General features: G+C 39.8%; 2 pseudogenes; both read left to right on the top strand.

Moving 5' to 3' along the window:
- The first annotated feature begins 40,401 nt into the window (after positions 1-40,401).
- LOC133755326 (la-related protein 4B-like) lies at positions 40,402-42,315 on the top strand (annotated as a pseudogene).
- A 5,515-nt stretch (positions 42,316-47,830) lies between these two features.
- Positions 47,831-59,884, top strand: LOC133755163 (NIF3-like protein 1; annotated as a pseudogene).
- The last annotated feature ends 12,205 nt before the right edge of the window (positions 59,885-72,089 follow it).

Raw genomic sequence — 72,089 nt, 5'->3', positions numbered from 1 at the left:
CCCGGGAATGCAGTGGAGGATGGCCCAAGTCCTTGGGCCCTGCACCCGCATGGGAGACCAGGAGAAGTGCCTGGCTCCTGGCTTCAGATCAGCGCAATGCACTGGTCACAGTGGCCATTGGAGGGGGTGAACCAACAGAAAAAAGGAAGTCCTTTCTCTCTGTCTTTCTCTCTCACTGTCCACTCTGCCTGTCAAAAAAAAAGTAAAAAAAAAAAAGATAAGTGTGTTAAAGTTCTGATTTTTAATAGAATAACAGTTCTTAGCTAGGTTTTATAAAATAGATTCAAGTAAATAAAATAAAAAGGAGACACTGCAATTCATATCACAGATATACAATGGATCACTAAGGAATAGTAACAGCAACTGTAAATTATAAAATTGAAAAAAAATGTTTATTTTGTGGATACATATAACCTACCAAACCTGAGCCAGGAATATATAAAATACCTGAATAGACCAATAGTGAGTAACAACATTAAGTCAAAAATAACATGTGTAGAAGATACTTCCTAAATGTTTTTAGGGGAGCACATTCCCCTGGAATAGGACATGTCTGCAGTTCTGTCTTTGCCTGTGCAGGCTGGGTGAGTGCACACCCTTCCTATGGAATGTGACGGCAGAAGGCAGCAGGGTGGGTAATCTGTAACTAATGGTAAATACTGGTTTCAGGAGCTCAAGACTGTAAATAAGATTCTGGATACTGGTACTGCATGACTGTTGTCCTTCAGAACATAGGTTTCGACTTTTCCTGTTCATATGGTGTACTTTGGTTAGTGTATTTCTGTGCCTACATGCTTGGTAGCTTGTTGAATTGTTTGTAGCCTCTAATAAAATGTGCTGGCTGAAAGTTGTCTTCTGGCACATTCCTCTGATAGAGGCCCCTGTGTTCAATTTCTTCATTTTGAAAAACCTCACAAAAGTGTTCAAATAAAAGTTCAGTACCAAATATCTCCACTACTAAAATCTATCAAATTAAAAAAAAATCCATGTTTTCTAAAATTATTTGAAAAAATGATAGGGAAAGAAACTTTCCAAACTCATCATATGAGGCCAGCATTTCTTAAAGTGAACTGACATTTGGAAAATCTACGTTTATCTCTGATTCTCTGTGGTTCAAATAAAAAATATAGACCAGAGTGTCTGATGAATATAGATGCAACGTACTCCTCATAATAGATTCCATTTTAGAATTCAAAAACATATAAACAAGATCAGATATCATAATCAATTCAGATGTAACCTAGGAATAGAGAAAATATGAATGTGAATCATAATTCCAATAATTCACATCAATCAAAAAATAAACATTATAGTCATCTAAATAGATGTAGAAAACATATTCACATAAAATAATGCATCCATGTATGAGAAAAGTATTGAGCAGAATATTTTTAGACTGCACCTACTTCAGGGAAAAAAATACATTAGAGAAGCCCAGAGCCAAATCCTATTGAATGACTAAAAACTGAAAGTATTTCCTCTATGATCTGGAACTATAAAGTGATGCACACACTCTCTTCTTGAAATCAATATTGCAATGTATGTTCTGGGCCAAACAAGTACACAAGGGAAGGAAATAAAAGATATAGAAATAGGAAAGAAGAAATTCAAATCATTTATATATCCAGATGACTTAATTCTATTGATAAAAAGTACAATGAGTTCACCAAGAGGACGTTAGAACTGGTAAATGGCATTGGCAGACTTGCAGGATATAAGGTAAATACAAAAAATCAGAAACAATTTTATATATCTATACTATTGTGAACCCATTTACAAAGAAAGTATAGGAGAAATTAAATTCATAATAAGAATAAAATATCCTAGAATAAATTTGACTTGGGATGTGAAATACCTCTACAACAAAAATTACAAAATAAATAAATTACAAAATAAAAGAAATTAAAGTCCAAAAACTCTCATGTTCATGGCTTGAAGTAATTCCCAGGATTTCCATAGTATCCAAATCAATTTACAGATACAATATAATTTACATCAAATTTCAAAGAAATGATTCACATATCTAGAAAAACAAACCTAAACTTCATATATTCATATGGATTTAAAAAAAATCCCAAATAGACAAAGCAATCTTGAGAAACAGAACAAATCTGGAGGCACAACACATGAATTCAATATATACTACAGAGGCAACATAATCGCTGGCATAAAAACTGATGCATAAACCAGAGTAAGAGGATGGAGGCTTCCAGAAAGAAACACAGATATTTACAGATCATGGATCTTTGACAAGGTAATAAAAATTAACTTGTAAAGCAAATGCAAATAGTAAATGGTCCAGAGGAAATTGGATGTCCATCTGGACATGACTAAACGTAAATTACCTCCACTAGTATCTGATACAAAATCAACTGATACTGAGTCAAGGATCTAAATGTAAGACCAGCAATTCACAAAATATAGAGAAAACTTACCTGAACCCCTATGTTTATTGCAGCTCAATTCACAGAAGCTAAGAGATGTAATCAACCTGGAGGTCCACCAAATGAATACTGGTTAAAGAAAATGTGGCATATGTACACTATGCAATACTACTCAGCTGTATAAATGAATGAGACACTGTCATTTGCAACAAAATATGTGGAACTAGCAACCACTGTGCTCAGTGAAATAAGACAGCCCCTAAAAGATAAATATTGCATGTTTTCTGTGATTTGTGGTAATTAATGTACAGATCACAAAAATGTAGTGTATATGAGTGAAATTGGCCCTTTGAGATTTGATCATTGTTTATGGTTTTTGTGTATTTTAAAAACCCAAAAGACTGGGATAAAATATTTGGAAATTCTGCATTTGATAAAGCAGTGAAACCCAAAATATATATATGGAACTGCTCAAATTATACAACAAACAATGTTAAACATTGTGAAAGGACCTGAACAGGCATCTCTCCAAAGAAGAAATATTCATGGTCAAGAAATATGGAAATACATGCAATATAATTAATTATAGGAAAATTTAAATCGAAATACACTGGGTATCACCTCACTCCAAAAAACAAATGCTGATGGGATGTGAAGAAAAGAAAAACCTAGTAAGTTACTGATGAGAATGCAAATTAGCCTGAGCATTATAGAGACCAATATGGTCATTCCTCAAAAAATGAAAAGTGATAAACCTCTCCAAAAATTGTGTATGTGTCAGAAGGAAATTCAATCTGCATATCAAAGAGATACCTCCCTTCCTGTGTTGACTATAGTACTATTCACAGTAGCCATGGTATGGGATCAACCTATGTGTCTGTCAATGGGTTAAGGGTCAACATAACCTCATTCAGTAATTTAAAAAGTATGCAATATTATTTGCAGCAAAATGGATGGAACTGGAGACACTTAAGAGAAATAAGAGCAGCATTGAAAGAAATAAATCTAACATGTTGTCTTTCATATGTAGTGTCTAAAAACAGCTGATATAAATTTATAATTGTTTTTAATCAGGATGGGAAGAGTGATTACTGAGGATACAGGCAGGTAAGATAGCAGATACAGAAAGAGAGTTATAAAGAAGCAACCAGTTGCAATATGCCATAATATGGCGCTGAGATTGTAGTTCACAAAAAGATATATTTTATCAGAAGCTGGAGTAGAGGAGCTTGTGGGCAATCAACACAAAGAAAGTAAATGGAAAACCTGGTTTCCAAGATTGATTAAGTTATGCTATGTAACTTCTCAAATGTTGTACATTACCTTATAATAATATACAATTAGTACATGTTAATCAAAGATTGAATACAATTTTTTAAATGAGGTGCTTCTCTATACACAATGAGCTATGTACAAAAAGTAATGAACAAAGCAACTTCATTTACAAAGCATGAGAAAACAGCCAGTAATTTCCAGTATCATTATGGTTTAAATGCAAATAATCTTACAATTTAAAAATCAAGGCTGCCTTGCCAATTGACTTTCTACTCATCCCTTGCATGATTTATAGCTAGACTTTCTGATATTCTATGAATTCCATTGTTGCAAAGCTAAACTTGAACCTAGAAGGAAGAACAGTTATACTGTTTTTAAGATTCATTTACTTACTTGAAAAGGGTACAGAGGTGGGATACAGAGATCTTGCATCCATTGGTTCACACATCAATGCTTTCAAATGTTGAGGATGGGTCAGGCAGGTACTCCTTTTGTGTCCTCAATGTGTGTGGAAGATATATGAGTACTTAAGCCATCATTCAATGCCCCTCAGATGCATTGGCAGGAATCTGGATTGAAAGGGTGAACTCTTCAAAACTTGAATGAAGCACAAATATATGAAACAAGGGCAGCCCAACTGGTGGCTTAACCCACTGCCCACAACCTCACCACTTTATACTGTTTCATTCATTCTGAACACTGTTGTCAAAATACAGGCACAATGTTCAACCTTGGTTCCATGTTTAAAAACTCAGTTTAAAAACAGGTTTGGGATAAATACTTACTGTGGCAATTAAGAAAATTTATTCCACAATGGAATAAATGGTTCTGATGCTGATTCCAGCTTCCACTTAAATCAGATGCTGGGAAGCCAATGTGATGATTCAAGACATGGAGTTTGTGCTACCCACATGGAAAACCTGGATTGAGTTACCAGCTCTCTGGTTTAGACCTGATACCCCCGGAGGTAGTGAGCATTTCTGAAATGAACTTGTGAGTAGGAGCCCTTTCTCTCATTCACTGTTTCTTGCTTTCCCTCATAAGGAAAGAATTCATCAGAAAGAGCAGCATAAGTTTGGATGTCAGACCACGTAAGGAAAAGACCAAAAACAAATGAAGTTACAGCAATATATTTACTTGTTTTATTCCCATTCTTGATTCCTGATGCCTTAATAATGCATTTAAGTGAGATCTTACACTATGTTCAATTTAAAGGAAAAGAGAAGTTGGGCATTTGGCATAATTTTTCAAGAGGCTCCTTCGGTGCCTTCATCCTACACTGGGGTACCAAAGTTATGTTGTGACTAAACTCCCAATTTCAGCTTCCTACTAATATTCACCATGGAAGGAAGCAGGTGGTTGCTCAAGATATCTGATAACTGAATCTTGGACAGAGATTGTGTTCCTAGCTCCTTATTTGGCTAGGCCAATTTGCACTGTTACAGGAATTTGAGGATGAAACCAGCAGATAATAGACCACTCTCTTTCTGCATTGCATAAATAAAATAAATGAATAAAAATTAAAAAATAAAATGATAAGAAAAAGTAAAAAATTAAAATAAGAACTAATATGGGTGTTTGGTGCAACAGTTAGCACATCAAATGTGATGGCCACATCTTTTATCAAAATGTCAATTTTGAGTACAATAGCTCCAATTCTGATTCAACTTGTTGCCAATGAACACCATGGGAAGCAGCAGGTGATGGCTCAAGTGCTTGGACCCTTGTCACACATGGGTCACACATATCTTAAGCCTAGCAAAGCTGTAACTCTGGTAGAGTTTTAGAGATTAAAACAGTAGCTGGAGGATCCTTTTCCCTGTGCATTTTAGTATTTAAAATGAGCAATTAATAAATATGACATAAAAATAATGCAAACAGAAAGAAAACCATAACAAATATGATATACACTATGCCAACTATATCAATAATCATTTTAAATGTTTATTATCTAAATATGCTAATTAAAATCAACTTATATAGGAAAATTTAAGCCCAGACCCATCTTTGTGCTGTCTATAGGAAAACTACTGAAATGTATATACATATGGAGGGGATTTAAATTCATTTAGGTCAAAGGAGAACAAATCTCATTTGCATAGTAGTTCAAGTAGTCTACTGTGTAACATGATAATGATAGTTAATTACAATAAGACATTAGGTTTTGAGTATTTTCATTATGTAAAATAGGAATATGGTATAATAAATATGGTGATTGTCTTGATATATATATTTCCAAAAATCATTCTAACTTAATATACATATATACAGATTTCAAAAATGAAAAATGAAGATATAAACTAATTAAATCAAAAATATGCAGAAACATAGCTCATTATAACACCAGCACAATGAAGCCTGTAAAAGCAATATGTATTTTAGGTTAATTAGGATTTATGTAAGAAAAATTACAAGGTTTATATAGTGAGAGGAACAGGCAGTTCTTCATGAGGATATTACAATGCTTCATATCAGTGTTCCTAAATAGACCATCAAAATATATTAGAAAAATGCTTACAAAACTGCAAATATAGACCACTATTAATCAGTACAGATAAATAAAATGGTATAAATGCCCCACCAGGGTTAATTAGTAGTTATCAATATGTCATTGTGCAGATATGTCAGCTAAAATTTGATGGAGAAAATAAATAAGTAAGGTAATTCCAAATGCTGCAAAATCACAAAAATAGTATATATGGATGAAAAGATAGACAATTAATTCACCCATACTATCAATGTTTCCTACAAAATCAGAGCTTACCCACAATCTATAACCTGACAGCATTTTTCTGGCATGTAAAAAAATATTGACCAAGAATTGTCACATGAGAAACGGAAACCAGGAAAGATATTGTCACAAATATCAAATACAAAGCAAGGGAAACTCATGGTTTAGATAAACAGAATGTAAGCAATCAAAAACACCAAAAAGAGTCAGGATGTGGTCTCTGTAGAGGAAAAGGGGAAGAAACTGGGAAAAAACCTGAACTGACCAAGGCCCATTTATTTTAATGGGTACTGACTCTATGGATGCTAACATTCTTACTCAAATTTAGCAGAAAACAATGTCAACACTTCTCTTTCCTTTCAGTTTTTATCATTGGATAATCTCAGATTTCTATGCAAGAAAATGTCTAACATTGAAATCATGACACATAATTTCTAAATATGTGGGTAAAGTGTAATTAAAAGGCAACAAATTTCTACAAAGACATGAAAAAAAAACTAGCTCTGGGAAGCAGCTTGTTAATCCCACAATTCACAAAGGAACTCAAACTCAGAACATTATCCAGGTTTGCACACATTGGGGATCATTCTGAGGCGATGCAGACTAAGAGGTCTTACTCCAAGGTTCTGAGTGAGGCACACCTCAGCAGCCAGAAAATTTAATTAATTTACTGACTCAGATATTCTGTTATTAGCAACAAGAAAACTGACCAAGAACCCTAAGAAGGGCTGTGCTGAGAGGAGAGTTGTGAGCTGGACACCTGGTTTCTCTGCTTAGGGAAATCAGGCCACATATGAAAGTTGAATTCTCCATGGGGATTCTCTTGCTCTCCATACACAATTTGGAAAGCTGTGAGGTTCCAGGGTTCACACAAACTCACTTCATTTAGAGACAGGATGATCTTGAGACAAGATTATGAGCCACTGTTCCATACTGAGTTAGAGTCCTCATGTTAAATTTCTGTCTTTAATTTTCTATCATGACATTAATGATGTGATATTGCTATGATATTGATGGTTATATTGACTGTTGTTTACTGATTATGGTTAAATTAACTGTTGTTTACTGATTATGGTTATATGTTAAGCTTACATTGTCATAATATATACAATAGTTTAATGTTAAACATAGAGCTATAGATTATTAGACATAAGTTAATTAGACACATAGTTAAGTCTAAAATAAAATTATAAGAAAGGTTTCTTATATACCAGAAGAAAAAGTGTGGAGTGTAGGAGTTGGAGTCCCTAGCTTACTAAATGCCAGTTCCGCTTCTGTACTCTGGCTGCTTGCTTGCCTGCTATGCTCCCCTGGAATTTATGACCTCCTACCCCCCACCAGCTCCCCTGGAATTTATGACCCAATGCTTCCCATCAGTTCTTCCTTGTGCCATCTCTTTGTGTGGCCCTCCCGCCACATAACATAGATAGTCTTTATGTTTAAATGAACCAATGAACACGTTAGGTCCCAATATATTGCCATATAGAGAATAAGAATGTAACCTGCAAAGGAGATGACCTGCACCCTTGTAAGTGTGAGGCTATAAAAACCTCTCTTATGCGGCTGGTGCCGTAGCTTAACAGGCTAATCCTCCACCTTGCGGTGCCGGCACACCGGGTTCTAGTCCCGGTTGGGGCGCCGGATTCTATCCTGGTTGCCCCTCTTCCAGGCCAGCTCTCTGCTATGGCCCGGGAAGGCAGTGGAGGATGGCCCAAGTGCTTGGGCCCTGCACCTGCATGGGAGACCAGGAGAAGCACCTGGCTCCTGACTTTGGATCAGCGAGATGCGCTGGCCGCAGCGGCCATTGGAGGGTGAACCAATGGCAAAGGAAGACCTTTCTCTCTGTCTCTCTCTCTCACTATCCACTCTGCCTGTCAAAAAAAAAAAAAAAAAAAAAAAACCTCTCTTATGCAAACGAGAGGGCCTTTTGCCTGTGCACTGCTAAATGGCTGTGTGCGGGTAGGCGGTCCCAGCCGGCTGGTAACAAATAAACCTCTGCTTTTGCACCAGTGACTGTGCCTTGTGCGTTGATTGGGAAATTCTGACTCAACATTAGAAACAAAAGCTTAAGAAATTGTCTGATTACATGGGAAAAATTAAACACATTAAGGAAATGTCACTGGAGAAGAAGCTAAGGGCCCTTGTATTCATGCAAGAAAGAATTCTCTGTGAGACAGAGAGCAGTGGAAAGCAAAGTAGCAAAATTTTTTTAGGGTTGGGACATACATAAGAACAGATGGGCGCCTCTCCAGACAGAACCTGAGAGAGTGCCTAGTTCACATTTAAGCAAAGGTTTTTAAGGGGCTGGGTCTTGCCTTTCTGCCTTTTTTCTCCCCATCTTCTCCAGAACAAAGGACTTCTTAGGTGTAAATACAAAAAATTCCTTTCTGATTTCCCCACTGAAGTCAGACTGGGGAAGCCTGGCTAACTTGGCCAAGAGACTTCTCTCGTGGGGTGCCTGCCTTAGAGGAAGAATGCTTATCAGGCCAGGTAGAAGGGGCAGGACCCCCTGGAAGGTTATCAGAGTCTGTGGGCAGGACTTTGAAATGCAGATACTGGACAGCACCTGCAATGTTATTGGGTGACTTTGAAATGCGAATGCTGGACTGCTGTAGATGTCAATTCCCTTAGAACCTTGTCACACACAGGTTAATTTCTGACTTCCTACCTAACAAAAAGGCAGAAGAATCAAGTTATCCTATAACCTTAGGTTTCTAAAATAAAAGTTTTAATGTCAGGTCACAACAGTCAGAACCAAGGAGGAAGAAATAACTTACAGGAGATGCCTAGAAATTTGACAAAGAAAATCATCAATTAAGTGGAAACTGCTAAAAGGGAAACTACATTAATATAGTTTTCACAATGAAGCACTATGACTTATTACAGATATATATCTGTTATATATATATGTATATATACATATATATCTATATATGCATCTCCCCTTCCAATATGTATACATATCTAAATATCTATATATACATATATATCTATATATATACATATTTTAAATAACTTTATTGCTTTAGCATATTGGCCAAATCCATAGCTCTGTCTTTGTACTTATGTAACAATGCTCAATTGTGAGAAACTCATAGAAATAATTTCCTTCTAATCTCAGCCAAAGCAATCTCACACAAAATTATCCGCTACAAATCTGTAACATTCTTATATTCCCTTATATTCCTTAAGTTATTTGTTCTGCTTTGTTCCTCTCTCTCCTTACCAAACACCAGTTTTATTTCATGTTAGGACAAATACCAGCTGCATTCTTTGTGCAAGGTGACCAGTGTGTAACAAATCTTCCCAGCCAAATGAATCAGTTTACAGATTTTTATTGGGATTCCACTCCTGAGCAAGGTTCACCAGTTCCAACAGAGTGGGGGCCAGGGAAGTCATGCATCAGAGGTTGGGAGGGCTCCTTTTATAGATACAGGGCATGGGGGTTAAAGGTTGAGGTGCGTCTGATCTTCATTGGTTGACCTTTAGGTTGCACACAAGACCTTGGCAAGGACTTTTCATTCCTGGAAGTGTGGGCCTTCTCTCTTGCGAGTCTTGAAGCTACCACTTTGCTATTTAAAACACATCTTATGTGCCAAGACACATTTTCATTCTCATTTTTCTCTTCCCTATCTACTGGTTCCTTAATTTGCATTTTGAAATTGAAGGACTTGTGGAAAATTGTGAAAATTTACCAGACTAACCTGCTAAAAAAACTAGGAAGTTTCAAGAAAGGTCAGTTAAAAAGTTTTAAGAAAGGTCAGCTTCTGGGAAACTGCAACTTAGCAGATAACAGGGAATAGCAGTTTGGAAATCCGCCTTGTGCAATGGTTAAGATAAGTAAAACTGATGTGTACTGAGATAAGTAGAACTGCTGTATACTAAGATAAGTGAAATTACTGTAAACAAAAACCCCCTTCCCCTTTGTATTCACTTGCTTAAGATAATTTTGTGGTTTTTGCCTTTAAATACTGCCTGTATCCCTCGTCCAGGACCTCACTCTCTCAGGAGGGAGGGGTCCATTTTGCGCAAAATGTAAATAAACTGCCTCTTCCTGTTTGCATCGCCGGTGTCTGGAGTCTGAATTTCTGGGTCCCCAGGGTGCTACCAAGGACCCCGCCAGCTTTGGGTCCTTCAAAATAATCCTAAAAAGCCTCTAATATAAGAGCAAAGTATTTTAATAAAAGAACATATAAAATTTAAAATTATTTTAAAGTAGTCTAAAATGGTTTGTCTTATGTCAATGATTTATGTAAACAGAAAGTCCATTGTCTTTTACAATTTTTAAAAAGGAAACATTACAGGGGCCAGCACTGTGGTGCAGCAGGTTAATGCCCTGGTCTGAAGCACCGGCATTCCATATCAGTGCTGGTTTGAGACCCAGCTGCTTCCCTTCCAATCCAGCTCTCTGCTATGGCCTGGGAAAGCAGTAGAAGATGACCCCATGCCTTTGACCCCTGCACCTACATGGAAGACCCAGAAGAAGCTCCTGGTTCATGGCTTCTGATCAGTGCAACTCCAGCCATTGTGTCCAATTTGGGAGTGAACCAGGGGATGGAAGACTTCTCTCTCTCTCCCTCTCTCTTTGCCTTTCCTATCTCTGTGTAATTCTGACTTTCAAATAAAAAATAAAATAAATAAATAAATAAGCTCTTAAAAAAGCAAATGGTACAAAAATTTGAAAAGATTTCTTTTATGTTTACCAATTTATTGCTAACAATTATAGATTTTTTAAAGAAACTAAAATATTAGACTGGTATGGTTATAATCTTGAGTCATGTCTTGCCAAATAACAACCCCAGAGGTTAGAATTAATGAACATTACATTATTCTACTAATGCGCATCATTTATTCTTAGGTCAAAATTGAACTTTTATGATGTTGAGTATCCACAAAAAAAAAAAATGTTTAACTTTTGCTTGACCAGCAAACCCAGGCACAAAATATGTCAATGACTCTGAAAATAGTTTTAAGTTATATCTATCACCAAGGTTAAAACAACCTAGTTGATACTTACTTAGGTCACATGAATTGTTTAATCTACTCATCAGCTAAAATAGAATATTACAAAAACCAGTGGCAGTCACACACAAATTTTATTGAAAATGAGAGACAAGGCAATGGGTTAAGGACCGACACTCCTTACCAGAGTGCAGGCCCTAACAGCGAGTTACACAGTTTTTTATAGGATGCCGTACACTAGGGCTCACAATTTTGAACCCCTGGTATGCAGTGAACAATAAAAACCCAGAATATGATTGTAAGATAACAATTAACAATAACAAGTCCAGGAACAATAACAAATCCAAGATATAGTAGTAAGCTTACAGTGCAGAGTGCATTTCTGTCAACTTAGGAAGACCACTTGGGCACACCCTTTCTCAGTTCCTGGAATTTAGTCCCACATAGTTTCACAAGATATACCCTTAGCCTTTAGCAAGCAAAGGTAATATGTACAGAAGCAAGAGATCTGGAATTAGCTGTTAGTCATACTTACTCCACTTTGATTTTGATTCTACAGAATCAAAAGATATTTGGGTTAATTTAATAGTTTTAATTTATGTGAGCACTCATTTACCTATGTCAGTTAAAACAGAGCTCTTAAAGGAATTTTTTTACCATTAAGACATAATATGCAACATATACATATACACATATGTAACAAAAATCATGAGACAGAATAAAGTCACTTCTGTAACAGCTATTTAAAATATTTAACTACTTTTGAAAATTATCTATATACCAGAATTATTTCTTGCTCTTAATAATCTTAATTAACCATATTTTTTTCTCAATTGGAACTGGCAGGAATAAAAGCTTTACTTAAGCATTTAGTTTGGAAAATAACTTAGTCCTAGTAAAGGAGTTGAATATACATATATGAAAAGAAAATCATATCTTCATTTCAGATTCAGTTGGCAGAAATTCTTTGTGTTGCATTATTTTTATGATTCTTATTCTCTGTTGTCAATTGCACCAGGGGCTTCTGTAGCTCCTGACTTCAGATCAGCCCATCTCTAGCTGTTGCAGCTATTTGGAAAGAGAACCAGAGGATAAAAGACCTTTCTCTCTGTCTCTCCCTCGCTCTCTGTCTGAAACTCTACCTCTCAAATAAATAAATAAAAATCTTTTAAAAATATTATCTACACCAGTTGGTACAGGAACAAATGACCTAAATCAGGTCCAAATGTCATGAAACCCAAATGCCAGAGAAAGAAGATTTTCAGTGGGTATCACATTTGATCTAAGCCATCTTGGAGCCTCTCAACTCCCCTGCAAATACCATTTCTTTGTATCAACAGATATTCAGAGGGAGCTGATGCTAAGGCTGGGAGAAAAGGGAGAGCCTCCAAAAAAGTATTCTTGGCAGCTGCTTGGGTTGTCGCTGATATCCCTGCCCAAGGGTCAGCTCATATCCAGCAACCACAAAATGAGAGCCTCACACCTTTAGGAAGAGCTGTACCAAGAGCACTGGGTTGTGGATTTAGTGATCTATTTCCTAGCTGAGGGGAATTACATTATCCAGGAGGAGAAGCAAGGTACAGGGGATCCCACAAATCATGGATTCCCCCCCCCCAAATTCCATGCATGAGGTCTGGATTCTCCCTGAGAACCTGCACATCCTAACCACATAATTTGGAAAAATACAGAGCTCTAGGGCTGAGCCAAAGTCACTACATTCAGGAGTGAGAAGATATCCAGAGTCCCATGCCAGCTGCCATCCTGCAAGCATGAGGCAACTAACCCCACAAACACCATATTCCAGATTCTGAGCTGTCCAGGCATCCTTCTGTTGGCTCTTTTAGTGAGAGAACTTCACAGAATGACAAAGACTGAGCCTCCTGGAACCCCTATAAGCAGCAGACTGGAGAAGCTGTATTTAGCAGCATGAAAAAAAGACCTCATGTTGCTCTTCATTGTTGATCCAGTGTGTCTAATTGAACAGTTTGCTGAGCCAATGAGCAGGCATCATGTCCGAGAAGATGCAGCCAATCAGAGTCATGCCTACTAGATTTCTGTGAGGGGTGGGGAGCAGGGGTGCCATTCATCCAGGCTGTGGCTGATGGGGGTAGTGAGGATTGAGTCTTGGGCTCAGGTCTGGAGGTGCTCACCCTCCTGGGGCCTCACTCTCCTAAGAGCAGGGGCTGCTGTCACCTTCCTGATGACTCAACCACATGAGAGTGGGGATCTCTCCCACCCTCCAATGCCTGTGATTCTGCTGGGATCTTATGACCTGGAGCTTCCAATAAACTCCTTTATAAGAAATGAAATTTACTCAAAATATAATGAATTCTGAGCTTTTCATTTTCTCCATGTTTTTGACTTATTTTTGTTTTAGGTCATTTTGATTTTTTAATGATTTGAAAAATATTTAAAGATACTCTATAGAAGTTTTCTAGTCTGTATTTTGTCCGTTAAAATGGCTATTTTTTCCTGCTGCTAATGGTAAGCCAGTTGATATATATTCATCTTATATTCAGTAATATCACTTAATATTCTTATCAGTTTATAGTTTGTTTTGAATTACCTTTGTAGATTGTAGATTCAATCACATATTTTGAAAATTTTGTTGTTTAATTGGGTATAGAAGGAACATTCCTCAAGACAATCAAGGCAATTTATGAAAAACCCACAGCCAGCATCATATTGATTGGGGAAAAGTTGGAAGCATTTCCACTGAGATCTGGTACCAGACAGGGATGCCCACTCTCACCACTCACAATATAGTTCTGGAAATTTTTGCCAGAGCCATTTGGCAAGAAAAAGAAATTACAGGAATACAAATTGAGAAGAAAGAAGTCAAACTATCCCTCTTTGCCGATGATATGATATTTTACTTAGGGGATCCAAAGAACTCCACTAAGAGACTATTGGAACTCATAGAAGAGTTTGGCAAAGTAGCAGGATATAAAATCAGTGCAGAAAAATCAATAGCCTTTGTATACACAGGCAATGCCACAGCTGAGAAAGAACTACTAAGATTAATCCCATTCACAATAGCTACAAAAACAAATACCTTGAAATAAACTTAATCAAGGATGTCAAAGATCTCTATGATGAGAATTACAAAACTTTAAAGAAAGAAATAGAAGAGGATGCCAAAAAATGGAAAAATCTTCGATGCTCATGGATTGGAAGAATCAACATCATCAAAATGTCCATTCTCCCTAAAGCAATTTACAGATTCAATGCAATACTAATCAAAATACCAAAGACATTCTTCTCAGATCTGGAAAAAATGATGCTGAAATTCATATGGAAGCACAGGAGACCTTGAATAGTTAAAGCAATCTTGTACAACAAAAACAGAGCCGGAGGCATCACAATACCAGATTTCAGGACATACTACAGGGCAGTTGAATCAAAACAGCATGGTACTGGTACAGAAACAGATGGATAGACCAATGCAACAGAATAGAAACACTAGAAATCAATCCAAACATCCACAACCAACTTATATTTGATCAAGGAGCTAAAACCAATTCTTGGAACAAGGACACTCCATTCAACAAATGGTGCTGGGAAAACTGGATTTCCACATGCAGAAGTATGAAGAAAAACCCCCACCTTACACTTTGCACAAAAATCCACTCAACTTTGATTAAGTATCTAAACCTATGACCTGACACCATTACATTATTAGAGAGAATTGGAGAAACCCTGCAAGATATTGGTACAGGCAAAGACTTCTTGGAAAAATCCCCAGAGGCATAGGCAGTTAAAGCCAAAATTAACAACTGGGATTACATCAAACTGAAAAGTTTATGTACAGCAAAATAAATAATCATCAAAGTGAAGAAGCAACTGACAGAGTGGGAGAAATTATTTGGAAATACTATAACTGATAAAGGTTTAATAACCAGAATCTACAAAGAGATCAAGAAACTCCACAACAACAAAACAAACAACCCATTTAAGATAGGCCAAGGGCTTAAACATATATTTTTCAAAAGAGGAAATCCAAATGGCCAACAGACACATGAAAAAATGTTCAGGATCACTAGCCATCAGGGAAATGCAAATCAAAACCACAATGAGGTTTCACCTCACCCCGGTGAGAATGGTTTACATATCAACATCAACAAACTACAGATGCTGGTGAGGATATGGGAAAAAAGGCACAATAATCTACTGTTGGTGGGAATGCAAACTGGTAAAACCATTATGTAAGTCAGTTTGGAGATTCCTCAGAAATCTGAATATAGCCATACCACATGACCCAGCCATCCCACTCCTTGGAATTTACCCAAGGGAAAGTAAATTGGTAAGTAAAAGAGCTATCTGCACCTCAATGTTTGTTGCAGCTCAATTCACAATAGCTAAGACCTGGACTCAATCTAAATACAAATCAACAGAGGACTGGATAAAGAAATTATGGGATGTGTACTCTATAGAATACTACAGAGCAATAAAAAAAAACTGGTCATTTGCAACAAGATGGAGGAATCTGGAAAACATCATGCTGAGTGAAATAAGCCAGTCCCAAAGGGACAAATATCATATGTTCTCCCTGATCTGTGACAACTAACTGAGCACCTAAAAGGAAGCCTATAGAAGTGACACTGACACTATGAGAAACAATGACTTGATCAGCACTTGTCCTGACTGTTGAGGAACAACTTACTATTTTATTCCCTTTAGTATTTCCTTTTTCTACTTAATATCATTGATTGAACTCTTTAATTAACATACAATTATTCTTAGGTGTTTAAATTCAACTGAAAATTGATCCTTGTCAAAAATAAGAGTGGGAATAAGAGAGGGAGGAGATGTACAGTTTGGCACATGTTCACTCTGACTTAACCCTAATGGTAGAGCTAGAAACATGCCATGGGGTTCCAAATCCCATTAAGTTGACATTTACCAATGCCATCTTACTAGTCAAAGTGATCAGTTTAAGTTCATAATTGATCATAAAGATAGGATTAATTGTCAAAGGGATCACATAAATAAGATCAGTGCCTGCTAATAATAATTGATAGAATTAAAAAGGAGAGAATGGTCCAACATGGGAAGCAGGATACACAGCAGACTCATAGAATCACAAATGCCCTAAACAGAACTCTGGCCTCAGAATCAGCTCTTAAGGCATTCAGATCTGGCTAAGAAGCCCATTAGAGTTTCTCAGGCATGGAAAGCCAAGAGACTGTGGCAAAAAATGACCTAAATGAAAGATCTCTATGAGTGAGATTACTGTGGAAAGAATGAGCCATTAAAGAAGGAGGTACCTTTCTCTGAAGGGAGGAGGGAGCTTCCAGTTTGATTATGGCCTTGTCTAAATAAGGTCAGAGTTTGTTTACTCAAGAGGCTTCCATAGCCTTGGCAGCTCATGACAAGAGCCTCGGGTGATTACTGACATCATAAATGAGAGTGCCAATTGTTAAATCAACAACAGGAATTACTGTGCACTTACTTTCCATGTAGGATCTCTGTCCTTAATGTGTTGTACTATGTGAATTAATGGTAAAACTAGTATTCAAACAATACTTTACACTTTGTGTATCTGTGTGGGTGCAATCTGTTGAAATCTTTCCTTAGTATATACTAAGTTGATCTTCTATATATAAAGATAATTAAAAATGAATCTTAATGAAGAATAGGATAGAAGAGGAAGTAGGAGATGGGATGTTTTACAGGTGGGAGGGTGGTTATGGAAAGAAAAACTGCTATAATTCAAAAGTTGTACTTTCAAAGTTTGTATTTATTAAATAAAATTGTGTAAAAATAAAATAAAATTTTGTTGTTTAAGAATTGATCCATTTTTCTGATGCTTCTATTTTGTTGTTTCATTTTCCTGAATACACTTCTAGTACAATGTTGCAGAAATAGAATTGAAAGAGGTAGCTTTGTCAGTGTAAACTCCAAGGAAAAGAGCTTTAATTGTCTTATCTTAATTATACTGATTGTTATAGGCTCCTCAGAGAGCCTATAAAATTATAATTTTAATTATAATAAGAAAATGCTGATATTTTACTTCTCTGCTAACAGTTTTTTAAAGCTTAGATGCTGAATTTAATCAAATGTTTTCTAGCATTAAGCTTAAATATTCATGCATTTTTTTATTTTTAATGATTTATTTGAAAGGCACACTGATAGAGAACTTTCATCCATTGGTTCACATCTCAAATGATGACAACAACCAAGTTGTACATAGCTGAAGCCATCAGACAGAAATACCAACTGATCTCACACATGAGTGTCAGAGACTCAAGCATTTGGGCCATTTTCTACTGCTTTCCCAAGTGGAACAGCAGGGAACTGGGCAAAATGTCAATCATTCAGAATTTAGCACACTGATACGTGACTCCAGCATCACAACTGTTGGGTTAACCCACTGTGCCACAAGGGCAGCCACTGATTTTGAGTGTTTTTATTTTATTTTTTTTTAGGCAGTAGATTAATGTACAATATATATATATATATATATATATATATATATATATATATTTGAAGGGCAGCATTACACACACACACACACAGAGAGAATCTATTAGTGATGGCTAGGTCTGGGACAAGTTGAAGCAGGAGTCTTAACCTCCATCTGGGTCTCCACAAGGGTGCAGAGGCCCAAAGCCTTGGGTATCTTTCACTGCATTCTCAGGCTTATTTTTTAATTAAACTTTTATTTAATGAATATAAATTTCCAAAGTACAGCTTATGGGTTACAATGGCTTCCCCCTCCCAAAACTTTCCTCCCACCCACAACCCTCCCCCCTCCCGCTCCCTCTCCCCTTCCTATCACGTCATGTTTCATTTTCAATTCTCTTTATATACAAAAGATCAGTTTAGTATAAATTAGGTAACGATTTCAACAGTTTGCCCCCATATAGCAACACAAAGCGGAAAAAAAAAATACTGTTGGAGTACTAGTTATAGCATTAAATAAGAGTGTACAGCACATTAAAGACAGAGATCCTACATAATTTTTTTTTAAATTAATTAATTTTCTATGCCATTTCCAATTTAACACCAGTTTTTTTTTCATTTCCAATTATCTTTATATACAGAAGATCGATTCAGTATGTAATTAGTAAAGATCTCATCAGTTTGTACCCACGCAGAAACACAAAGTGTAAAAATACTGTTTCAGTACTAGTTATAGCATCACTGCACATTAGACAACACATTAAGGACAGATCCCACATGAGATGTAAGCACACAGTGACTTCTGTTGCTGACTTAACAATTTGACACTCTTGTTTATGGCGTCAGTAATCTCGCTAGGCTCTAGTCATGAGTTGCCAGGGCTATGGAAGCCTTTAGAGTTCGCTGACTTTGATCTAGTTCCGATAGGGTCATAGTCAAAGTGGAAGTTCTCTCCTCCCTTCAGAGAAAGGTACCTCCTTCTTTGATGGCCCCGTTCTTTCCACTGGGATCTCACTAACAGAGATCTTTCATTTAGGTCTTCTTCTTTTTTTCTTTTCCATTGTGTCTTGGCTTTCCATGCCTACAATACTCTCATGGGCTCTTCAGCCAGATCCAAATGCCTTAAGGGCTGATTCTGAGGCCAGAGTGTTGTTTAGGACATCTGCCATTCTATGAGTGCTGTGTATCCCACTTCCCATGTTGGATCTTTCTCGCCTTTTTTGATTCTATCAGTTAGTATTAGCAGACACTTGTCTTGTTTGTGTGATCCCATTGATTTTTAGACCTATCTAAGCCATCGAATGTGAAGAAAATTGATCACTTGGACTAGTGAGATGGCATTGGTACATGCCACCTTGATGGGATTGTATTGGAATCCCCTGGCACATTTCTAACTCCATCATTTGGGGCAAGACTGTGCATGTCCCAAATTGTGCATCTCCTCCCTCTCTTCTTCCACTCTGAAATTTAACAGGGATCACTTTTCAGTTAAAATTTAAACACCTAAGAATAATTGTGTGTTATTTACAGAGTTCAACCACTAGTACTAGAACAACAACAACAACAACAAATACTAAAAAGGATAAAGTATTACATTGTACATCTAGAGTCAGGACAAGAGCTGATCAGGTCATTGTTTCTTATAATGTCCATTTTACTTCAACAGGTTTCCCCTTTAGTGCTCAGTTGTCACCGATCAGGGAAAACAAATGATATTTGTCTCTTTGGGACTAGCTTAATTCACTCAGCATGATGTTTTCTAGATTACTCCATCTTGTTGCAAATGACTGGGTTTCATTGTTCCTTACTGCTGTGTAGTATTCTATGGAGTACCTGTCCCATAATTTCTTTATCCAGTCTACTGTTGATGGGCATTTGGGTTGGTTCCAGGTCTTAGCTATTGTGAATTGAGCTGCAATAAACATTAATGTGCAGATGGCTTTTTTATTTGCCAAATTAATTTCCTTTGGGTAAATTCCAAGGAGTGGGATGGCTGGGTTGTATGGTAGGGTTATGTTCAGGTTTCTGAGGAATCTCCAGACTGACTTCCATAGTGGCTTAACCAGTTTGCATTCCCACCAACAGTGGGTTAGTGTCCCTTTTTCCCCACATCCTCTCCAGCATCTATTGTTGGTAGATTTCTGGATGTGAGCCATTCTCACCGGGGTGAGGTGAAACCTCATTGTGGTTTTGATTTGCATTTCTCTGATTGCTAGTGATCTTGAACATTTTTCCATGTGTCTGTTGGCCATTTGGATTTCCTCTTTTGAAAAATGTCTATTGAGGTCCTTGGCCCTTCTCTTAAGTGGGTTGTTTGTTCTGTTGTTGTGGATTTTCTTGATTTCTTTGTAGATTCTGGTTATCAACCCTTTATCTGTAGTATAGTTTGCAAATATTTTTTCCCATTCTGTCGGTTGCCTCTTCACTTTCCTGACTGTTTCTTTCGAAGTACAGAAACTTCTCAATTTGATGCAATCCCAAATGTTAATTTTGGTTTTGACTGCCTGTGCTCCTGGGGTCTTTCCCAAGAAGTCTTTGCCTGTACCTATATCTTGCAGGGTTTCTCCAATGCTCTCTAATAATTTGATGGTTTCGGGTCGTAGATTTAAGTCTTTAATCCATGTTGAGTGAATTTTTGTGTAAGGTGATAGGTATGGGTCTTGCTTCAAGCTTCTGCACATGGAAATCCAATTTTCCCAGCACCACATATTGAATAGACTGTCCTTATTCCAGGGATTAGATTTGGATCTTTGATCAAATATAAGTTGGCTGTAGATGTTTGGATTGATTTCTGGTGTTTCTATTCTGTTCCATTGGTCTATCCATCTGTTTCTGTACCAGTACCATGCTGTTTTGATAACAACTACCCTGTAGTATGCCCTGAAATCTGGTATTGTGATGCCTCCGGCTTAGTTTTTGTTGTACAAGATTGCTTTGGCTATTCGAGGTCTTCTGTGTCTCCATATGAATTTCAGCATCATTTTTTCCAGATCTGAGAAGAATGTCTTCGGTATCTTGATTGGTATTGCATTGAATGTATAAATTGCTTTTGGGAGAATAGACATTTTGATGATATTGATTCTTCCAGTCCATGAGCATGGAGGATTTCTCCATTTTTTGGTATCCTCTTCTATTTCTTTCTTTAAGGTTTTGTGGTTTTCATCGTAGAGATCTTTAACGTGCTTGGTTAAGTTTATTCCAAGGTATTTGATTGTTTTTGTAGCTATTGTGAATGGGATTGATCTTAGCAGTTCTTCCTCAGCCGTGGCATTGCCTGTGTATACAAAGGCTATTGATTTTTGTGCATTGATTTTATATCCTGCTACTTTGCCAAACTCTTCGATGAGTTCCAGTAGTCTCTTAGTAGAGTTCTTTGGGTCCCCTAAATAAAGAATCATATCATCTGCAAAGAGGAATAGTTTGAGTTCTTCCTTCCCGATTTGTATCCCTTTAATTTCTTTTTCTTGCCTAATAGCTCTGGCTAAAACTTCCAGAACTATATTGAATAGCAGTGGTGAGAGTGGGCATCCCTGTCTGGTACCAGATCTCAGAGGAAATGCTTCCAACTTTTCCCCATTCAATAGGTTTTTGGCTGTGGGTTTTTTATATATTGCTTTGATTGTATTGAGGAATGTTCCTTCCATACCCAGTTTGCTTAGAGTTTTCATCATGAAAGGGTGTTGTATTTTATCAAATGCTTTCTGTATGTCTATTGAGAGAATCATATGGTTTTTCTTCTGCAGCCTGTTAATGTAGTGTATTATGTTGATTGTTTTGCAGACGTTGAACCATCCTTGCATTCCAGGGATAAATCCCACTTGGTCTGGGTGCATGATCTTTCTGATGTGTTGTTGCATTCTATTGGCCAGAATTTAATTGAGTATTTTTGCATCTATGTTCATCAGGGATATTGGTCTGTAATTCTCTTTCAATGCTGCATCTTTTTCCGGCTTAGGAATTAAGGTGATGCTGATGATTCTTTTTTATTTCTGTGGTGTCTGTTGTTATGTTTCCTTTTTCATCTCTGATCCTATTGATTTGGGTCTTTTCTCTTCTTTTTTTAGTTAGTTGGGCCAATGGGGTGTCAATTTTGTTTATTTTTTCAAAAAACCAGCTCCTTGTTTGGCCGATTTTTTGTAATGTTTTTTTGGATTCAATCCTGTTGATTTCTTATTTGATTTTAATTATTTCCCTTCTTCTACTGGGTTTGGGTTTGGTTTGCTGCAGATTTTCTAGATCGTTGAGATGACTTGAAAGCTCATCTATTTGGTGCCTTTTGAATTTCTTGATGTAGGCACCTATTGATATAAATTTTCCTCTTTTTTTAATTAAACTTTTATTTAATGAATATAAATTTCCAAAGTATAGCTTGTGGGTTACAATGGCTTCCCCCCTCCCATAACTCCCTCCCGCCCGCAACCCTCCCCTTTCCCGCTCCCTCTCCCCTTCCATTCATGTAAAGATTCATTTTCAATTCTCTTTATATATTGAAGATCAGTTTAGTATATATTAGGTAAAGATTTCAACATTTTGTCCCCAGAGCAACGTAAAGTGAATAAACTACCATTGGATTACTAATTATAGCATTAAATAGCAATGTACAGCACATTAAAGACAGAGATCCTACATAATTTTTTTTTCAAATTAATTAATTTTCTATGCCATTTCCATTTTAACACCAGGTTGTTTTTTTTTTCATTTCCAATTCTCTTTATGTACAGAAGATCAATTCGGTATATAATTAGTAAAGACCTCATCAGTTTGTGCCCACACAGAAACACATAGTATAAAAATACTGTTTCAGTACTAGTTATAGCATCACTTCGCTTTAGACGACACATTAGGGACAGATCCCAAATGGGGTGTAAGTACACAGTGACTCCTGTTGCTGATTTAACAATTTGACACTCCTGTTCATGGCATCAGTAATCTCCCTAGGCTCTAGTCATGAGTTGCCAGGGCTATGGAAGCCTTTAGGGTTCGCTGACTTTGATCTTATTCCGATAGGGTCATAGTCAAAGTGGAGGTTCTCTCCTCCCTTCGGCGAAGGGTACCTCCTTCTTTGATGTCCCCGTTCTTTCCACTGGTATGTCACTCACAGAGATCTTTCATTTAGGTCTTTTTTTTTTCCATGATATCTTGGCTTTCCATGCCTGCTATACTCTCATGGCTTCTTCCGCCAGATCCGAATGCCTTGAGGGCTGATTCTGAGGCCAGAGTATTGTTTAGGACATCTGCCATTCTATGAGTCTGCTGTGTATCCCGGTTCCCATGTTGGATCTTTCTCTCCCTTTTTGATTCTATCAGTTAGTATTAGCAGTTACTTGTCTTGTTTGTGTGATCTCTTTGACTCTTAGACCTATCAGAGCTATCAATTGTGAGCTGATATTGATCACTTGGACTAGTGCAATGGCATTGGTACATGCCACCTGGGTGGGATTGTGTGGGAATCCCCTGGCACTTTTCTGACTACACCATTTGCGGCCAGTCCGATTGAGCATGTTCCAAATTGTTCATCTCCTCCCTCTCTTTTTCCACTCTTAGATTTAACAGGGATCACTTTTCTGTTAAAATTTAAACTCTTAAGGATAATTGTGTGTTAATTACGGAGGTCAACCAATAGTACTAGAACAACAACAACAACAACAAATACTAAAAAGGATAAAGTATTACATTGTACATCTAAAGTCAGGACAGGAGCTGATCAGTTCATTGTTGCTTATAGTGTCCATTTCACTTAACAGGTTTCCCCTTTGGCGCTCAGTTGTCACCGATCAGGGAAAACAAATGATATTTGTCTCTTTGGGACTGGCTTAATTCACTCAGCATGATGTTTTCCAGATTGCTCCATCTTGTTGCAAATGACTGGGTTTCGTTGTTTCTTACTGCTGTATAGTATTCTATGGAGTACATGTCCCATAGTTTCTTTATGCAAAAATACTCAATAAAATTCTGGCCAATAGAATGCAACAACACATCAGAAAGATCATCCACCCAGACCAAGTGGGATTCATCCCCGGTATGCAGGGATGGTTCAACATTCGCAAAACAATCAACGTAATACACTACATTAACAGACTGCAGAAGAAAAACCATATGATTCTCTCAATAGACGCAGAGAAAGCATTTGATAAAATACAACACCCTTTCATGATGAAATTTTCCTCTTAACACTGCTTTTGTTGTATCCCATAGGTTTTGGTATGTTGTGCTGTTAGCCTCATTTACTTCCAGAAAATTTTTGATTTCTCTTTAAATTTCTTCTATGACCCATTGTTCATTCAGGAGCATGTTGTTCAATCTCCATGTGTTTGCATGTGCTCTAGGGATTCCCGAGTTGCTAATTTCCAATTTCATTCCTTTGTGGTCTGAGAAGCTGCATGGTATGATTCTAATTCTTTTGAATTTGCTGAGACTTGCTTTATGGCCTAGTATGTGGTGAATCCTAGAGAAGGTTCCATGTACTGCTGAGAAGAATGTAAAGTCCTTAGATGTAGGATGAAATGTTCTGTAGATATCTGTTAGATCCATTTGGGCTATAGTGTCATTTAAATCTACTGTCTCCTTGTTGATGTTCTGTCCTGTTGATCTGTCTATCTCTGAGAGTGGAGTATTGAATTCCCCCAGTACTATTGTATTGGGGTCTAAGTCTCCCTTTAATTCCCTTAACAAGTCTTTTAAATAAACTGGTGCCCTGTTATTAGGTGCATATACATTGATAATTGTTATATCTTCCTGTTGAATGGATCCCTTAATCATTAAATAGTGCCCTTCTTTGTCTCTCCTGACAGTTTTTGTGGTAAAGTTTATGTTGTCCGATATTAAGATGGCTACGCCCGCTCTTTTTTCATTTCTGTTGGCATGGTATATCTTTTTCCAGCCTTTCACTTTCAGCCTGTATGGATCATTGTTGGACAGATGAGTTTCTTGGAAGCAGCAAATAGATGGGTTTTGTTCCTTAACCCAATCAGCCAATCATTGTCTTTTAACTGGACAGTTCAAGCCATTAACATTCAATGTGACTATTGATAAGGAGTAACTTTGCCCTGCCATTTGCCAAAGATATTTTCTAATATCTGGTTTGAGAATCCTGTGATCTTTTGCTGTGAGGTTTCCTTCCTTTACCTTCTTTCATATTGGTGACCGTGTTTCTGTGTTTCTTTATGTAACACATCTTTAAGCATCTTTTGCAGGGCTGGATGAGTGGCGACAAATTCTTTCAATTTTTGTTTGCTGTGAAAGGTCTTTATTTCACCTTCATTCACAAATGAGAGCTTTGCAGGATATAATATTCTGGGCTGGCAGTTTTTCTCTCTTAGTACCTGGGCTATATCTCGCCATTCCCTTCTAGCTTGTAGGGTTTCTGATGAGAAGTCAGCTGTAAGTCTAATTGGAGATCCTCTGAGAGTAATCTGGCGTTTCTCTCTTGCACATTTTAGGATCTTTTCTTTGTGTTTCACTGTGGTGAGTTTGATTACAACGTGTCGTGGTGAGGATCTCTTTTGGTCATGTTTATTAGGGGTTCTATGAGCTTCCTGTACTAGAATGTCTCTGTCTTTCTCCAAACCTGGGAAATTTTCTGCTAGTATCTCACTAAAAAGGCCTTCTAATCCTTTCTCACTTTCCATGCCTTCAGGAACTCCTAGAACCCGAATGTTGGGTTTTTTAATAGTATCCTGTAGATTCCTGACAGTATTTTTTAGATTTCTGATTTCTTCTTCTTTTCTTTAATTTGCCAGTTTCCTTTCCTGTTCTCTGTCTTCTAATTCTGATATTCTCTCTTCTGCTTCACCCATTCTGTTTTTAAGGCTCTCTAATGTGTTTGTCATTTGATCTATTGAGTTCTTCATTTCATTGTGGTTTTTTGTCACTATCTCAGTTTCATGTTCTACTAGTTGTTTCATTTCATTTTGATTCCTCCTTAACATTTCATTTTCACGGGAGAGATTTTCTATCTTGTCCTTTAAGGATTTCCGTAGTTCAAGAATTTGTTTTTGAGAACTTCTTAATGTTCTTATCAATTTTTTGAGATCTGCTTCTTGCATTTCCTCTATCTCTTCATCTTCATAATCTTGCATTGGCGTGTCTTTCTCATTTGGGGGCGTCATAGTGTCTTCCTTGCTCTTGTTACCTCGGCTTCTATGTTTGTTTTTTGGCATGTTGGAGATAATTTATCGTTTTTTTGTTTGTTTGTTTGATTGTTTTTTTGCTGTGGTGTTTTTTTTTCTCGGTATACTATGCCTCTAAGTGAGCTGTCTGCTTTGTTGGATCCTTAGGGGCTGTGATGAGTGTGGCCAGAGAGCTATGCTTGATTCTTCAGGTTTAAGGCTGTGCAAAGAGCGACTCTCCCCGATTGCTCACTCCCTTGCTCCTTGCTGGAATGCTCTCTCTCTCTCTCTCTCTCTCTCTCTCTCTCTCTTTTTCTGACTCAGTTGGGAGTGGAGTTGAGGGTAGTTGAAATCTGGCCTCTGTGAGTATTCGATTGATCTACCCCTGTGACCACACACAGAGTTTATGCAGCCCTCAATGTGTTCTCAAATTTTGGTAAAGTTACTGAGTTTGGCTGCGCTTTACATATGTAAAATCGTGGTGCTCTTTGTTTTGCTTGGTGAGTGAAGGGAGAGGCCTCTGTTTCCCCCCCACATTTTCTCGGCTTTCTGAGGTTTTTGTCTTACCCTCCTTCGTTGGTTCCCACGCTGGTGAGATTCTTTGGCTCGTCTCCCGCCGCTTGGCTCGTCTCCCGCCGCTCGGCTCGTCTCCCGCGGTTGGTTTTCCACGCGGTGGGCTCCCTGTAGGTCCTCTGTGTCACATCCACTGGATCCCCATTCTCAGGCTTATTAGCAGGGAACTAGATCAGAAGTGCAGAAGGGGCTGCTGCTGTGGTGTAGCAGGTAAAGCCACCACCTACAGTGCCAGCATCCCATATGGATGCCAGTTTGAGTCCTGGCTGCTCCACTTCTGATCCTTCTCTGACTGGGAAAGCAGTAGAAGATCGCCCAAGTCATCAGGCAGCTACACTTGAGTGAGAGATCTGGAGAAAGTTCCTAGGTCCTGGCTTCTGATCAGCTCAGCTCTATCTGTTGCAGCCATCTGGAGAGTGAATCAATGGATGAAAGACCTCTTTTTCTCTCTGTTTCTCCCTCTCTGTAGCTCTGCCTTTCAAATAAGTAAATAAATCTTTTAAAAAAAAGAGAAAGAAGTGTAGCAGTTAGTACATGAAGCAGTGCCTATATAGGATGTCATCACTGCAGGCAGTGGACCCAAGATATATTTTTGATAACTGTAATGCTTGATATCTTGGGGATATTTGAACAGGTAAACACACACAGAAATGACATACATCCCAGGGTTCATCTTTACCTTTTGGGTAGGGCTAAACATCAATGGCTCCTCAGCACTCCAATTCAGAACCACTTTCAGTGGGTTTATATATTACACTGATGAGTAAACTTGCTTCAAGTGTTCCACAATGAGAAATTACTGAAATGTGTCAATTGGACTCTCTAGGGAGCAATAGTGATGTGCAGTAAAACTCCAAATCCAGTGAATTGTTGGATCTTCCATAACTCACGTGGGTTATGGAAGCCACAGGAAGGCTTAGGAGACTGCAGCTGACAAACCTGTCATTTGGAGGTTCAGAAAAGGGAGCAGTAGCATCTTTCTGTAACTTGGGGGTCCCAGCAGGGAAATCTTGTGGTGTTTCCTCCAAGTAGTACAGAGGCTGCTTCTCTCCTCTGGGATCAGGCCCCAGATTCCAGGTCTCTACAAAATTTAAATGTTCATTTGCACTCCCAGCCAGTGCTGAAGTCTTCTATGACCCCTTGCTAGCTGAAAGCTGCTGTCATCACAGCATCCCTTGTGACCTGGAGGATGGATGGGCTCTTGTGGCAACAGTGTTCCTGCTCAGAAACTGAATCTCAGAGGAAACAGGTTTGGAGGAGTAGTGACTAGGTTTCAGAATATGAGGGACACTTGTAACATGTTGAGGTACTGTAGATTCTGACACATACAAAACCCCTTGACAAATACTCACTGTCCCAGGAGCACTCTCAAAATATTGGAGGGGCACCATTGTGGCATAGTGGGTTAAGCCACTTCTAGTGATGCCAGCATCCCATGTGGGTGCCAATTTGAGTCTTGGCTTCTCCATTTCTGATCCAGTTCAATACTAGTGTGCCTAGGAAAGCATCAGAAGATGGCCCAGGGGCCAGCACAGTGGCATAGCGAGTGAAGCCACAGCCTACAGTGCTGGCATCCCATATGGGATCTTTCATCTACTAGTCTACTCTCCAAATGGCCACAATAGCTGAGGCTGAGCCAGAACAAATCCAGGAGCCTGGAACTCCATTAAAGTCTTTCATGTTGATGAGGGGGCCCAAGTACTTGGGTGATGACTCCGGTGCTTTCCAACATATATTTATAGGGTGTTGGATTGGAAAAGGAGCAGTAAGGACTCAAATGAATGCTCATACAAGATGGTGGCATTGCAGGTTGAGGCCTAATATTTGCACCACAGTGCTGGCCCTGATTTTCAGAGATTTCTATTGGTCACTATGGATGTCATGTAGAATGCTTGTTTTCTTGGAAACAAGCAGTTAAACAGTCACTCCAAAGACACCATGTTAATCTGTCATACAGATTTAGATGCACTAGAAATCTCACATCAAGTATGCCCACTGTCACAAAATTTCAGACAATAGTAACATTTACTATGACACTACAATGGATGTTAAGCATTTTAGAGTATAAACCAAGCTTTGAAAAGTTGATGAATGTTGGTGAAGGATAAAGATATGGATAGTAGAAATTCCTGTAATTTTTGTATTTGTCTAAGAAAGATACATGCTTTCAACAGCTTGAATTAGAACATCTCCTTGAGTCTTATCTTTCTGTTGAAATGATTCTGGGATGCAACAATGACATCACTGCTGAGGGTTTGCAATATGTTTAGTGTCTTGATCCACAAATATGCACATCTCATCTGAATGGTGTGTGACTTGTCTGTGGGTTCTTTGTTGGGTCAGTCCATGTTGGGCTGTTTTGTTGCACTGGAGCTTACCCATGTCATGCAAAAGCTGGAAGTCATAAGTGATATCGCATGGAGGCCACTAAGGTAGCATGTGTGACACTTTTCCTGCACCAAGTCAAAAGCCTATGGCTTCATTTATACAATAGGAGAGTTAGAGACAGTGGGAGGATTTTAGTAGGTGAGGAAACAAGAGTGCTTGGAACAGACAATCCAGAGAGGAGAGCACAAGGAGACTAATATGTCAGAGATCCTGAGACACTGGAACATCTAGAAGAAAAGTCAACCAGAGAAACAACCTGAGATGTGTTAAATAGCCTCCAGGAACAAGTCTGAGTGAAACCTACATTTGTTCTCAGAAAAATAAACTTTTCTCTGCCTTCTACTGCAGTTTAGTTCACAGGTTCAACACAAAAATGGAATAGGAAATAATCATCAAGAACATGAACATAAAATTCAGTTGCTGGGACTGACATTGTGGTACAGCACATTAAACTATCACTTATGATGCCTGCATCCCATATCAGAGTGCCAATTTGAATCCTAGCTGTGTTCTTTCTGATCCAAACTCCTAACCTGTATGTAGGAATTAGCAGATAATGGCTCGATTACTTGACCCATATGGGGTTCCTGACTGCTAGCTTCAGTCTGGCCCAGGCCCAACTGTTGCAGCCATTTAGGGGAGGGAATCAGTGAATGGAAATCTCTCTCTCTCTCTCTCTTTCTCTCTCTCTCTCTCTCTCTCTCTCTCTCTCTCTCTCTCTTTGCTCCTCCCTCATGTCTGTGAATCTCCTTCCCTGTCACTCTGCCTTTCAGCAAAATAAAATCTTCCATCATGATCAAGCATTTGGAGATACTACACTTTAGCAGGAAATGGATTGATTTGTTCAGAGTACTCAAAGCAGCTCTTTTATATCCCACACTTATGTTTTTATAGCACTTATTATGGCATCAGTGTGTTTTATTCATTTTCTCATATCTGGTCTGTGACCTATTAAAAAGCAGCCTTCCTGATTGTGTGTCTTTTTGCTGCTCCATCCCATATACTTAGAAGAGTGTCTAGTGCCTGATATGTAAAGAACAATTGCTGAATGAGCAAACTGAGTTATTTACTAAGTGTTATGAAGGAGCTCATGTATAATCAATCCATTTATAAAATAAAGCTCAGCAGACTATGTAATGTTTATATTTTATATAAAATATATATGACTTTGCAGTCTGCCTTTGAACTTGGTCATAAGCATCAGCATCCTGGTCTCCTAAATGTGTTGTGGGCAATAAGAAGATTTCTGTCTGCTCTGCTTAAAGGTCCCCATGGTTCTCAGTATTCAAAGATCTTTTCTATTGGTGACCTTTCATGTCCACCTGGTTTCTCTTTGTATCTAAGCCTGGACTTGAGGATTGTGATTGTTGATATGGATCCCAGCTCAAAACTTAAAATGGGGGCTGGAACTGTGGTTTAGTGGGTAAAGCCACCACCTATACTGCTGGCTTCCCATATGGATACCAGTTTGAGTCCCGGCTGCTCCACTTCTGATCTAGCTCTCTACTGTGGCCTGAGAAAGCAGCAGAAGATGGCACAGGTTCTCAGGCCCCTGTACCCATGAGGGAAATCCGGAAGAAGCTGCTGGCTCCTGGTTCCAGATTGGTTCAGCTTCGGCCATTGTGGCCATCTGGGGAATGATCCAGCAGATGGAAGACCTGCCTCTCTGCCTCTCCTTCTTTCTCTGTGTAACTCTGCCTTTCAAATAAATAAATAAATCTTTAAAAAAACTTCAAAATGAACCCACTGAAATATTTTTTATTTTCTTTTTCATTTCTTCTTCAAGCCAATGGCTGTTTGACAGTGTGAATTGAGATCCACGTATGTGTGACTTTTCCAGTTTTTCTAGAATAGATCTCTATTTTTATTCCAATGGAGATATGAAAGACAATGGCATGACTTCAATTTTCTAAAAATTGTTGACATATTTTTTTCTGAATTAGATAATCCCACCTGGAGAATTTTTAACAGCTGTTGAGAAGAACACATGTTCTGCTGCTGTCAGGTAGAATGTTCTCTGTGTAACTGTTAGGAAAACTTGATTTACAGTGTTGTTCAAATCTACCACTCTTTATTGATTTCCTACCTATTCTCTTTTATTTTGAAAGTGCAGTGTTGACCTCTTTTGTTTGTTCCATTGCCGTTTATCCCTTCAGAGCTGTCAACATTTGCTTTATATATTGTAGTGTTCTGAGGTTGAGTATACATGTTGTTCAACCTAAGAAAGTACAGAGGTGAACAAAGCAAGAATATCAAGAATAATATGGGAACAAAATGAGGAATTCAAAATATACATAGAACCATGAAGAAGAATCAATTTTCAAGATGTAGAAAATGGTGAATAAAAAGAAAAAAAATAAAAACTTCTACTTCAAGGAAATACAACAGAAGGATTATTTTGTTATGCACAAATGAGGTTGGATTTGTATGATCCTCAAGCTCTGATGCATTTCCCTGGCATAAAACCATGTCTTCTACTGAGAACATTGTCCCAGGACTTCTTCAGGGAGTGATCTGTCCCATCTGTCAGTGCAAGTGTTAAGTGAGGATAGAACTAGCTCTTGCTGCAGGGGCAAGGGTCATGCTTGTTCTTCCTGCTGTGGAATTTTTGGTACATGAGGAATTGGGGCTCAAGTGTGCACATATTTGAGGAAATGCACAGGCCCCAGGATTTAGCCCTGGCTGTGAACAAACGGTCTTTATCTTCATAACAAGGCACACCTGCTTGCACCTAAGTGTAAGATGCCCAGTGGAGCACCCAAGACTCAAACTGGCAGCCATATAAGATGTAGGCATCACAGGCTGGAGCTGTGCCATAGCCCATCCCCTATTTGAACACTTTTTAAATGTACTTTAGTGTGGTACTGACAAAACAAAATATAGCTGATGAATTTTATCATTTAAGCATTTCTAAGTGTATGTTGAGTAGTGTTGAGTATAAGCAAATTGCTGTGTGACCAATATTCAGAACTGTTTTTCCTTATGAGACTGAAATTCTCTACCCAATGAATGAAAAATTCTTATAATTCCAACATCCCTAACTCCAAGTAACTGCCATTCTACTTGCCATTGCTCAGGCTACAGAGTTTTTAGGAGGTACAGTGATTTTTCAGGGTCATATAACTGAGAGTGTAGAGGGAACCCTCTTGGAACTCAGTTCTGTCTCTGCAAAGCTGGGTCTTGATTGTACCCAGGTACTCCCTGAGGTTTTTGGATTAGGCTATGTGGCATACATGTGTGTGATTATGGACATGGCATGAGGCAGAAGGAGGATGAAACTTTGGAGAGGTCTTTTCTGCTGAGGAATCCCATGAAAGTGGATGCCAAAAAAATGAAATCAATTTTTTGATGAAACTCTACAATAGGACCTGGAACTCAAGCTTTCTTTGCTGAAGACCCACTGGAGAAAGCCATCTGTTCTGCTCTGTCCTGACTTTCCAGGGGCCCAGACTCAAGAAATTCTGCAGATATTGGCTCAGCTCTCATTATTGATACCTTGGACATTTGGGCAGGAAGGATCCCATGGTGATTTCAGTTGTCCCAAAGAAGGAAACTCTAGGCAAGGTCACCACTCTGATCCCACTTGGGCATTGCAACACTACTTCCCCTTTTGTGTGTGTTTTTGGAGCCTCATGTAGGGTGTTCTGTCCCATATAGGAACAATTTATTGGAAGAGTTAAAATATGGGTCAGCCTGTTAGGTTTACACTCTAGGTCATGGCAGACAGGATGGGAAGAAGAATGATGAGATGGTGCTCATCTTTTATGTGAATCCTAAGCTAGAGAAATGTTTGGCCTTACTAACAGAAAGTTACCTGGAACAGAAACAGTATTGATAGCCAGATGGGGTTATGATACCACCAGACCTACCTTTAGAACCATTGCACAGGGGCCAGCGCTGTGGCACAGTGGGTTAACACCCTGGCCTGAAGTGCTGGCATCCCATATGGATGTTGGGTCAAGTCCTGGCTGCTCCACTTCCAATCCAGTTCTCTGCTATGGCCTGGGAAAGCATTAGAAGATGGCCAAAGTCCTTGGGCCCCCACACCCACATGGGAGACCTGGAAGAAGCTCCTGGCTCATGGCTTTGGATCAGTGCAGCTCCAGCCATTGGGACCAATTGGGGAGTGAACCGTCAGATGGAAGACCTCTCTCTCCCTCTCTGCTTCTCCTTTCTCTTGTAACTCTGACTTTCAAATAAATAAATAAATAAATCTTATTTTTTTGACAAGCAGAGTGGACAGTGAGAGAGAGAGAGACAGAGAGAAAGGTCTTCCTTTGCCGTTGGTTCACCCTCCAATGGCCGCCATGGTAGCGCGCTGCGGCTGGCGCACCGCGCTGATCCGATGGCAGGAGCCAGGTGCTTCTCCTGGTCTCCCATGGGGTGCAGGGCCCAAGCACTTGGGCCATCCTCCACTGCACTCCCTGGCCACAGCAGAGAGCTGGCGTGGAAGAGGGGCAACCGGGACAGGATCGGTGCCCTGACCGGGACTAGAACCCAGTGTGCCGGCACCGCAAGGTGGAGGATTAGCCTAGTGAGCCGCGGCGCTGGCCAATAAATAAATCTTATTTTTAAAAAAGAACCATTTCATGAAGTTGAAAATGTACTTAACAGAGTCGTATACTTCTCCCTGGGTGAGGAGCAATTGCACCACACTGACAATGAAATCCAATGCTGCATCACTTTGAGTGCAAATGCAAAGATATTTTCCATAACCATGGCCTGAAAATGGCCAATAAGATCTCCTGCTCCTGTTCTTTAAAAAAATGGGACACCCAATTGTGTTGGTGAAGATACAAATATTTTCAGCCTCATGTGCATTGTTTGTTGTAACGTAAAATGGCACAATCAGCACAGAAAACAGTGTCTCTTAATTAAATTAAAAATGGAATTTTTATGTGATCTGATACTCTCATTTCTGAGTATACATCTAAAAGTATTGAAAGTTCAGTATAAGCAAAGTATAAATATTATTCACCACAGCATAATTCACTGTAGCCAAGATTTCTAGTGTGGCCTGTACTCAGTGAAAAGTTATGCAGGCACAGAAGAAAAGGAAATCCTATGACATGGATGAACCTTGAATATATTTGACTAAATGAAATTACCCACAAATATCATCCCCAAAGGAAAAATACTGCAAGATTCTAATCATATGAAATAAATAAAGTAGTCAGAGGGACCTGCACTGTGGGGCAGTGGGTTTAAGCTCCTGCCTACAGTGCCAGCATCCCATATGGTTGCTGGTTCTAGTACTGGCTGCTCCACTTCTGATCCAGAACCCTGCTATGGCCTGGGAAAACAGGAGAAGATGGTCCAAGACCTTGGGCCCCTGCACTTGAGTGGGAAGCCTGGAAGAAACTCCTGGCTCCTGGCTTCAGATTGGCTCAGCTCTGGTTATCTTGGCATTTTGGGGAGTGAACCAGTGGATGAAAGACCTCTCTCTGGCTCTACCACTCTCTGTAACTCTGTGTTTCAAATAAATAAAATAAATCTTTAAAATAAATAAAATAGCCAGAATACTAGAAACATAAAGTAGAAGAGTGGTTATGGATGGTAGAAGGATATGCTATTCAATAGAAATGGAATTTTTAGATAAAAAAAAAATCCTAGAGATCTGGTGTGTGTGTGTAGACACATGTATGTCACTTACCTTAGAATGACACCTGCCCTTGTGAGATACAGTACTCAAGCCCTCTTCTACCTGAACCTGGATAAGAAAAGGGCTCCCTCTGTTGGTCTTTGGTCACTCTTCAGGTGCTTGTGAGTAGGGCTGATGGCAGGCTATTCCCAAGAGTGGAGATTCATGACTGGTGTTATCTAGGAATGTTGGGAAGACTGCAATCTTGTCTCCTTTCTCTCCAGTTTGGTCTTCTTAGTTATCACACTCTCTTTGGGTGAGAATACAGGAAGATACACCAGTCTCTGCTGAGTTTATGATGTTGCAACTGCAGTTCAGTCCTATGAATGGATCCTCCTTTGTAAGAAAATGGGCAGCCTCTCATCTTAGCCTGAGACTTTGAAATGCATCCAATAAATATAGTTCTAGTTTTATTTTTGTAGGACCTCTGTCCAAGTGTATCAGGCCAGAGGATGATCAATAATATTTTTCCAACATATACATTAACATTTCTTTCTCCATGAAGAATTTTCCTACAGTGAAAAAACATGAAAGACTGTGATTTTTCTCTTCTATGTCATGGAATTGCTAAGGAAATAATTCCCTCATTAACCATTGGAGTGATCGAAGTGAATTTAAGTGAGTGGTGAACACAGAAGATAGAGTTGAGTGAAGGCAGAAGTTCACAATGCAGTGGGGAGACAGATACTCCTGCAGTGAGCTCAATCAGTGTTAAAGGTACTGGGGGAGGTTGAGCAACATTGAGTGAGGGAGAAATGAGAGTGTTGGATAGAAGAGCAAGATGGAGTTATTCATTTGTGTTCACCAATTTAAACTTAAAAAATTATTGGATGTATAGGAACATTTGGATAAATTCTTTTCTCTTTCAACATTTCATTTATTTTATTTACAGTTTAACATGAGGAATTACTATGAATCAAAGCATAAGCACACAAACATATATGCAATCCAAAATAGAGGAATAGCATTAGATATGAAGCAAAAAGTCACGTTCATTCACACACACAGTGGACTCAGATCTGGTCAACCTGGTTGTTCCCAGGCAGGTTTGTAAAGATGATAAAGTGTGACTGGAGAATAAGATTTCTGCCAGAGCACTCTTAGTGAAGACATTTTCTTCCTAGTACACAGCGTGTGACCTCAGATAATGATTAAGGATAGCTTATGACCTACTAACAAGAAGAGCATTGAGCCCTTGTGAGAATGTAGGCTTCACAAGAACACACAGCTGCTTTCTCAGACATGCTTGTTAGGGTTTGTAACCATGACTGAGAACTACAACCAAGACCATGCTGAGCAAAGAAAAAGTTTTAGGGCAAAGAACTGCCAGGAGTATCCTCAGAGGGAGAGGTGCTCTGGGCTCAGGTGTAGGGCTGGGGTTTTATAGGGAACTTGTACAAAGGGAGGTGGGAGATAAGTTGGAGAAGCCAAACAAAGGGATGTGGGATGTGGGCTGGAGCAGCTGGAGAAGATACTTTGTACCAGGAGGCACGGAATGTCTGCCTGATTTATAACTAGGGGCAGTTGCGGAAACAGTGAGGCACAGAAAGTCTCTCAGGCCTGATTTGTGGGAATGATGAGGCTCCCCATAAGCACAGCACCTCTGGGTTTTTGCTTTCTGATGCCAAGAAAGAGTGGGGGAGACACCTCAGACCAGTGTGGATTCAGGACTCTCACAATGTTTATCTAATGTATCTTGCTAAATATGTTTCAGAGAAACCTTAGTTCTATGAACACATGCATGTGCTCTACAATAGGCTGTTATAATCCTTATCAGTAAAGAAACCACACCTGGTTAGTCTGTGCACACTTTGTGGAGGAAGAGACCCATGTCCTTTGTTCCTTTCATTTGCATACCCCAACATGTAACCTTGGTTATCCAGACTACTGTGACCAAATTAGATATTTGGTCATCACACTAAGCATCAGTGTGTGAGCATGCAAACTAAATATTTCAGAATGGTCTGGTTTTGAAAAGATTTCTGTGTATCAAGGTAGTTGTAAAAGATTGGCTGCAGAATAAAATCAACTATTAGGCTTAAAGCTCCCTGTCACTGTTCCACTCCCAAATATCTGCAATGGTCAAGATTGTGTCAATATTTAAGGTGGGGTCAAGAACTCTATATAGGTTTCCTAAATGTGTGACAGGAACCCAGTTAGTTGAACCATCACCATTGCTTTCCAGGGTCTGCAGTAACAGGAAACTGGAGTATGGTTCTGGATGAAGATATAAACTTATGCACTGTAATGTAGGATTCAGGCATGTAACTACTAGATCTGCTGGCTCCTCTTATCCATATTTTTAAAATACATATAATATATGAAGAGTAATTTTATTTACTTTTATCTGTGGATTTAAGATTTTTTAAAAGAATTATTTATTTATTTGAAAGTCAGAGTTACACAGAGAAAAAAGAGAGAGAGAGAGAAAGAGAGCAATAGATCTTCTTTCCACTGTTTCATGCCTCAAATGGCCACAATGCTCTGGCTGGAATCAGGAGTCAGGAGTTTCTTTCAGACCCCTCACATGGGTACACAGGCCCAAGCACATGGGCCATCCTCCACTGTATTTCCAGGCATATTATCAGGGAGATGAATTGGAATTGGAGCAGCTAGGTCTTGAACCAGCACCCATAAGAGATGCTGGTGTCACAGGCAGTTTCTTTACCCACTATGCCACAATGCTAGCCCCCTGGCTATAGATTTAAAAGGCATGTAACAATAAAAAAATAATGTTACATGACAATATTTTGAATGACTGTTGAGATGACATTAAATTGGAAATATTCTGTTCCCCAATTAGCAGATAGACTGGATTAAGAGACAAGGAGATGGGACTGGCACTATGGTATAGGAAGCTAGTCCTCCTCCTGTGGTACTCATATGGGCACTGGTTGGTGTCCTGGTTGCTCTACTTCTAATCCAGCTCCCTGATAATGGCCTGTAAAAGCAGTGGAAGATGGCTCAGATGCATGGGCCTCTGCACTCACATGGGAGACCCAGAGGAGATCCTGGCTTCTGGCTTGGGATTGGCCCAGCTCTGGCCATTGTGGCCATTTGGGAAATGGACTAGATGATGGAGGAGCTCCCTCTCTCTTCTCTGTCTAAAACTCTGCCTCTCAAATAAGTAAATAATAATAGTAACAGATACAAGGAAAATGATAACTGATGATTGGAAACCCCAGAGAAGAGAGAAGGGAGTCCTCACCACAGAAGAAATCAGGCTAAGATCATCATATTGCAGCAATTCAGGAATCCAAGCCTGTCCAGAAGTGCTTTTTATTTGTGACAGTGAACACAATGGAGATAGAGGTGAAAGAGCTGTACCTGCTGAACCCCAAGTTTTGTATTTAGACTGTTCAATCTGAATAGTGCTGGTCACTGTTTCATCATCCTCTCCACCTTAACACAAACAGACATAAATCCCATTTATTATTTTCTACATAAGGAACACCATATACTTTAGCACTTTGCCTCTTCCAATGTTCAGTCATTTTGTGGAGGAACCTAATGTTCATATCAGAGAATAGTTAACTCATGGTCATAGTTGATATGTCAGAATTAATTCATATTTAACTTCTTCATAATGAGTTAGGAGATGCATTTGAAACTGATAAGGAAATAGTTTTGTATTCTTAAGTTCAAAAATTTATAATCATGTATAATTTCTCACTTTACTCAGACATCTACAGGCTATTTCACAGCATAGCTGTGACACTCCCATATATTGAAATGACTGACTGTTCAGACTGTGTACATATCCCAGTGATTGTGTGGGAAAGACACATGGAAGGCCAGCACAGGGAAATACTTGAGGGTAATCCCAACCATGGTTTAAATTTTCTATCCGTAGAGCCACCCCTTTGGTACAGTTATGACCTAATGGCCTTGGCTGAGCAAAGATGTCCATATTTGAGGAGTTAGTCACATTCAGGGATATGATTATGGATGTCACCAAGGAAGCTCAGACCCCGCTTGAGACATCTGAGGAAAAGCTGTAGAGGATGTGATTCTGAAGAACATCTTTTATAAGCAGTAAGACATATGGACTCGAATTCAATGAAGAGTTTTTAGGAAAAAAAATGTAGCATTCACTTACCTAACATTTTAACACTCAGGTATTCACCCAAGGGAAGTGAAAATACATATTAAAAAACATTTTCTCAAATCTGCCAGTAGGCAAGGAGACAAGACCAGAGAGTCCTGGATTATATAAAGCAAATGGTCATAAATGAGATTAAAATAAAATCAGAGAGATTTTTTCAGATGCAGAATAGGATTGCAAAATGGGAGACAGATTCAGTTTAAAGTGAACCATGATTCTTCTGAGGTGGAGCAGGACTGAGACTTTTAAAATAAGGAAAGGGAGGGGATGTCCAGCTTTGCATTCTTTGAATACATATAGGATAGAATGAGTGAACTGGTTTGAATTGATGTAGGAACTAGCATGTGATTCAATAGGTTAAGCTGCTCTTCTGACATTGGCATCCCATAGAGGAGTGCAGGTTTGAGTCCTAGCAACTCCTCTTACAGTCTAGATTCTTGCTAGTTTGTCTGAGAAAGCAGTGGATAATGGCCCAAGCATTTCTGTCAACCATATGGAAGACCTGGATGAAGCTCCTGACTCTTGTCTTTCATCAAATTCAGCCATGATTGTGGTGGGCATTGTGTAGTAAGCCAACAGATGAGTGATTTCTGCTGCTTGTCTTTCTCAGTCTCTCTGACTTCCAAATAAAAACTAAATTAAAAATTAAGGAGTGGCCATTTGACATAGTGGTGTGACCACTGCTTGGGATGCCTGCATCCCATGTCAGAAAGCCTGGGAAAAGTCCCAGCTCTGCTTCTGACTCCAGCTTCATGTTGGTGTGCATTCTGAGAGAACGTGATGAGGGTTAAAGGAATTGAGTCCGTGCCACCCTTGTAGAGACCCAGATTGTGTTTCAGGTTTCTGGTTTCAACTTGGTCCTGCCCCAGTTGTGGCATAAAGTTGGGGAGTGAACCAACAGATTTGAGATACACCCCATTTCTACTTTTCAAGTACAAAAATAAAATAATTATTTTTAAATAGCAACAGGGTTTTCAAAACCTTTAAAATAGAAAGATCAAGCTGTTTCCAAACTATCACAAATATATTCCCAAAAAAGAAATGCATTGTGAATGTTATTCTATTTTTTGTGCAGTCTCCACACAAGCATGTAGATGCTTAGAAGGGGACAAATTTTACAACTTCGGCCTAATAAGAATTGGGTAAGGTTTAGCTTTCATAGTATTTGTTGCTGTCCCTGCTTTACTAACATGATATGGATATTGTCATCTTACAAATTGGTCATTTTAAGAGTAGTTAATTTTGAAATTATTTCAAACTTACAGAAATACCATGAGTGAGTCCTATTCATTGAGAATGCCCAGTTATTATCCTTTTAGCACTTTTGCCTCTGACCCACCTTAAGCTGGGTCCCTCCAGTGTTCCTTTCTGAGAAAATGTGGGCCCTGTATTATCAGAAGCACGGTGGTTTGATGCTGGGCTCTGCTCAGTCTCCCATCTATGCTATGATGGATGCTATCAACTTGGTATTTAGTGAATTTCTGCCAGATTGATTCACACACAACCTTTTAAGGATTTTTTAAGTGTGTTCTTATGCGAAGGGAAGGAGTGTTGGAGATCCAGAGTCTCAAGGTTGAGACATTTTCGGCCCGAAAGGGGAAGAATCCACTTCCGCCACTGCACCCGGCCCATGCCGGCCCTTGCTCCCTGCGTCCAGCCTGGTGCTGCAGTGCCGCCTCTTCCTAGTCTCCCTCCTCATCTCTCCCTCCATGTCGCGTGGTCGCGGGGCACCGGGGCTGCAGCAAGGAGTCCCCCAGAGGCCAGTTGGGCAAGGCGGGCAGAGCTAGCAGCATCCTGAAGTTTACATTAAACTTCTCCTAGTGGAACCCATGACTTCTGGTCAGGACGCTAAAGTTGTGGCTGAACTGCAGGCACAGTGAGGTCAAGAGGGCAAGGGCAGCTCTCATCTGATGAATGGTCCTATATCTCAAACCACTTCTCAAACAAGTTCCATCCCAGCTTTGAGTCAGGTACCGACAACTAAGGTTTCTGAGCTAAACCCTAATGCGAAATGTGGGGGACTTATGTTACATTTGGAAGCAAGTAGTGTAGCTGTCGGTTTGAGTGCTGCATGGGAGGAGACAGCTGGGCATGGTGCAGACTGCAGCCTGCAGGGATTGGATGTCAATGGTGATGGTGACAAAGTCATGAGAATGAAGCATTACCAGATTTACCTGAGTCAAAACAGACATGAATGCTTTGGCTCTGGATCATGCAGAATACAAATCTCTACCTGAAAATAGTGAAACAGGAGGAAATGCATCTCAACCAGAAAGCCAGGAAGATTCTCAAGAAGTAGTTAAAAAAATTGGAATTCTGTTTATCTAGGGAGACTCTTGCTAGTGCCATCTATCTTACATCACAGATGGATAGTGATCAGTATGCTCTAATTACAATGGTAGCTAACCTTGACCATATCAAGAAACTCAGTACTAGTGTGGATTTGATTGTTGAAGTGCTAAGGTGGATGAGAAGGCAGAAAAAGTAAGGCCAAATCAAAATCATTGCATAGTAATATTGTGAGAAATATCTGAATCTACCCCTGTGGAAGAAGTAGAAGCACTATTTAAAGGAAATAACTTACTGAAATTTATAAACTGTGAATTTGCCCATAATGATAATTGATTTATTACATTTGAAGCAGAAGTTGATGCACAACAGGCTTACAAATACCTGCGAAAAGTCAAAACTTTTCAAGGAAAACCAATTAAAGTGCAGCTAAAAGCAAAGGAAATAGCTATAATCCCATTTTTGCCAAAGAATGGATTTAGGTCTCTCTACATGAACCTTTATACATAGCAGTGTTACACACCATTTATTTACCTCCAGTATACAGTCCCCAACAAGAGTTTCCTCTGTACAGCCTGACTGCTCCCAGACATTGTCATTAATGCATAGCTATTTCAATCCACCCTTGGTAACTATTTCCAAATACTGGATTTATACATGGGTTTACATCTCCAACCTTCAAGCCTGCAGCCTCTCCTCTGACTTCACTCATACAGTATCCTCCCAGAAGCAGGAAAAATTCCTTTGGCTATAAGAAGAAAAGGGAGGAAAAGTTTACAAGCAGCCAAACTCAGTCTCCAACATGACCAAAGCCTCCATCACAATCTTTGAACTGGGGCTGTCCAACTTCCCCCCATTACCTGGAGCTGAGGCAATTTGAAGACAGAGGACTTGTTTGAAAATGGGCTATCTAGATTGATAATAGGATTATCAAAGGAAAGGAGCCCCCATGCAGATGCAAGTAGGAACACTATTCCTGTAGTGGTCCCCAGAGAGCCCTCACTGCTGGCTTCTTGTGCTGTATCAGCAATGTATGAATGATCCCCATCCCTAGCTCATTTACCTGAGGATCCCAAGGTGGCAGAAAAGCAGAGGGAAACCCTCAGTGTGGACAGACTCCCTTCTGTCCTTACTACAACTGTGTGTAAATCAGAGCAGGTGCATGGAGCTGCCACAGAATTGCAAATGCCCAGATTTGTCAGAGAACGAGTAGAGAGCCACCTTCTTCTCCACTGCAACCCTCAAAAGAACAAAAGTCAAATGATGGCAGTTGTAGGAAGGAGGAGAAGAAGCTTTCTGCACCTGTGTGGAAATAGAGGGAGCCCCCTGTCCTCAAGTCCATTCCCAGAGTCCCCAAAGACCAGGGGAAGCAGCCTGGGCACTGGCCCTCACCACCAGCTGTTGGAAAGTGTCTTCACAGAGGACAGAACACTACCCCCAAGTCTCATCAGTAAAAATTCTATGTCTGGGAGGGGTTGCAAAGAGCTGCATTAGCCACAAATGAAACACTTTTCCCACTCAGTATGAGGATGAGTGGCTGGTTGGGCAGTTGCAGTATCTGTGAGCCCCATGGAATGCCTGCAAGTTATTTTTTCTTCTGTGAGTCAGATTCTCCCCCTCTAAAAAACTATTTTTCTGGATTTAATTAATATAAACCTTATTTTTCATTGGTGCTTAACTGGAGGTGATGTGTAAGTCTGATTTTTTAGGATAGAAAATGCATTTATCCCAACAGATTGGAGTTTTCTGTTAAGCCTCTGTGTGGTTCTGAATGCAAGCTATATATAGTGAATTTTTCTAAATTAAGGGAACTATACTACTTTATTTTTTTAAATAATATTGATCTACAAGTGCGTATCTCAGATGCCCCAGCAGATGGATGAGGGCTGTCAAGGGTGGCCTTAGCCTCAAGGTGGAAGGGGGTTGGCAGTGTCAGGTCGCTGACATACTGGCATGGGAGCTGTGCTTTCATCTAAACTGTTAACAAATGGTTCTAGCATTTAAAAATACATATAAATGTACATATAGGCCTTTTTTGATCCAGTGGGCAGAAATAATCTGCAGAGAACACCCTAGAGAAACCTGAAAGCTTTGAGTTTTGACATCCTGTCAGCAAGTAGCCAGCTTCTCCCCTCAATTGCAAGTGGTTATTACCTAAAATCAATTCAAAACAAGTGAATAGAACCTAAATGAAAATATACTTTTTTGGCCACTGACATGCTGCCAGTATGTTGTATCATGAAATGGTTTGGGTCCCTGTGAGCTGGCTGCTCTGGCTCTTGGCCTAGTGCATCTGCTCCATGCACATTTCTGTCCATGTTCCCCCAACCCCCAGGCACTCTTTCAGAAGAGTCCTCATCTTAACTCCATGACAATGTCTTCCTGAACCTCTGCATCAGCACATGGATTTAAAAGTTATGTGTGAGAGTAGTGTTTGTAGTTTTATTCCCCTCTTTGGCTGGTGGAGTGTTGCAGTGGATTTCTCCACAATGTTGCAGTGGGTTCATTTCTGAGAGGAGCAGCGTGGTGGGGGCAAGAGGTGCGGAGTCAACACACAGACCCCGGGAGTCCGGTGAGAGCAGGCTTGAGGCGAGCAGCCAGCAGACTCGTTTATTACAGTTGGTACAACAGCTTATATAGCCAAGACCAGCCAATCTGGTCAAGGGGCGGTCTATACCCCAACCAATCACAGCCTGTTGCCAGGCAGTTTCCAGAGCCATCCAATCACAGCCTGTCGCCAGGCAGTTTCAAATCCATCCAATCACAGCCTGTCACCAGGCAGTTTCCAGAGCCATCCAATCACAGCCTGTTGCCAGGCAGGCTCCATTGCCAGGTGGGTTTCAAAGCCATTCCTGACTAACTGACGCTCGCTTGCCAGTGGCCACCTTGGCATGGCCTTCTCATTCTACTACATTTCCCCCTTTTCGTTTATTTTTGAGCAACGGGAGGCATGATTCTTGGCCATACCATTGTTGACCCCATTTCCATGTGGTCTCCGTACGCAGCTGTGCCTGTCTTAGGTTGTCCCCCAGGGGATCTTACCCGTCATTGACTAACCAGCGCTCAAATCGAGAGACCACAGGATTGCTTGCTCAGATAGGGGTAGGAATGAGGAATAATGGTTATCAGGAATGGCATGACCACACACAGGCTGTGGGCCATTGGAGTGGCTGACCAGAGCTAGTGGGGTACACAATGGTAACAGATGTGGCTTTGGGCAGTTTCTCAGGGTAGGATGATAGGGCAGGTGCATCTGCTAACAAGGCGGAGTCTCGGTCTTGTTCAGCTGTTTCTGGTTGGCTGTCAGTTGCAGGCTTGATGTTTCTGGCTGGTATCCAAATGGGCTGTTCTGCATTCTCTGGAAAGACACAAGCATATCCTCGACCCTTGGTTAATAGAAGCCTTTTTACAGGCGTTGGAATCCAGGGCCTGAATTTTGCGTACACTTCAACATTAGCAGCAAACATGCTGATGGCATGGGATCTAGCGGCTGCGCTGAGAGCTTGGGGTGCCCGAGGACTGCCACAAATGTGGGGATCCTCACTGGGTGTAGATGGGATGACATTGCATGAGTTATTGCATAGAGGTCCTCTTAGTTCATCCCACGGGTATGTGGGGGGTAGCTGACTAGGCATTGCTACCTTGTTTGCTACATTGTTTTTTTCACTGTCAGAGCTCTCTCTCCCTAAGTCATTAACCATTGTCTGTGAGACAGGGACCTGGAGTATCAGGCTCCTATCACTCACAGATTCACTATCTTTGATAATCTGCACAGGATTCTGAGAGGGGGGTATCTTTCCCATATCTGAGCGCTTAAGAGCGGCATGGTACGCCAACTCTAGCCAGAGGAAAGACACGTATAGCACTGCTACCGTAACAAAGCAAATTCCTAGCACCTCAGCTGTGGATGGCATTTTGCAGGAGATTTCCCTATGTTAGACAAACAGATAGTGGTGTATCAGATCATACATATGTCCTGTGCTTAGTGGGGGACTTCCTTGATTTGTTAGGTCAAGGCCGTATGCCCACACGGTGTCTCCGGAGCGTCACCTCTCTCGAGTGAGGGAAGATGACTTGGTTCCGAATTCTGGGATGATCAGTCCCTTATGTGAATTCGCCGGGCGAACCAAAAGTAAAAGGAGGAGCCGAGAAGCGACGTACGCTTCAGGGCGGTGTGTGCTAACCTGGGGTCACTTAGACCGAGGACAAGGACAAGGAAAGGGGCGTAGGAGGGGGTTCTGTGCTCACCCTCACAGAACCGAACAGAACACCGAGGGGCCTACTTGCCGAAATCCAGGGGGGACCTCGCCGAGTCCGACACACTGTCTCTTTCTCAGTCATGTTGGCGCGCCAGATGTTGCAGTTGAATTCTCTACAATGTTGCAGTGGGTTCGTTTCTGAGAGGAGCAGCGTGGTGGGGGCAAGAGGCGCGGAGTCAACACACAGACCCCGGGAGTCCGGTGAGAGCAGGCTTGAGGCGAGCAGCCTGCAGACTCGTTTATTACAGTTGATACAACAGCTTATATAGCCAAGACCAGCCAATCTGGTCAAGGGGCAGTCTATACCCCAACCAATCACAGCCTGTTGCCAGGCAGTTTCCAGAGCCATCCAATCACAGCCTGTCGCCAGGCAGTTTCAAATCCATCCAATCACAGCCTGTCGCCAGGCAGTTTCCAGAGCCATCCAATCACAGCCTGTCGCCAGGCAGTTTCAAAGCCATTCCTGACTAACTGACGCTCGCTTGCCAGTGGCCACCTTGGCATGGCCTTCTCATTCCACTACAGTGGAGGACAAAAATTGTTGCTCTTTTTACCTCCAAGATGAGGGTCTCATTGATTCACTTCTAGAAGTGTTGTACTTCTGAACAAGGAAGCACTAAAGTTATCAAGTTTATAATAAATTTAAATATCAATTATTTTGTCTTAAAATGCCTAAAATTATTCTCTTTATTTATTTGACAGATAGAGTTATATAGTGAAAGAGAGAGACAGAGAGAAATGTCTTCCTTCCATTGGTTCATCCCCCAAATGGCCACCATGACCAGAGCTATGCCGACCTGAAGCCAGGAGCCTGGTGCCTCCTCCTGGTCTCCAATGTGGGTGCAGGGGCCCAAGTACGTGGGCCATCCTCCACTGCCTTCCTGGGCCACAGCAGAGAGCTGGACTGGAAGAGGAGCAACTGGGACTAGAACCCGGCACCCATATGGGGTGCCAGCACTGCAGGTGGAGGATTAACCAAGTGAGCCACGGTGCTGGCCCCCAACATTTTTCTTTAATTATTCTAAGCAGCAGACATTAAAATATTTCCTGCTACATGTAACCATACAGTTTATTCCATAAAATGTTATTTAACAAGACTGAGGTTTTTTTAAAAAAAATTATTTTCATCCAATATTTAAAGGCTTGAATTGCATTTAAACTTGAAAATGACTTTGCTTTAACTTTTGTATAAGACAGCTAAGAGTTCATGGAGACACCCCAGGTTGACATGAGTGGATCATAATTACTCAGTTACTGTGTGTGTATTTTGTCACTAGTTTTACTGAGTAAGCATACCATAGTACAAGAACTAGCAGCAGTTTTTGTAATATACCTTAAGGATCTTAAACAGGTGATCTTTTTTCTGATTGTTGAAAAATCCTGTAAATGCAAATAGTTGGTACTGTATTAGATATGTGCACTTTGGGAGTGTGCTTTGCTTGTACAGTTGTAAATAATCTGACCATATTAAAAAAAGGTTCCCTACAGAGAAAATCTGATAAAATTATTGATATATTATAAATGTTGATGTTGAGCTGGATGTAGACATACTTAATGCTGTGGTTTGAATAATATTTTAATTTGTTGAGTTTTTTTTCCCCCTCTCATACTGGTGTGTTGAACTGGCTTTGCCTATTTGCTGCAAAAGGGAAAAGGAAAGTTTTATTAAAAGCTGTGAGATGTTTTTATACTCTTTCAAAATATGGAAATGCATATTATTCATATTTAATGTGAAAGAGTTCTGAAGACAACGTAGTAAGCAGGAACTGGTAGGATCTTTAAGTCAAAATGGAAAATGATCTACTAATTTGAATCATATATTACTAAGTGTGATTTACCCTACCAGAGAAAACCTGCCTGGTGTCTCTCATTGTTTTCTTCAGAGAAGTAGTCATTATTCAAAGATGAAGAAATACACATATTGCTAATAAGTTTCAAATGCCTGATTAAGGAATGGGAGAATTAATTTCTTGGTAGCTGTCAGACTGCTGGACCAAAAACTCAGAAATAATTGACCTCTTCAAACCAAACCAAGAGATGCTGTAAACACTCAAAGAATAAGTCCTGAGATCTGGGGCCCTTTGTGTCATTTCTTAGTAGCAGATGCCAGGGTGTGCTCAGCCATCCCTGTCCCCAAACACCAGTGGGTCTGTGACAGTAAGTCCTCTCTGAAACATGTGATATTTGCAGCATGATGTGTGTGATTAGAGCCAACTGTGGTTGGTTGGTTGCAAACTAAAAGGCTAGAGCTCAAGAGCAGCATGCAGGAGAGCAGTGGGCATGTGGAGTGGTGTCATCACAGAGAAGGGGCTGTGCTTGTGGGTTCTGCTGCCATCTGGAAGAGGTCAGTACACTGTAATTATCACTTAGCCAGTGACAGTCTGTTGCATCCAGAGCCGAAACCTTGCTCAGATGGGATTTTTATAGTAAAGGTGATATGCCAAATAACTTTTAAAAAAAAGATATATTTATTCAAAAGTCAGAGTAACACAGAGAGAGGAGAGGCAGAGAGAGGTCTTTCATCTAATGGTTCACTCCCTAATTGGCCATAATGGCCAGAGCTGTGCCAATTGGAAGCCAAGAGCCAGGAGCTGAATCAAAAGTGGTGCAGCCTGGTCTTGAAGTGGCGCACATAAGTGATGCTGGCACTTCAGGCCAGGGCATTAACCCACTGCCTGATATTAAAATAGTGCACTCAGAGAATTTCATCATGACAGCCTCCATTTTGGACTACACCTTCAACACTGTAAGTTTCTACAGCACCAGCAGCAGTGTGGGCCATTAAGGATTCTTGCTGGAAGAGATAAGAGGAAACTTTCAGCATCAGTGATTCATGCATTAGCAAGACAGAATTTCTGCAAATAATTTAAATCCATAACCATCAGCTTTGTTCAAAACTTTGTTTTCCATAACTGTGAAAGTGAAATTAAGGGAGAGATTTGAGACAGAATTCTTAAAGATACGTGAAAGAAGGTTACTGAGTGGTACCTAACTTGGCAAACCTGCAGCAGCAGGTTTTATATAAGGAACAGATCACCCATAAACAGCTTGCTCACACCATCAGAGTGCCCAATCTTGTCTTCCTTCTCATCAGCTTCACCTCCACTATTATCAATTTTATTCCTGTTTTAGAATTTAGGCTCTCTTTAGTTCAATTTGAAGGTATAATCAGAGGATATCACTACTCTCAATCTAGGTAATACTAGCAAGCAAAAACACAGTGTCTTCAGTGTCAAACACCTTTCAGTATTATGCTAAACTCATTAAAGAACATGATACTGGCATTTTTACAATGATGAAATAATAAAAATCATTAGAGCAATTTATCAGGTTTATAGTGCACACAAAAAGAAAGTGCTGTCAGTGTGTCAAATGTAGAGCACAGTGTGCAAATTGTTGAATATTGTCAGTGAGAAGTGAAAAAATTAAGACAAATCATGCTGGGTAAAAGTATATGGGAACAAGATTTCAGCAGGCAATGTTAAGCAGAGAAGCACCACATGGAAGTATGGAATCATTGTTTATTTGTTGGATGCCCTATTCAGTGTTCACAGCTGGGTGGTAGAAATACACTTGGAGATGCAGAGGACCCTGATCCTCTTCATGATGAGTCTTATCCAATCAAGAAAGTATTCTTAGTCATTCTCACATGGAAGCAAGTGTCTTTTTGCCTTTGTCTCAGCTGTGGGCTCTTTCAGTTATGCTTCTGCCAGTGCTGGACTTAAGTATCCTGCAAGTGAAGCAGATTTTCTTTCCCAGAAGAGCAGCTGGGGACAACAGTGGGGAATCAGATGTCAATGATTGTGAAAATGTAATTGACCCTACAGAGCCCTCTAGTGGTGAACAGTCACACTCAAATGATTCATGACCGATTATTATAGCCCAATGAGGACCCCAGCAACACTCAGACCTCCTAGAGTTAATTAAACCAAAGATGTTCTTCAGTTAGCACACCTTCTCTCACTTATTATTGAGAGAGGCACTTGAGGACTTAATCTAGGAGAGCTACTTTGTCAGATGCTTTGACCCTCAAGAGGAGAGTATTTGCACACAGTAATCATAAGCCTCTCTCCCTGGTCCATGTCCCTAGATGCAATGTGCAAGCTTCATGACACAGAAAAATTAACAAAAAGGAAGAAAGAAAAAGAAAGAAACAAAGAAAAAGAAATAGAAAGAAAGAAAAAGAGAGAAGAAAGAAAAAGAAAAGAAGGAAGAAAGGAAGGAAGGAACAAGGGAAGGAGAGAAGGAGGGAAGGAAGGAAGGAAAATTGTGTTGTGGTACAACTCATGGATTTACTGTAAATTTAGATAAAGTGAGAAGCGGTGCGTGCCATAGTCATTAAGCCTCTGCCTGTGGCACTGGTATCCCATACAGGTGCCAGTTCATGTCTCAGCTGCTCCATTTCCAATCCAGCTCTGTGATAATGACCTGGGAAAGCAGAGGATGGTGGCCCAAGTGCTTGGACCCCTGCACCTATGTGAGAGACCCAGAAAAATCTCTGGCTCCTGGCTTTGGATTGGCCCAACTCTGACCATTGTGGCCATTTGGGAGTGAACCAGGAAGACTTCTCTGTCTCTCTCCTGACTGTCAAATAAGTAAGTAAAAATTTAAAAAAATAGATAAGGTGAAATTTATATGTGTAATTTCTGTTCTATAAAGTAAATCAGAAATTGGAGACTAAGTATATTGGTTTTCCAATGTTCTATAAATCAAAAATTTACCTCTTGTAGATTCATCCAGTAAAATTTACTTTCTCAGAGAGGAACACATTTAACAAGAGCCTTCAAAGAATTTTCTATGATGATCCAAATTTACTGTTGTCAGAAAAAAAATTTGTGAATTTTAGGAAGACCTATTAGAATAAATCAGATATGCCTTCTATTCACATGACTTTGTGAGATTAAGAGAGAGTGCTTTGTTTCAACCTTTTTTTTTTACAGGCAGAGTTAGTTAGAGAGACAGAGAGAAAGGTCTTCCTTCCATTGGTTCACCCCCTAAATGGCCACTATGGCCAGTGTTGCACCGATCCGAAGCCAGGAGCCAGTTGCTTCCTCCTGGTCTCCCATGCGGGTGCAGGGCCCAAGAACTTGGGCCATCCTCCACTGCCTTCCTGGGCCACAGCAGAGAGCTGGACTGGAAGAGGAGCAACCGGGACAGAACCGGCACCCCAACCAGAACTAGAATGCAGAGTGCCAGGGCCGCAGGTGGAGGATTAGCCTAGTGAGCTGTGGTGCCAGCCTGTTTCAACCATTTTCTACTAGGCTGATGAATATTGTCACTTGAAATATTTTTATTTAAAACTAAATTCTAATTACCAATAATTAATCATTCAAATTAGTACATGATAATATACATTGGTTGGCGCCACAGCTCAATAGGCTAATCTTCCGCCTGTGGAGCTGGCACACTGGGTTCTAGTCCTAGATGGGGCACCAGATTCTGTCCCAGTCACTCCTCTTCCTGTCCAGCTCTCTACTGTGGCCTGGGAGTGCAGTGGAGAATGACCCAATTTCTGGGGCCCTGCACCCACATGGGAGACCAGGAGAAGCACCTTGCTCCTGGCTTCAGATCAGCGAGGTGTGTGGGCTACAGTGCACCGGCCACAGCAGCCATTGGAGGGTGAACCAATGGAGAAGGAAGACCTTTCTCTCTGTCTCTCTCTCCCACTGTCCACTCTGCCTGTCAAAAAATATATACATTAATTATTTTTCTTTTAGTACATCATAGTGACAAAAGTGCAGTAGTAGCACATTTATAGTCTGTTCTGGAGTCCTTATTAAAATATTTATTTGTTTTTTTCTTGAATCTGTTCTGCTTTCTTAGTTTCTTTTTTAAAAATTATTGATTTACTTATCTGAAAGTCAGACTTTCCAGAAGAGAGGGAGGGAGAAGGGGAGAGAGGGAGACAGGGAGAGTATAAAGCACTGTGTGAAGATTACTTTTACAGTTAATTCTCATATTACAACACATTAATGACAGAGGTCCTACATGGGGAGCAAGTGCACAGTGACTCCTGTTGTTGATTTAACAATTGACACTCTCATTTATGATGTCAGTGATCACCCGAGGCTCTTGTCATGAGCTGCCAAAGCTATGGAAGTCTCTTGAGTTCACAAACTCTGACCTTATTTAGACAAGGCCAAAATCAAACTGGAAGTTCTCTCCTCCCTTCAGAGAAAGGTACCTCCTTCTTTGATGGTCCCTTCTTTCCACCAGGATCTCACTCACAGAGATCTTTCATTTAGGTCATTTTTTGCCGGTGTCTTGGCTTTCCATGCCTGAGAAACTCTCATGGGCTTTTTAGCAAGATCTGAATGCCTTAAGGGCTGATTCTGAGGCCAGAGCGCTGTTTAGGGCATTTGTAATTCTATGAGTCTGCTGTGTATCCTACTTCCCATGTTGGATCATTCTCTGCTTTTTAATTCTATCAATTATTATTATCAGGCAATGATATTATTTATGTAATCTCTTTGACACTTAATCCTATCTTTATGATCAATTATGAACTTAAACTGATCACTTTGACTAGTAAGATGGCATTGGTACCTGCCAACTTAATGGTATTTGGAGTCCCATGATAAATAGCAAGAGAACAAGTTTTTCAAATGTTGTTTAGTTAAAAGCATATCCACGGGGTTTTGTATATTTTTTCTTATTTAATCTTTGAAGTACACCTCTACTTATGGATTGAATTCCTGATTCCGTGCGAGGAGAAATGTAGGTCAAAGTTTTAGTAATATAACAAAATTGCCTTGCAAAATATAACATGGCAAGAATTTGCATTCATATGTACTTCTTTTCAAAGCTCAGAATCCTAAACATGTACATCTTTAGTGGTACGTATCAGATGCAAATTTTATCTGGAGTATCACCTTATAGCTTATTCACACTATTGTTCTATATGACACATTTATAGTACTGCAAGGGGATTCCCCCTCTATTGGACCCACTTCCAATAACACCAACCTCTTATTCATATTTTCCAGTTCACTGTAGTTATTCATTTAATCATACATTAAAAAAGACTCTAAATTCTCATTCACCACATCTTCTGGTTAAGGATGTAAGCTTGGTAACTCCAAACATTTGCAGATCCTGTGGCTGCTTCTGACAGAGCATATGACTAGTGTATTTATACTGGTATAACTAAACTCATCTTTACAAAATCACTTAATATGTGTATCTTTCTATATCTAAAAGTTACACAATTTTTGACCATGAATACTTTATATAATCATGCATGGATTGAGTATTTTCACATATTCAGATCACCATTCCCTGTTCATGTGGAATGGATAATATTACATAATGTCTCTACTGATGCCATAAGATTTATACATAGGGGCTGGCACTGTGGCATAGTGGGTAAAGCCACTGCCTGCAGTGCCAGCATCCCATATGGGAACCAGTTCAAGTCCTGGCTACTCCACTTCCAATTCATTTCAATAATAATTTTATTTTGCACATTGGAATCAAAGGGTGAACCCAATCACAACTCTCTCCATTCATCTTCTCTTCCAGTTATGATCATAAGTACATCTATATATTTCCAAGATCAAAGAAAATTAATTTTTCTCCAGTAAGGTGATTACTTAATTATTCTTAAGCTTATTTTCAGTTTTCTCTTATTTTTAATTCAACTTTCTGCAAACTCTTTGAAGTATGCTTTTTATGTTGGTTGCTAAATCTCATGGGCCTGGCACTGTGGCAAAGTGGATAAAGCTGCTGCCTGCAGTGCTGGAATCCTATGTAGATGCTTGTTGAAGTCCTGCCTGCTTCACTTCCCATACAGCTTTCTGCTATGGCCTTGGAAAGCAGTGGAAGATGATCCTAGTCCTTGAGACGCTGCAATCACATGAGAGGCCCAGAAGAAGCTCTGGATCCTGGCTTCAGATTATCTCATCTCTGGCTGTTTGTAGCCATTTGGGGAGTGAACCAGTGGATGGAAGACCTCTCTCACACTCTCTCTCTGTCTCTCTCTGTCTCTCTCTCTCCTTCCGCCTCTCTGTAAATCTGCCTTTCAAATAAATAAATATTTAAAAAATCCTTCCCTATTCTCATTAGAAAATAGACATGAACTAAATTTAAAAAAAAAATGGGGCCGGTGCTGTGGCATAACTGGTAAGCCTGTTGCTGGCAGTGCTGGCATCCATATGGACACTGGTTCAAGTCCCAGCTGCTCCACTTCCAATTCAGCTCTCTCTATGACCTAGGAAAGCAATAGAAGATGGCCCAAGTCCTTGGGCTCCTGCACCTGCTTGGGAAACCTGGAAGAAGCTCCTGGCTCCTGGCTTCAAATCAGTGCAGCTCCAGCTGTTGCAGCCAGATGGGGAGTGAACCAGTGGATAGAAGACCCCCCTCTCTCTCTGCCACTCCTTCTTTCTCTGTGTAACTCTTTCAAATAAATAAATAAATAAATCTTTAAAAATTTTAAAAATAAGGCCGGCGCCACGGCTCACTAGGCTAATCCTCCGCCTTGTGGCGCCGGCACACCGGGTACTAGTCCCAGTCAGGGTTCCAGATTCTGTCCCGGTTGCCCCTCTTCCAGGCCAGCTCTCTGCTGTGGCCAGGGAGTGCAGTGGAGGATGGCCCAAGTGCTTGGGCCCTGCACCCCATGGGAGACCAGGAGAAGCACCTGGCTCTTGCCATTGGATCAGCGCAGTGAGCCGGCCGCAGCGCGCCAGCCATGGCAGCCATTGGAGGGTGAACCAACGGCAAAAAGGAAGACCTTTCTCTCTGTCTCTCTCTCTCTAACTCTCCACTCTGCCTGTCAAAAAAAATTTAAAATAAAAAACTTAATAGTCTCATGGTTTTCTAAAGTTCTGTGCTTTTCCTTCTCTTTTTTTATTTTTTTTATTTTTTTTTATTTTTATTTTTTTTTGACAGGCAGAGTGGACAGTGAGAGAGAGACAGAGAGAAAGGTCTTCCTTTTGCCGTTGGTTCACCCTCCAATGGCCGCCGCGGTAGTGCACTGCGGCCGGCGCACCGCGCTGTTCCGATGACAGGAGCCAGGTGCTTCTCCTGGTCTCCCATGGGGTGCAGGGCCCAAGGACTTGGGCCATCCTCCACTGCACTCCCTGGCCACAGCAGAGAGCTGGCCTGGAAGAGGGGCAACCGGGACAGGATCGGTGCCCCGACCGGGACTAGAACCCGGTGTGCCGGCGCCGCAAGGCGGAGGATTAGCCTGTTGAGCCACGGCGCCGGCCCTTCTCTTTTTTTAAATTAACACGATATCCTCCAGAAGCTAGTATTCTGTTTTGTTTTAAAGGTTTATTTATTTAATAGGCAGTATTACAGAGAGAGGGGAGGAGACAAGGAGAGAGAGAGAGGGAGGAAGTGGGAGAGAGAGAGAGAGACAGAGGGAGAGAATGAGAATATTCCATCCATTGGTTCACTCACCAATGGCTGCTATGTCCAGGGCTGGGTCAAGCTGAAGCCAGGAGTCAGGATCTTCATGCAATTCTACCACATGCGTGCACACTCTCAAGTACTTAGGGCATCTTTTGTTGCTTTTCCAGGTATATTAATAAGGAGTGATCAGAAGTAAACCAAGCCAGGACTAGAATCAGTGCCCAAATAGGATGCCAGCACTCCAGGCAGCAGTTTAACCTGCTAAGCCACATGCTACCTCTCCATTTTCCTTCTCTCTTTCCTGAAGATGAGAAAATATGTATTGATCTATTTTCAGTCTTAGTCTATTTTGTATTGTTACAAAACCGGTGTACAATGTGTAATTTATAAAGAAAAAGTGTATCTTGCAGTCATATGAGAAGTCAATGATCAAGAGGCCCCATCAGGAGAGGGCCATATTCCTGTAACTTAACTTGGCAAAAGTCATTACATGGTGAGAGAGTGTAAGAGATAAAACTTCTCACCTCAAGGTCCTTTTCAAATTGGTGTCAATCTATTCCTGAGGGTTGAAACTATTGTCTTGGGGATTTTTTTTAAGATTTTGTTTATTTGAGAGGTAGAGCTACAGACAGAGAGAGGGAGAGACAGAGAGAAAGATCTTCCATTTGATGGTTCACTCCTCAAATGGCAACAATGGCTGGAGCTTGGCCAGTCTGAACCTGGGAGCTAGGAGCTTCCTCCAGGTCTCCTATATCAATGTAGGGGTCAAAGCACTTGGGTCATTCTCCACTGCTTTCTCAGGTGGCAGAGAGCTAGATTGGAAGAGGATCAGCCAGAACATGAACTGGTAACATATGGGATGCTAACACCACAGGCAGAGGCTCAGCCCACAGTGCCACAGCACCAGTCCCAGGTATTAGGTTTCCAATACATCATCTGGGATGATACATGTTAAAGTCAGACCATTTTAAAAATTATATTGCATTTTTATTACTATTCAAATTTATTTGGCCTACAAGTAGAATTTTTTATTGTAGTTATTCTATTTCACAGCTATTGAAATTAAATGTCAGTTTTTATTTTTTTTTAATTTAAGGTAAACAGATTTCACATATTTCATATATACAGATTTAGGAACATAGTGATACTTCCCACCTTATCCTCTCTCCCACCCACACATTCTCACTCATCCTTTCTCTCTAATTCCCTGTCTTATTTTTCCTTAAATATCTATTCATTTTTTTATTTGAAAGGCAAAGTTACAAAGACAAAGGAAGGAAGAGACAGAGAAAGATTTTCCATCCACTGGTTTAGTCCCCACATGGCTGCAATGGCTGGAGATGGGCTGGTCCAAAGCCAGGAGCCAGGAGCTTCTTCCAAGTTTCCCATGTGGTTGCAGGGGCTCAAGCCCCTGAGTGATCTGATCTTTCCCAGACACATTAGCAGGGAGCTGGATTGGAAGTGGAGCCTCTGGGACTGAAACTGGGCACAGTTCTCCCCACTACTCCACAGTGTCAGCCCTACTTCCTACACTGATCTACTTTCAGTGGACTTTTTACTCTTAAGATTCACCCTATACTTAGTAAAGAGTACAGCACTGTTGTTCAGCAGTAGAGACAAGGGCTGTAAAAAATCATAAACTCTCAAAATGTCAATTTCACTCTTATACATTCCATTTTTTGCTGCTCTATTAGTTACCACAGATCAAGGAGAACATAAGGTGTTTGTCTTTTTGGGATTGGCTTATTTCACTAAATTTAATGGTTTTCAATTGTATTCATTTTGTTGCAAAACAAAGGATTTCATTATATTTTATAGCTGAGTAGTTGTTTATTATAAATACATATATAAGTATGTATATATATATACATTTATATATATATATATATATATATATATATATACATTTTTTATCCAGTCATCAGTTGATGGACATCTAGGTTGAATCCATATCTTAGCTATTGTTAATTGAGCTCAATGAACATGAGGATACAGAAAGCTCCTTCATATGCCTATTTCTTTTTTTAAGATTTAAATATTTGAAAGACAGAGTTACAGAGAGAGGTAGAGGCAGAGAGAGAGGTCTTCTACCTGCTGGTTCACTCCCCAGATGACTGCAATGGCCAGAGCTGCACTGATCTGAAGCCAGAAGCCAGGAGCTTCCTCCAGGTCTCCCATGTGGTGCAGGGGCCCAAGGACTTGGGACATCTTCCACTGCTATCCCAGGCTATAGCAGAGAGCTGGATCGGAAGAGGAGCAGGCAAGACTAGAACTGGTGCCCATATGGGATGCCAGCGCTTCAGGCCAGGGCATTAACCTACTGCACCACAGCGCTGGCCCCTTATATGCCTATTTCATTTCACTTAGATTAATTCCCAGGATTAAGATTGCGGAGTCATATGGTATATCTACGTTCAAGTTTCTGAGGTGTCTCCATACGTCTTCCACAATAGCTGTGCTAGTTTATTTTCCCACCAATAGTGGATTAAGATGCCTTTTCCCCACATTCTGGCCAGCATTTGTTGATTGTTGATTTCTGTTTGAGAGCCACTCTGACAGGGGTGAGGTCAAACCTCACTGTGATTGTGATTTGTATTTCTCTGGTGACTAGTGATATTGAGCATTTTTCACTTGCCTGTGGTTTCTAAAATTTTCTCTTTTGATAAGTGCCTGTAGAGCAGCTCACATTGGTTGTCCAGAGAACCAGCTATATCCTGTGCCTTCTTATGCAGTCAGAGTTTCCACAGTCTCAGCACACAGGGCTCCCACTGTCAATGGGTGCAGAGGATTTGATCCACCTTGCTAGACTGTCTCATTCACAGAGAGGCAGAGACATTCCCAGAGCCTCGACAGTTTGAGCACTGAGAGATTGCGGGGACCTCAGTAATATGTGGGTGCACAGACTCTAGTCAATTTGCCCAGCCAGACTCAAAGTCAATGGGAAACATGGAGTTTTCCTTCTGTTAGAATCTCTGGATCACACACATGCACAATAGCCACCAACCAAATGCTTCCAATTCTCCCCATCAGTTGCAAGTTGCATGCATTCAAGCTGCTGCCACTGGTACTGTTAGAAGATGGCATCTTGTCTCAGCCAGGTGCTGAGCATGTGCACAAGAGCTTCTGCATCTTCTGTTTCTGTCCAAAATGGTGCCCACCTTCTCTCAACTGATTATTGGGCATCATTGTTTAGTGAATGTAGTGAGAGAAACATGCCCCCCTTGTTTTTTACTGGGTCAGTGGGTACACTTTCCCCCTCAGAGCTCCAGGCCAGACTCACGTCAAAGTCTCCCTATGTCTATATCACCAGTGGTATGGGTTGCTGCAGTCTGATCTCACCTTATTCTCCAAAGCCGGTGCTTTCTCCTCCTCTTGGCTGCTGGCATCCTGTTGTGTCTGTGTTCATGCTGCATGTCTGCATCTTCCACACAGATCCATGGCATTTCTCTCCTGTAGAATTTCCACCACAGTTTTCTCTAACTCTTCCTCAATAATGTGCTTCCAACATTTTTTGAAACTAGTTACCACTAGTATATGCGCTTCCCTATTCCACCATCTTGGAATCATCCAACATGCATGCTTTTTATGGAATTTTAGGTATATAAAATCTGGAGATACTCTATTGAAAAATACTAACATGGCATCCCAAGAGTATCCCTGTATTAAGAGGAACATAGTTAATATCATTGAATTATTTTTCAATTGTTCATTTGTTAGTGACACATGATCTTTCTTTGGAATTCTGTAATTTATTTGGATAAAAATTCTTAAAATTATGTTATCTTTACTAACTTTATTTCTTTTTACAAAATCAGTAGCAAATGAATGTCTTCATGAAACCAAGTTGTGTTTAATCTTTACCAATTAATAAATTGTGAGTGCCCTTTCAAGAATGTCTTTCCAAAAACATTGTGAGGCGGAGAGCGGCAAGATGGCGGAATAGGAAGGGAGCACACTGATAGTCCGGGAAAGGACAGCTTAATAAAAGTGGAGATACTGCAGGTTCAAGGAAGTGTAGGGGAAAAAACAGCAGAGGAAACTCTTGCAGAACTAGTGATTCACAGTGGACCTGCGTGGAGAGTGTGGGAGCCCAAGTTCGGGACACCAGTGGCAGAATCAATGCACCAGCGCTGGAACACGAGGTGAGCCGAACCTCAATAGCTTGAGACACTGGCGGGCAAGCAGAAAGAGGAGACTAGAGGGAACGAGGCTTGAAACTCCATGGGGAAAAGTTCACCAGGCTAACTAGAAGAGAGAGAGTGAGGAAAAAAAAAGTGACCAATATGGACACGAGTTTCTCTCATCTTGCTAATGCCTGGTCCCCATGACAGTCTGGTTTATGTAATCTCTGAACTGCAATTCTTCCTGTTCCTTCATGGGTCTGAAGACTCATTTCCTCCTTGAATGACTTTACATCCCTGTCGTCTGCTGAGAGTTGGGACAATATTGGATTGCTGGTGGAACCAAGCCCACCAAAAACTATAAATACATTCTTCCTGACCAATGACTTGACTGAGAAGGTGATGGAGGAGGCTCTGCATAAGAAGGCAGGTCTCATCTTTTCCTACATTCCACCTATTTTCTTACACATAAAGCATATTACCTGGATGTCCTGAAAGGAGCACCTGGTGTTCTGGGCTTTGGAAATCACAGTTGGCATCTACTCTCTTCACACAGCCTATGATGCTGCACCCCAGGGATTGAAAAAGTGGTTTTCCAAAGGGCTTAGAGCCTGCACATCGAGGCATATATATCCTTCCAAAACTCATGGCTATCCTATAGAGGGTACCACTGAGTACAATTCAACATTAAGCATACCCAAGATATGGATAAAGTTGTGTCTGCAGTGAGAGAAGTTGAAGGTGTTCCTGTCACTTCTTTTTCTGCTAGGATTGATGAAGAGAAAAATAAGGATCAGCCTGGATTGTACAGAGAAGACTTTGATACAGGTGGTGGCTCAGCTCTCTCAAAACAGATAACTTTACCAGAGAACTGAAATTCTTTCACAGCAGAAGCCTTTGCTCTACATACTGGAATGGGTCAATCATGCACCCTGGATGAATCTGTTGCCCTGGCAACCATGATTGAGTGAATCAAAAGACACCTCAAACTAATTCATATTTACTTAGCTCTTGGGGTAGGAAGGACCTTAGCATCATGAGTCAAAGCTTTGGCCCTGTGTGCTGGTTCTGAGAGCAGGGTGTGGAAGCAGACCTGTACCTCAACAGGTGGAATGTCCCATTATGATGGTCTGGATGCTACTTCCTAAGGAATAAATGCCATCCTCTGTGAACACAGTAATACTGAATGAGGCTTTCCTACTGACCTTTGTGATATTCTGGGTGCCCACTTGGAGAATAAGATCAATATTATCCTGTCAGAGATGGACAGGGATCTTCTTTGTGTGGTATAAGGCATACAGAAACATCAAGATGATACAACCTAGAGATTGCATCTCCACTCATGTGGATGTGTAACATAAGTCAGTGGAGTCGACATATCATTCTGGAAGAGTATCTTAAGATGCATGAGGATGCTTCAAAAAGTTCATGGACATGTTTATTTTGAGAAAACTGCATACATTAAAAAATTCACAAAATAAACAACTTTTAACTCCATTTTCTGCAAACCTTTTGAACTGCCCTTATATTATCTTTTCTAGTTTATCTGGTTCAACAAATGTTTTATAGTTCATAAGGAAATAACTGAACTACCATAATGAAAAACAAATATTAAGAAAGATCAACTAAAATCAGTTGACTAAAGATTCTTGGGAAGTAACCAAGTAATTCTCTCCTTAGTTTAATTATAGTTGGGATATGTTAACGTAGATGTCTCTGCCATTGGTTAGTTTTAAAATGTCCTTTAAAACTTGGAATCGAACACCTATTTTTAGGCAGTAGCCAGTTTGGGATGATATGGTCTGTCTCTGTGTCCATGTTCTGTAGATCCACCTAAATTCCAGTCTTTCACCTCAGTTTTAGAATTAACATGAGATTTATTAGGAGGAATTTTTTAAAATATGATTGGTATTCATATTACTATGTCTTTATTGCTTTTCATTTTATAAAAATAAACCAAATTATAACATTAGTCCAAGCCCTAATCCTTACCTTGGCCCTAGCCCTAGCCTTAGTCTTAGTCCTAGCCCTAACCCTAAACCTAATCCTAGATCTAAACCAATTCTGAAGCCTAATACTAGGTCTATCCCTAGACAAAGCATTAACCCTACACTTGGCCCTCATCTTAACCATAACCTTACCTTAATTCTATACTTAGCCAAAATCCTAACTGTATCCTAACATGGTGCTTTAACCCAATCTAAACTCTAATCCTATCCCTAAAGTTAGCCTTAATAACTCAAGCATTAACCTTAATCCTAATATTTGCCCCACCTCTAACCGTAACACTAATACCAAAACTTAAACCTAACCCTGCCTTAACCCTAACCCTAACCCTGGCCTAAAACCTATCCATAGTCCTAACTTTAACTATCACACTAGCTCTAACCATAGTCCTAACTCTGGCTCTAACTCTAAAATTTACCATAGAACTAAATATAACCCTAATCTTAAACTAATTTTAAATCTCACCCCAACACTAATCCTATCTTTCTGCTTTGGCCTAACCATAAAACAAACTAGCATTCAGTGTGAACTTAAACATAGTCCTGAAGCTAACTTTAATGCTATATCTAACACTAGCCTTAAACTAACCATCATGCTAACCAAAGACTAAGCCTCATCCTAGTGATGATGACCCTAACTTCATCTACAACTTTATATTATATATAACCAGAGCTCTCTCTATATATTATATATAGATATATAACCATATACATTTATAACCATATATATATATTGTATATATTATATATATAATGTATATAAAACCACAGCTCTAACTCTATCCCTAGCCCTACACCTAAACTTATCCCTAATCCTAGCTCTATCCCTAGGCCTAACAATAGTCTTAACCATATCTATAACTGTAATCACAAATCTAATCCTAAATATAACACTAGTCCTAGACCTAATCCTTATTCTAACCCTAAAGCTAAACATAACTCTATGTCTAGCCCTAACCCTAAGCCTAGCCCTAACCATAACCCTAACAATGGCTTTTAATCTAACCCAGACCTAAGCCTAAACTTAACAGAACCCTAATCCTAAAACTAGCCCTGACTCTTGCCATAAGCCTAATACTAGCACCGACACTAAACATAAACCTAGCTCTAAATCTTACCCTAACCCCAACCCTAACAATAGCCTTAATAATAACGTTCAATCTAAACCTTAACACCAGTCCTAACTCTCATCCTAGTCCTAATAATAACACTAATACTTATCCTATATCTAGCCCTACACTTACTTCTAACCCTAAATGACAGAATTTGCATTCACATGAACTGTGAGGGTTTATATACACTTGAGTAACTGAAATGGTCAGAGAAACAGAAAGAGAGCCCAAGCCCTTTTGTGTTTGAATGGTGCCATCATTAGTCACCAATTCTGAAAACACCCCATTTTCAAGCAAATTGTTGTTAAAGTTCTAGGTGTCACTGTGGTGATACATATGGGGAGGCTTGTGGTTTAGGATGAGGAAAAACTGCAACTTGGCAAAAAAAATTCAGAAAACATCAGTTATTGAAGACATAGAATGGCCGGCGCCGTGGCTTAATAGGCTAATCCTCCGCCTTGTGGCGCCGGCACACCGGGTTCTAGTCCTGGTCGGGGCACCGGATTCTATCCTGGTTGCCCCTCTTCCAGGCCAGCTCTCTGCTATGGCCCGGGAAGGCAGTGGAGGATGGCCCAAGTGCTTGGGCCCTGCACCCGCATGGGAGACAAGGAGAAGCATCTGGCTCCTGCCTTTGGATCAGCGCAGTGCGCCGGCCACAGCAGCCATTGGAGGGTGAACCAATGGCAAAGGAAGACCTTTCTCTCTGTCTCTCTCAGTCTCACTATCCACTCTGCCTGTCAAAAAAAAAAGACTAATAGAGACTTTATGAGTAACTGCAATGGATTGGCCCTCTAGTCCTAGTATAAAATTTGTAACAGGAGGAAAGCAAACAAAATGCTGAAAATATATCATTTGAAACATATTAAGTGAAAAAATAAATATAGAAGGCAGATCAAATGAATTTTATTGTCTACAGATAAAAAAATGAGCTGAATGCCAACAGTGGCTGTGTTCTATGATGAAAGATAATATCTGAGTAGTACTTGTGGAAATAAACTGCATCCTCTCAGGAAGGCCTGGAAAAGTGATGCTCACAGTCAAGCATTTAGATGTAATGGGTAAAACACTCCACAGAAAAAGAAAACCTTGAATTTGATCCCAAGTCCAGCTCTAAATAACTCTTCAAACCACAAAAGAGAAAACAGGCATTTTGCATTTTTCCCCATCAGAATAGCAGCAAAATATGCAGTCATGGGAACAGAGAGGAAAGGGAGGACTGAGAAACAGTGAGCAAACCTAAATCTGTTTGTGATTTAATGGTGCTGTGATTTTGCACCTGTTCTCAAAACTGCCCATTTTAAAATAACTTTATCTTTTTATCTTCTTGTGGTGCATTGGCTTTGGGAAGTGGGTTGGCATGGGGACACAGTCACCTTGTGGGCTGCCTTAGATGCTAGAACTGAAGGCATCAAGATCAGCAATGGGGTCCAGCTCTGAGATTAGACCCGAGAACCCTGGGGCTGGCTGAGGTATCTCAGCTTCCAAGCAGGTCCTGGAGGCTGGGGGTGCCTCATCTTGCCAGGCTCTGCTAGATTTCCCCAGGTGCCAAAGTCTGTGCTGTAGGACAGGGTGCTGATGCTTCCCTGCCCCCATTCCTGGCCTTCTCCTACCACTTGCCTCATAGCAAGCAGCGCTGGTTTCTTTAGTGAATTCACTATTGTGTACATGGCGGTTTAATTTTCTGACTTTGTGTTGACTCTGAAACCAGATGCTGTGGAATTATATGGACTTATTATATTTATCCAGAGTAACTGAAATGCTGTTTGTAAAAATTCACCTGAGTATTTATTTTAAATACATAATTCAAGGTTTAGATGGTTACATTTTTAGATGCTTAATTTTGGTAGCAACCACAATATTTTGACAAAACTATTTGTAGAAATTTCTTTCAACCATGAATTCATATAATATAAAATGTGTGTTGTGTTGATGTTATCATTTGCTGCTGACACTGTAAGTTCATGAAAACTGAGGAATTCACTAGCAAAACCTGCCCAATTCAGTAAGAGGTGGAGCTCACTTGTGCTTTTCATTCCTTCCCAGCAGATGTCTCCCAGACTTGTTTCCATTAGGTAAAAGATTCTTTTTTTGCTATGTTTTATGTTTTCAGGTGGGAATGCTGCTTTCATTTTATAACCATAATGCTCTTCACAAGTGCCAGTAATGGGAGGATTGAATAAATGCTGAGATCCCTTTCAAGGCCAGCTCAGTAAAGTAGAATAAACAGGAAATCAGATGTCATTTAAGGGATTTTTTTCCTAAATGTACAAGGTTTTATATATATAATATATGTTATTATATTTATACAATTATATATTATATTATATTCATTTGTTATTAATATATTATATATTTATTTTATTATATATATACATATATATAATAAAAGAACAAGCACTTGCCAAAAACAAATACAGTGCCAATCTTAAGTGATTTGGAGTGCTAGTTTATTGTGTTTTATATCTCAGCATATCAATTATATTCTTTTGTATGCATCAATATTACATAAGAATGTAAAATAGTCTTTACAAAAAAGAAGTAAATATAAGAAAAGTAAATATTACTAATATGCAACAGTACATATTTATTATTTGCAAATGGTTCAAAGATTACAAGGCCCATTTTTTTATGATTAAACTTTTATTTAATGAATATAAATTCCAAAGTACAGCTTATGGTTTATAATGGCTTCCCCCCTTCCAAAACTTCCCTCCCACCCACAACCCTCCCCTTTCCCGCTCCCTCTCCCCTTCCAATCACATCAAGATTCATTTTCAATTCTCTTTATAAACAGAAGATCAGTTTAGTATATATTAGGTAAAGATTTCAACAGTTTGCCCCCATATAGCAACACAAAGTGAAAAAAAATACTGTTGGAGTACTAGTTATAGCATTAAATAAGAGTGTACAGCACACTAAAGACAGAGATCCTACATGATATTTTTTTAAAAAATTAATTAATTTTCTATGCCATTTCCAATTTAACACCAGTTGTTTTTTTCATTTCCAATTATCTTTATATACAGAAGATCACTTCAGTATATAATTAGTAAAGATCTCATCAGTTTGTACCCACGCAGAAACACAAAGTGTAAAAATACTGTTTCAGTACTAGTTATAGCATCACTGCACATTAGACAACACATTAAGGACAGATCCCACATGGGAGGTAAGTACACAGTGACTTCTGTTGCTGACTTAACAATTTGACACTCCTGTTCATGGTGTCAGTAATCTCCCTAGGCTCTAGTCATGAGTTGCCAGGGCTATGGAAGCCTTCAGAGTGGGCTGACTTTGATCTTATTCTGATAGGGTCATAGTCAAAGTGGAAGTTCTCTCCTCCCTTCAGAGAAAGGTACCTCCTTCTTTGATTACAAGGCCCATTATTAATAAGATAACAATACATGTGAATTATGACTTATCAACATAGAGTGTAAAGGAAGTTACATATTTATATTAAAAATACACATGCAAATACATACCAGTCTCTCTCAAGTGCTCACCATACACTGCTTCAGAAGCAGGAGGCATGAAGCTGTAGCAGTTTGAGTATACACAACATACTGAAATCTCTCAAGCATAAAAACTGTACCTAAATTGCCATAATATTTTCTTTCTTCAAGTGTTTGGGTCTGAACTCAAAGAAAATAATGAACACCAATGATTTTCATTCTATGAAAATATAAACAGTCTAACAGTTGTAAAAATCTTGAAGAATATGGAGTTTATGAAAATGAGAAATGCATTTCATAAAAAAGGCCATAGTGGATCTATTTCTTTGGGGCTGTATATTTTTTAATTTAAGATCTCTGTCTCTTTTTCTTCCCCCTCCCTCTTTGTAACTCTGCCTTTCAATTAAGTAAACCAATCTTTAAAAACAGTGCTGTACACTCTTATTTAATGCTATAACTAGTACTCCAACAGTATTTTTTTTTCGCTTTGTGTTGCTATATGGGGGCAAACTGTTGAAATCATTACCTAATATATACTAAACTGATGTTCTGTATATAAAGAGAATTGAAAATGAATCATGATGTGATTGTAAGGGGAGAGGGAGCGGGAAAGGGGAGGGTTGTGGGTGGGAGGGAAGTTTTGGGAGGGGGAAGCCATTGTAACCCATAAGCTGTACTTTGAAAATTTATATTCATTAAATAAAAGTTTAATTAAAAAAACAGATGGACAGATGTGGCTGCACATACCCAAAAGAATAGATACACAAAGGGAGAATGTTGGATACATGTAGTCTCCAAGTGCAGGATTAGAATGATACTGAACAATCAGTGGTAGGATGACAGCTGCACTGCAGTTATTTTCAGATCAGTGGCAACCCTCAATTCCACAATCCAACTTGCAAAAGTTGGAATTTAGAATTCTCTTTTCCCACTCAAGGATTACCTGAGCCACACATACTGAAAAGGAACTAAGAAGGAGGATCTTCAAGCACATATAGTCATCATTCAATTTCAAAGTCAGAGCTTCAAATGCTAAGGTTAGTCTGAAAGATACCAGGCCCTTTTAGCTTCTTAGGGAACACACACTATATTTTTATTTTTTAAGAAATCTTTTATTTAATAAATATAAATTTCATAGGTACAACTTTTGGAATATAGCAATTCTTCCTCCCATACCCACCCTCGCAACCCCGGGTCATCCTACCTCCTACTGCCTCTCCCATCCCATTCATCATTAAGATTAATTTTTAATTATCTTTATATACAAAAGATCAACTCTATACTAAGTAAAGATTTTAACAGTTTGCACCCACACAGACACACAAAGCACAAAGTAATGTTTCAAGACAAGTTTTACTATTAATTCTCATAGTACAATTCATTAAGAACAGAGGTTCTACATGTGGAGCAAGTGCACAGTGACTCCTGTTGTTGATTGAACAATTGAAACTCTTTTTTTTTAACTTTTATTTAATGAATATAAATTTCCAAAGTGCAGCTTATGGACTACAATGGCTTCCACCCCCCCCATAACTTCCCCCCACCCACAACCCTCCCCTTTCCCGCTTCCTCTCCCCTTCCATTCACATCAAGATTCATTTTCAATTCTCATTATATACAGAAGATCAGTTTAGCATATATTAAGTAAAGATTTCAACAGTTTGCAATCACATAGAAACACAGAGAGAAAAATACTGTTTGAGTACTAGTTATAGCATTAAATCACAATGTACAGCACATTAGGAAGAGATCCTACATGAGGAGTAAGTGCACAGTGACTCCTGTTGTTGACTTAACAAATTGACACTTTTGTTTATGGCATCAGTAATCACCCTAGGCTCTTATCACGAGTTGCCAAGGCTATGGAAGCCTTTTGAGTTCACCAACTCTGATCATATTTAGACAAGGTCATAGTCAAAGTGAAAGTTCTGTCCTCCCTTCACAGAAAGGTACCTCCTTCCTTAATGACCTGTTCTTTCCACTATGCTCTCACTCGCAGAGATTTTTCATTTAGGTCATTTTTTTTTTGCCAGAGTGTCTTGGCTTTCCGTGCCTGAAATACTCTCATGGGCTTTTCAGCCAGATCTGCATGCCTTAAGGCTGATTCTGAGGCCAGAGTGCTGTTTAGGACATCTGCCACTCTATGAGTCTGCTGTGTATCTCGCTTCCCATGTTGGATCGTTCTCTCCCTTTTTTATTCTATCCATTAGTATTTGCAGCCACTAGTCTTGTTTATGTGATCCCTTTGGTTCTTAGTCCTATCATTATGATCAATTGTGAACAGAAATTGATCACTTGGACTAGTGAGATGGCATTGGTACATGCCACCTTGAAGGGATTGAATTGGAATCCCCTGGTATGTTTCTAACTCTACGGTTTGGGGCAAGTCAGCTTGAGCATGTCCCAAATTGCACATCTCTTCCCTCTCTTATTCCCACTCTTATATTTAACAGTGATCACTTTTCAGTTAAGTTTCAACACTTAATAATAACTGTGTATTGATTACAGTATTCAACCAAAAGTACTAAGTAGAACAAACAAAAATACTAAGAGGGATAACGTATTAAATTGTTCTTCAACAGTCAGTACAAGGGCTGATCAAGTCACTGTTTCTCAAAGTGTTCATTTCACTTTAACAGGTTTCCTTTTTGGTGCTTGATTAGTTGTCACTGATCAGGGAGAACAAATGATATTTGTCCCTTTGGGACTGGCTTATTTCACTCAGCATAATGCATTCCAAATTCCTAACAGGGATCATTTTTCAGTTAAAATTTAAACACCTAAGAATAATTGTGTGTTTATTACAAAGTTCAACCACTAGTACTAGAACAAAAAAATAAAAATGGATGAAGTATTACATTGTACATCAACAGTCAGGACAAGAGCTGATCAAGTCACTGTTTCTCATAGTGTCCATTTCACTTCAACAGGTTTCCCCTTTGGCGCTCAGTTAGTTATCGCTGATCAGGGAAAACATATGATATTTGTCCCTTTGGGACTGGCTTAATTCACTCAGCATGATGTTTTCCAGATTCCTCCATCATGTTGCAAATGACTGGGTTTCATTCTTTTTGACTGATGTATAGTATTCTATAGAGTACATGTCCCATAATTTCTTTATCCAGTCTACTGTTGATGGGCATTTGGGTTGGTTCCAGGTCTTAACTATTGTGAATTGAGCTGCAATAAACATTAATGTGCAGACCCCTTTTTTGTTTTCCAATTAATTTCCTTTGGGTAAATTTCAAGAAGTGGTATGTCTGGGTTGTATGGCAGGGTTATGTTCAGGTTTCTGAGGAATCTCCAGACTGACTTCCATAGTGGCTTAACCAGTTTGCATTCCCACCATCAGTGGGTTAGTGTCCCTTTTCACCACATCCTCTCCAGCATCTGTTGTGGGTAGTTTTCTGAATGTGTGCCATTCTCAATGGGGTGAGGTGGAACCTCATTGTGGTTTTGATTTGCATTTCCCTGATTGCTAGTGATCTTGAACATTTTTTCATGTATCTGTTGGCCATTTGGATTTCCTCTTTTGAAAAATGTCTATTGAGCTCCTTGGCCCATCTCTTAAGTGGGTTGTTTGTTTTGATGTTGTGGAATTTCTTGATTTCTTTATAGATTCTGGTTATCAACCCTTGATCTGTAGCATAGTTTGCAAATATTTTTTCCCATTCTGTCGGTTGCCTCTTCACTTTCCTGACTGTTTCTTTTGAAGTACAGAAACTTCTCAATTTGATGCAATCCCAAATGTAAATTTTGGCTTTGACTGCCTGTGCTTCTGGGGTATTTTCCAAGAAATCTTTGGCAGTACCTATATCTTGCAGGGTTTCTCCAATGCTCTCTAATAATTTCATAGTGTTGGGTCATAGATTTAAGTCTTTAATCCATGTTGAGTGGATTTTTGTGTAAAGTGAATGGTATGGGTCTTGCTTCATGATTCTGCACATGGAAATCCAATTTTCCCAGCACCACTTATTGAATAGACTGTCCTTACTCCAGGTATTGGTTTTGGATCTTTGATCAAATATAAGTTGGCTGTCGGTGTTTGGATTGATTTCTGGTGTTTCTATTCTGTTCCATTGGTCTATCCGTCTGTTTCTGTACCAGTACCATGCTGTTTTGATAACTACTGCCCTGTAGTATGTCTTCAAATCTGGTATTGTGATGCCTCCGGCTTTGTTTTTGTTGTACAAGATTGCTTTAGCTATTCGAGGTCTTCTGTGTCTCCATATGAATTTCAGCATCATTTTTTCCAGATCTGAGAAGAATGTCTTTGGTATCTGGATTGGTATTGCATTGAATCTGTAAATTGCTTTTGTGAGAATGGACATTTTGATGATATTGATTCTTCGAATCCATGAGCATGGACATTTTTTCCATTTTTTGGTATCCTCTTCTATTTCTTTCATTAAGGTTTTGTAATTTTCATCATAGAGATCTTTAACGTACTTGGTTAAGTTTATTCCAAGGTAGTTGATTGTTTTTGTAGCTATTGTGAATGGGATTGATCTTTGTTCTTCCTCAGCCGTGGCATTGCCTGTGTATACAAAGGCTGTTGATTTTTGTTCATTGATTTTATATCCTGCTACTTTTCCAAACTCTTCGATGAGTTCCAATAGTCTCTTAGTGGAGTTCTTTGGGTCCCCTAAATAAAGAATCATATCATCTGCAAAGAGGGATAGTTTGAGTTCTTCCTTCCCAATTTGTATCCCTTTAATTTCTTTTTCATATGTTTTTTTTTCTTCTTCAGTCTGTTAATGTGGTGTATCACGTTGATTGTTTTGCGAACATTGAACCATTCCTGCATACCAGGGATAAATCCCACTTGGTCTGGGTGGATGATCTTTCTGATGTGTTGTTGCATTCTATTGGTCAGAATTTTATTGAGTATTTTTGCATCTATGTTCATCAGGGATATTGGTCTGTAATTCTCTTTCAATGCTGCATCTTTTTATGGCTTAGGAATTAAGGTGATGCTGGCTTCATAGAAAGAATTTGGGAGGATTCCCTCTTTTTCGATTGTTCTGAATAGTTTGTGAAGAATTGGAGTTAGTTCTTCTCTAAATGTCTGGTAGAACTCAGCAGTGAATCCATCTGGTCCTGCGCTTTTCTTTGTTGGGAGTGCCTTATTACTGTTTCAATTTCTGTGTCAGTTATGGGTCTGTTTAGGTTTTCTATGTCTTCCTGGCTCACTTTAGGTAGGTTGTATGTGTCCAGGAATCTATCCATTTCTGATAGATTTCCCTGTTTGCTGGCATACAAGTCCTTGTAGCAATTTCTGATGATTCTTTTTATTTCTGTGGTGTCTGTTGTTACGTTTCCATTTTCATCTCTGATCCTATTCATTTGGGTCTTTTCTCTTCTTTTTTTAGTTAGTTGGGCCAGTGGGGTGTCAGTTTTGTTTATTTTTTCAAAAAAAACAGCTCCTTGTTTGGCTGATTATTTGTATTTTTTTTTTTTTTGGATTCAATCCTGTTGATTTCTTCTCTGATTTTTTTTTAACTTTTATTTAATGAATATAAATTTCCAATGTAGAGCTTATGTGTTACAATGGCTTCCCCCTTCCCATAACTTCCCTCCCACCCACAACCCTCCCCTTTTCCACTTCTTCTCTGATTTTAATTATTTCTCTTCTCCTACTAGAATTGGGTCTGGTTTGCTGCATATTTTCTAGATCCTTGAGATGAATTGAAAGCTCATCTATTTAGTACCTTTCCAATTTCTTGATGTAGGCACCTATTGATATAAACTTTCCTCTGAACATTGGTTTTGCTGTATCCCATAGGTTTTGGTATGTTGTGCTGTTATCCTCATTTACTTCCAGAAAATGTTTGATTTCTCTTTTAATTTCTTCTATGACCCATAGTTCATTCAGGAGCATGTTGTTCAATCTCCATGTGTTTGCATGTGCTCTAGGGATTCCCGAGTTGCTAATTTCCAACTTCATTCCTTTATTGTCTGAGAAGCGGCATTGTGTGATTCTAATTCTTTTGAATTTGCTGAGACTTGCTTTATGGCATAGTGTGTGGTCAATCCTAGAGAAGGTTCCATGTACTTCTGAGAAGAATGTAAAGTCCTTAGATATAGGATGAAATGTTCTGTAGATATCTGTTAGATCCATTTGGGCTATAGTGTCATTTAAATCTACTGTCTCCTTGTTGATCTTCTGCCCTGTTGATCTATTTCCAAGAGTGGAGTATTGAAGTCTCCAAGTACTATTGTATTGGGGTATAAGTCTCCCTTTAGGTCCCTTAACAAATCGTTTAAATAAACTGGTGCCCTGTAATTAGGTGCATATACATTGATAATAGTTATATCTTCCTGTTGAATGGATCCGTTAATCATTAAATAGTGCCACTCTTTGTCTCTTCTAACAAATTTTGTGGTAAAGTTTATGTTGTCCGATATTAAGATGGCTACGCCCGCTCTTTCTTCATTTCTGTTGGCATGGTATATATATTTTCCAGCCTTTCACTTTCAGTGTGTATGCATCTTTGTTGGGAAGATGTGTTTCTTGTAAACAGCAAATAGATGGGTTTTGTTCCTTAACCCAATCAGCCAATCGGTGTCTTTTAACTGGACAGTTCAAGCCATTAACATTCAATGTGACTATTGATAAGGAGTAACTTTGCCCTGCCATTTGCCAAAGATATTTTCTAATACATGCTTTGAGAATCCTGTGATTTTTTGCTGTGAGGTTTCCTTCCTTTACCTTCTTTCATATTGATGACTGTGTTTCTGTGTTTCTGTATGTAACACATCTTTAAGCATCTTTTGCTGGACTGGATGAGTTGAGACATATTTTTTTCAATTTCTGTTTGCTGTGAAAGGTCTTTATTTCACCTTCATTCACAAATGAGAGCTTTGCAGGATATAATATTCTGGGCTGGCAGTTTTTCTCTCTTAGTACCTGGGCTATATCTCGCC

This window comes from Lepus europaeus, unplaced genomic scaffold, assembly GCF_033115175.1.
Source record: "Lepus europaeus isolate LE1 unplaced genomic scaffold, mLepTim1.pri SCAFFOLD_3_1, whole genome shotgun sequence".
Taxonomy (NCBI): domain Eukaryota; kingdom Metazoa; phylum Chordata; class Mammalia; order Lagomorpha; family Leporidae; genus Lepus; species Lepus europaeus.
The sequence above is the reverse complement of the archived record's forward strand: the minus strand, read 5'-3'. Positions and strand labels throughout refer to the sequence as shown.